The sequence below is a fragment of the Rhinopithecus roxellana genome, chromosome 10 (genome assembly GCF_007565055.1).
Source record: "Rhinopithecus roxellana isolate Shanxi Qingling chromosome 10, ASM756505v1, whole genome shotgun sequence".
Classification (NCBI taxonomy): domain Eukaryota; kingdom Metazoa; phylum Chordata; class Mammalia; order Primates; family Cercopithecidae; genus Rhinopithecus; species Rhinopithecus roxellana.
Genome location: NC_044558.1, coordinates 17,798,656 through 17,870,368, shown reverse-complemented (window position 1 = coordinate 17,870,368; position 71,713 = coordinate 17,798,656). Strand labels below are relative to the sequence as shown.

The window sequence follows — 71,713 nt, the reverse complement described above, 5'->3', positions numbered from 1 at the left end:
GACCAGGACCACATTAGGTAGCAGTGGAAGGAGAAAGACTGCTAAGCAGGGCTGAGGGGCTTCCATGGCTACCCTGTGTTGTTGTTAACAGAGGTGGCAGGATTGCTGATACAAATTTCACCCAGCTGTTTTAGCCTGGTCTTCCACACAGGACTGGTACTTATAACGACTTGAAGAAAATCCTCTCCTACTTTATGGGGCAGACTGTGGGGTGTGACTGGAGGAGCACTGGAACCTCACTCACCCAGAAATAGCTCCCCAACTAGCATGCCAATGCTGGAAATCCCCTTCAGATAGAGGCATTGGAAATCCAGATATGTTGGGAAGGAAGACCTAGTGAGAGAGTAGGGCTCAAGGGAATGGGGACATAAAACATCATTTTGATGCTCAGGAGGATCCCCAGGAAATTCTCAGTGCTTTGGGGACACCCTGCAAAGCCTGGAGAATGAGGAGCACATGGATCCATCACAGTGAGAGGCTGTCCAAAGGAGAAGGGGCATGCTAAAGTGGGAAAAAGCTCTGTAAATGTTTTCACATCCACCTATTCTACAGGAGAAATTTAGAATAGATGCAGGAGGAGTGCAGAGAATCTATGACGTTAGTTTGAAGAACTTGGGGTGCCAGACAGAAGCAGAATTAGGAGGTTTGCTGGGAGCCAGAGAGCCCCGCACCAAAATGTGGCTGCTAGGGTGTCATCTTGAACCCTTTTCTTCTCCACACATCCCTCCCCCCAGTTCATTCAAAGAGCACTTACTGAGTACCTATTCCTGTGCCCGGGGTACAGTGAACAAGAGATATGTCCCACAAAAAAAAAAAAAAAAAAAAAAAAAAGCCATATGTTCCACCCTGCCCTCACATTCTAGTGGAAGGTAGCCTTTAAAATTAACTCTGCCTAAGGAGGCAGATGAGGTTCAGAGAGGTTTTCCCAGATAAGGTGACTCTTGAGCTAAGTCCAGAGGGATAAGTAGGAGGTTGCCAGGTAAACAAGGTGGCAGAGGGCATTCTGGGTAAAGAAACAACAAGTGTGAAAGTATGGAAGTATTAAAACCTGGTGTGGTCCCCATGAGAAAGGCAAGACTACCTTCTCTCTAGAGTAGGAAATGCCATCCTCCTAATAAAATGTCACCCAGAACCTCCATGATTGGCTCTAGAAGGAGTCTTTCAGTGGGAAAAAGCAGCCATAATATTCCTGTTTACCCATAATAGTGACTCATCATGGGAGTCCATTAACAATCCACAGTATCATTTAGATCCGGCTGAAACTTTCAGACAAAACTATATGTTAGAGGCTAAGGGATCACAAAAGGGAAATCAATGTGGCATTTAATAATAATAAAAATAGCTAACGTTTGTTAAGCACTTCCTCTGAGCAAGGCATGATTCTAAATATACATGTATGTGTATATATACTCATTTAACCCTCATAATAACCATAAAGTAGGCATAGTGCTGTTATTGTTACTATGCCTGTTTTACAGATGAGGACCAGGAAGCCAGACTAGACAATTGGTCTTAGAAAGTGTAGTTCAGTTATCTTCTGCTGCTGAGGTCCTCTGGGAACCCATTCCTCCCTCCCAACTCTGGGCCTGCCTCCACAAGCCAAAGACTGTAACCTCAGCCACCTATAACTGCCCTCCAAAACACCAATACTCTGGGAGGGGCAGGGCAAGAGTGGGGTGCCCAGCTTTTCCTCTCACCATGTTAAAGAGGCAGTGGAAGGGAACGGCGGGGAGGGATTATGTATTCACTAGTGGAAGATCAAATATATGCCGAAGAAATGTCCCATTTTCCTCTTTATTATTCTTTTAATAAAAACGGCAACACAACAGTTCAAATAAAATATTAAATGCCAGCTGACACTTGGCCCCATGATGAGGGCGCGGAAAGAGCGGTGAGGACTGGGGTGACCTGGAGGGCCCATCCCTCATCCATAAGGGCTACTGCTACTTAGCGTCAGCTATTTATTATTGGGTGGGCCCTTCAGGTCCAGGGTTGCCAGGTAGGATTTTTCAAGAGAAGACAAAAATCCAGATTCTTATATAAAATCTGAGGATTTTAAAGTGTTAACAATGAATTAAAGTGCTTTGAAAACACTGTGTAGGCCAAACAAAACACCCTTGCTTCCTAGCTGGGCGGCCTTTGGGCAAGTAACTTAACCTCTTGAGCCTAGGTTTCCTAATATGTGAAATAAATATAATAGCAATGCCTACTTCAGGCTGGGCGCCATGGCTCATGCCTGTAATCCCAGCACTTTGGGAGGTCAAGGTGGGCGACTCACCTGAGGTCAGGAGTTCAAGACCAGCCTGGCCAACATGGTGAAACCCCATCTCTACTAAAAAATACAAAAATTAGCTGGGTGTGGTGGCGGGCACCTGTAATCTCAGCTACTCAGGAGGCTGAGGCAGGAGATTGCTGGAAAGAATCGCTTGAACCCGGGAAGCGAAGGTTGCAGCGAGCCAAGACTGTGCCATTGCACTCCAGCCTGGGCGACAGAGTAAGACTCTGTCAAAAAAAAAAAAAAAAAAGCAATGCCTACTTCAGAGACTAATTATGAGGATTAAATGAGGTACTATAACTGAAATGCCTGTCACATAGTAAGTGATTAATACATGATAGCTATTAGGATGATTATTATTCCTAAAAGTTTATCTCTTACCTGAAGAGCACCTCTTTCTAGTTGATTGACAGCGAAGTATGTATCCTTCATCTCTAGTTAGACCCCATGGCTTCCTTAATTAGGGCAATTTAGCTCCACCCTTGCAGGCAGAAAATATTAAAGATACACTTACACAGCAATTGGCAAGCATATGCATATGGGGAGAGAGATGCGTTTCTTTCTTTATACACCTTCCCACAGCAACCTCAGTGATGTCTAATTTATTAAGCCAGTCCACGGCATGGGGGAAGGACAGCAAAGGCCTGCAGAATGAAGGAAACTGAGGCATGGAAGCTAGGGCCATAGTTCACATCCACTCTACCTTCAGTTCCTATTGGGGAGGCCCAAGGTTTTTAAAGAAAACTCTTGGCTACTAAAGCCAATTCTCTTGTCTCCTATTTTTATATCTTCTTTTCAGGCAGTGGTGCTCACCCTTGCCTGCACCTTAGAATCACCTGGACAGCTTATAAAAAGTACTGACATAGGGGCCTGACCCTCAGAGGTTTTATGACTGCTTACACAATAGTAAGCAAAATTTATATGTGTGTGCGCATATGTACACTTTTCTGGGGACTCAGTTGGGGCCTCAAAGGGGCAGTGCAGAAGATGAATGACATAAGCATGTGGGGTGCCATGGGAATGAGCTGTGCTTCTAGGCAAGCTTGGACATCACACAGTAGCTATCCACACAAAAAAGCCTTCTCACCTCTCCAAGCCTCAGTTTCCTCACTCATTCCACAGGGATTAGGAGTCACTCCTGCCTCATATCCTCTGGTGATTTTGAGGATGTGGTGAACTTACTGCATCAAGTATAAAAAGTGCCTTCAAAAACCCAGCCCCCCTCTCCACAGGCAAGGGCACATTATTACAAGGTTAAGGAGGGTGTGGGTGGGGAGGCAAAAGAGGCAGCAGGGAACAGCACTACACATTGAGAAAAGGCCACGCACGTTAACAAAGCAGCTCACAAACGAGAGCAAATTAATACTGGGCCCAGCAAGAACAGAACATTCGCACCGCGGGGCAAAGCACCCATTGGAGCTGCTAGGCCTTGGCAGGGAGAAGGATGTGGAATAGCAGAGGGAGGAAAGAGAGGGGCCAAGTGAGGGGGGTTTTCAGTGCTAGGGAGGCTTGCTCCGGCTACGAGCAGAAAGGAAGAGGTTAGCTATGAAGGAGGGAAAAAGAATAGCAGGTGGGCCTGGGGGCCAGTCAGGAACACCTGACAGCCCTTGGATGAGGAAATCAGTGGTGGCGGGGGTAATAGCAAGAAGGAATATCCCTGCAACTTCAACATATTTGGCCTCATCCCCTGGCAACTGGATCCAGGACACAGGGCAGAGGGTCACCAGGGCAGCTGCACTAACTATGGAGCCAGTCCCCTCCCGATCCTCCACCCCTGCTGCCTTCTTTTCCTTCATTCTGTGAAACAACCAAGGTCCACCTGACTCAGAGGCAGGAAGTCAGGCACCAATTCAAAAAAACCCTTGGAAAAAAAAAAATGACAACAACAACTAAAAAATCCCCACCAAAAAAAGCAGCCCTTGACAAATCTTCATAGAGAAATGGCCTGGGAATGGAGAGGGACATTGAACTAGAATGGAATCCTGGACTAGGGTGATATTTCAAATCTTGTATTGCCTATATGGCAGGTGCACTGACAAAGCAGTGTTCTGGAAGGCCTCTATGGGGCCAGGCATTAACCCCTAAGTTGCTGGATCTGAAGCAGTGTTGTGGGGGAGTGCCAGGACAATTAGGGACACTCAGAGGGGTTTGAAGCAGCAGTTGTTTACCCATCACTAAGTAAGGAATGTAAGATTTGAACAAGTGGGATGGTGGTATAGGTGTTCATGGAGGAAATGTCAGCCCTCATCCTAGGGCAGATAGAACTAGTTCTGGAGGGGATGAGGGGGTTTCACAGGCACATAGCTACCACTGGAAGCCTGAGGGGTACAAGAAGGAGTGGAGACAATGAACAAATTCTCCCTTTGCTCTCATAGCAAAGGGTGGGTCAGACACTGGCTGCACTGTTGAATAGCAGCACCAAGCCCATGTCCATAGTGCCAGCCCTTCCTCTCTGTTTAACCCCAATGCATACACAGTGCCATGGCCAGAGTCCCGGAATCAGGGCCCACTCTTGGAGGAACGTCACTCTATTTCCATGCCAGACAGCTTAGAATCTGAGCTTATTAAAACAACAAAGAAGCCTGGAAATTAGCTAAGTCAGTGATCTCTTGATATATGGGGGAAACTGAGGCCTAGGAAGGGAAGGTGTGGGGTCATACCTCTAATTAGTGTAAGAGCTGGGATGAGCAGCAGGATGTCCCTGTTCCCAGCCTGGTGTATTTTCTATCGCCTTCTTTGCTATTATCTATCCCAAGTCTTCATTATATTTGAGGGAAAATACCAGAATATCCTCAGGGCCAGCCTTACACGTAGGTAAACATGATGTGATCAAATATGTCTCCTCAGTTGCCTGTCAATGTGCCTGAAATTTCACCATCAGTGATTTATTCATTTGGATCTTGAAGCTTTCTGGTCTTTCATGGGGGCACAGACCCCGTGACAACCACTGGGAGAAAGGCTTCACAAATTAGACACAGGTTGCACAGTTCGGGAGAGCAGTGGCAGCTGGTCCAGTGAAGAAGTTGCAAGCTGGGGTAGGCATGGGAACTCAGGGCAAGACTGAATCCAGGGTTCAGGCCACCTTGATGGGCAAGGAAGGAGTATTTGATAACGCCCACACCCAAAGCTTCCGTCAGACCTTAGCTTGAGCACTCAGAAAGCATTTCCCCAGGAGACTGCACGGTGATCTGGGAGGCCTGAATCACTGCTGTGTGGCCCATGCTGGCAAGAAGGGCGGGAGAGTAAAGGATAACATCAGCCTGTCTGGAGTGTCTGCGGTGGCACTTTATTAAGAGGAGCAGCCTGGGTGAGATGGATGTGACAAGGGGATCTATGAAGACATTGAAAGGAGCCTCAGCCACAAGAGGAATGGGCTCTGAGACTGCCAAGGGAGGCTGGGTGTGGAGTCTGTCTGTTCTGCACTTCCCCCAGGGACTTGCTGGCTGCAGGTGCCTTGGCTCAAGGCCGGGTGCTTTCTGTTGCTCCCTCTGACTTCCATTCTGGTTCTGCTCCAGAGCTGTGCAGTGCAACTCCAGGCTTGCCTGTGGTTCCCAGGTTCCTTTTCTGCTCTGCAGTCAGTTCTAGCGTTTTTATATCCAAGGGGCTTCAGGGTTACAAACTAGTGGGAAGGAGAGGGGAAGGGAGGAGGCTAGTGGATTTGTCTGGAAACTGGTTTTGTCTGGCAAGACCCTATATTTCCTTACAGTGTGCATTTACTTGTGGCAGGAGAGGGTAGAAAAGAGTGCTTCTGGAAATTTGGGAAATTGTCTTGAAGCTATGTTTACACAGCAAGCATAGTACTGTAATTTAGATTGTAGGTATACTTGGAGTGGCTTATAGGGGGTGAAAACAGCAAGCTAAAGACCGTCCCAAAGTCTCCACTAGTTCTGTTGTAGATCTCAGCTATCTGGGCTGAATACAGAACCCCCAGCTTCCAACAAAATAAAGCATCCACCCCCATGGCCAACCTCTGCTGTCTGCTATGAGCCCTGTGCTTTCTGAAATGGATGTCTTTGGAGGCCTCAAGTGGTTTCTACCAGACACCCGCAGTCCTTGAGTTGGGTGGGCTCGAGTGGGAAGAGGAGATTGCCATTGCCAATAATTAGAAAACCAGAGCCAAGACTGTCCTGCTGGTTCCATTCAAGTCCCCAAAACAATCTCCAAGGCTTAAGGCCAAGTCATCACTAACTTGTGTGTCATGGGCACTGCTGAGGGAGAATGGTATTTCACAGAGCAGAGACTCCCACCCAGGTGCAGGCAAAATGGAATTTAGTGCAATCAATTTGGGAGAGTCAGCCAGGATTTCTTTTAAGTTTTACTTTCCAGCAGCCCTCTCCCACCTTGGAGACAGACTAATCCCTGACATTTGTCTAGTGGCTTTATACTTTTCAAAGCTCCTTCACATCTATTATCTCCATCGAGCCACACAAATACTCCCATGAAGTAGAATAAGAAGGTGTTATTATCCCTGTTTGACCAACAAGAAAACTGAAGTCCCCAAAGGATACATGACTCATCCAGGGTCACACAGCTATGTAGTCAATGAACTAGTGATTCAAATGTGTTTCCTAACTTCCAGCCCTGTAATTTTTCCACCTCCATGCAGACTCCCCTTCACAGAACCACAGAGGTGCCCTGCTTCTAGCACAGTGCCTGGCACAAAGTAGATGCTAGTAAATATTTGCTAAATGACCAGGAGGCAGAGGTTGCAGTGAGCTGAGATCGTGCCACTACACTCTAGCCTGGACAATAGAGACAGACCTTGTCTCAAAATAAATAAATACATAAATAAATATTTGCTAAATGAATGACTGCATGGATAAGCTGGGGCAAAGCTGGAAGAAATACAAGTTCTAAAAGTGCTCTTTTTAAAATGATCAAACTAAGAAGGGACAGGAAATGTCATGTTATTTCATCATTTTGACCAGGAAGGAAGGCGTAAGATATCTTTCTCATTTCACAGATGCCATTGCCAAAGCATGAAGATTGGGGTAGCTCCCATAAGGAATCCATGGAGCTTAATGTCCCAATAAAGCTGCCTTCCACTCATCCTTTAAAGAGGAATGGGTGGTGTGGGTCCTTACTCCAGTAGCAGGAAGGAGTCAGAATCAGCCCCATGGGATGAAGATTTTCTCCACGTTGTCTCTACAAGCCCTGTCTCTCCCCATGTCCCCTAATAGTGGCTCCAGAAGTTCTGCCATGGAAGGGGTGTCTGAGAACACTGGTTGCCTGCTCCTTTAGGATTGCTGCACCGTCATCCCCTTGACACTTCTAGCATAACCCAGACCTCAAAGACTCAATGACTGTCTCCTGGAATGCCACCTGGACTGAGACTTCTTCCTTTACTTTTTTTCTGTCTCCCACAGCATCTGGCACATACTAGGTACATAATAAATGTGGGATGAATGAATTGTCTGAGGTAAAGAGGGATGGCCACTCCCTGGCTCTAGGCACTGCAGTCAGGATCCTGCCTGCTAGGGCCCAATCTCCACAGGCAAACTGACTTGGAGTTGCCGTTTGTTCCCAATCCTGTCGGAAAAAAAAATGGGGAAACTGGAGGTAGGCACACAGGTATTCAAATGCTGCTTTGCAATAGCACAAGGTAGCTTTTGAGGCAGGCAGCCCGGAATTTGAGATCCCTTGGGGTTTAAATCAGTCCCACCACATATTATTAGTGCTTGTACTGGGGGCTCTTTGCTTTGCTCCTCTGAGCCTCAATTTTATTTTCCGTACAATGGAGAGGATGCTGGAATGAGAAAATGGATGTAAAGCACAGTGCCTGGCACTTAGTAAGTAAGCAAGTGGCAGCTGGATTGTTTGCACATCTATGTCCTTCCCAGCTCCCCCGAGTGGGCTCGTCCCCAGTGGCGAGGGGAGGGGTCCTCCTGTGGGCGCCGACTGTCCCGGCGGTGGCCGGATTGCAGGTGGGTGAGAGGCAGCAGACACCGTGTTTATAGCTCTCTCGCTAGTCGCCACCTCAGCCACGGCTCTGGGGCTGAGCCAGTCGCCTCCTTCTTTAAGATTCTGGTCACAGCAGGGGCTGGGTTTCTAAGGCAAGCGTGATCTTTCTCTTCCTACATACGCCGCTGCCGCTACCTTCGGCGCTGGGCACAGCCAGGGGCAGCGCGAGAGGGAGGCGACGAGAGGGTTCCCGGGCAGGGCAGTAGCCCAGCCCCGGCCCGGAGGGGGGCCCGACAGTAAGTACTGCGCTCTGAGCAGCCGGGATGGGGGGCACCTGGCCATTGAGGCAGGGGTCTGTGAAGTTAGGGGGTCGGCAGTCGAGCGCTAGGTTCCTCACCGGCCCCTCAAAGTGACTTGAGGGCGGCGCTGGCATGGACCCCCCTCCACCTGATCTTGGGACTGAGTTGGCGCGTCGGGAACAGACATCCATCTCCGTCCCTCTACCTGAGATCCCAAGGATTCGTTTGGGTCGCCTGGCAGCCCGCGGGTCCCTTCGAGGCCATGAAAGAGGAAATTGGAAGGCAAGATATGCGGGGATGAGGTTTTGGACGCTGTTGGAAAAGTGGCGGCGCGAGCGGGAAGTTTTCAGCTGCGGGGCGCCGGGGGATGGGGGAGAGAAGGGGCGAGGGAAGCCAGAAGCTAGGAGGGAAACCACCCGAGTGGAGCGGGGGCGGGGGCAGCCCCTCTGAGTGCTCGGACCCCGCTCTCCCAGCCGGTATGCTTCGGAAGTGTCGGGGGCTTCTAGCTGCCTCTCCCACCCCTGCCCCTCAGCGCCTCTGCTTCCATGGGGCCGGAATACTCTGGCTACCCTGCTCTCCGGTGGGGCGGGTTGAAGCCTCAGCGTTCACGAAGCCCCGCAGGGTGGAGAAGCAGGACTACCCTTCGAGATGGTGCACCAATCATAGAAATGTTAGCAATCCGGAATATGCAGGAGCATACCTGTCACTTTCCTTTCTTAAGCTCTGTAAAACTCGGGGGAGAGGGGCCTGAGATCCTAAAGGTGAGTTTATCCTCAGTCCCTTCTCAGAGAACACCCAGATCTTCCTTCTGTTCCTCCCTCCCCAGTCACTCATTTACTTAGAGCACTGATGATCCTAGTAGCTACTATTATAACTATGTGCCTGACATTGTGCTAAGCTCTTTACCTAGTCTATGTAGAGTAAGAACAGTAGCTGGCGTTCACTCAGTGTTTTCTGTGTGCCAGGCACAGTTCTAAGTGTTTATTATGCATTGCCTTGTTTAATCTTCACAACATCCTTATGGGGTGGATACTATCCCCATTTTACGGATGAGGAAATTGAAGCACAGAGAGGTCCACAAGCCCAAGGTCCCACAGTCAGTGAGATGCAGACCTTGGATCTCAAAACAGTTTTACTTCAGCCCCCTCACTGTTAACTACTAGAAATATGATGAGAATTTGGCTTTGATGAAGTAGTAAAATCGAGTTTGATGTCCCTACAGCAAAGTGTATTTATTCCGTAGATCTGAAGTCATGGCCCAGGTGCAAAGAGTTTTGAATCAATTTTCAAATCACCCCCATTACGTCCTGTGGAGAAAGGCAAACCGAGTGCGCTGTAACAAGACAGCAGAATGTATTAGTAGGTGCCTAGTAATAATGATAAGAATAATTGCTAATAGCAGTTATTGATTGAGCACTTACTTTGCACCAGTACTTCATGTATATTTAATCTTCACATAGGTGCTTTGAAGTAGGCACCCCACGAACCCCATTTTGTAGATGAAGGAACTGAGGCTCAAGAGGTTAAGCAGTTTGGCACAGATTTGGGATTCCAGCCCAGATCACTAACTCCAAAGCTCAAGCTGGAGCTACCCTTTAGAAGATTTGTGCGTGAGACAGAGGTTTGTCTTCCCTACAGTCCCCTCCTCCCCCAAGCCAGTTGCCCAGAGCTCTACACTATGCTCTCCATTCCCCAGCCCCTTTTTGCACTAAGAAAGTGATTGTACAGGTTGGCAGAGAGAGGGCTTGCTAGAGAAGATGGAGTGTTCTGCATGGATTTGGGTTTTGTTATTGTACTAAGTGCCGTGCCTGTAACATCAATAAGTTGTTCTGTTTTATAAGTTTTATTAATTAGACAAGTGTCTGGCCTGCTGGCTTAGAGTTGTTAATACGATCTTATGGCTCTATCTGAGTACCTTTATTAGGAATTATTTTCAGAAAAGTTTTTAGAGTCTTACTTGCAATGCTGGGCAAAGCCATCTTCCTACCTCCTGAGGAGGGAGGGGAGACTTGTTTCTAGGATATGAGTAATAGTATTGCTGTGCTCATTGATATTTGCCCCCCTCACTCCAGCTTGGCCTCTGTGAGCTGAAACCTGAAACCTGAATGTGGCCAGGTCCCTTGCCGAGTTCCTGTGTCACACCTGGCCCTGCAGTTGGGCTATTTATAGCTCCTCACTGTTGGTCCTGGCCCATTCATAGAATTGGTTCTGCATAGACCCTCTTCAATGTGGGCATAATGGGGTATGTGAGCTTTATAACTTTGGTCTCTATTACTCTGGCTGGATCTCAGTGCATCTGCTGGTGGTCCACCCTTCCTGCCTTCTCTCATGAGAGGGGAACCTTCCATGTGTAGCTTTGGGGTGGTGCGTTAGACATGTGGCTGGCAAGTCCAGTGCTGGGCTGTGTCCCTGGTTGTCTCTGTGGCCTCTTCATTGTGAACTGTATCATTTCATAAGGTGACATGAAAGGAGTCAGTGGGTAGCATTAGTCCTCGAATTAAACATTCCCTTCAGTTTTGCCTGAATTTATTCTATGATTTCTTTTTATGATTGTAGTGACTTAAATACCTAGAGGTTTCCCTTGTTACTGAATCTTCTTAATTTTTCATTTGCTGTCAGGTTTGACATTCCTTTCCTGGAATGTCCTTCTCACCTTTGGTGACAGGAGGGACTGTTGGTCTTCCCTTGGGAGTCACAGCACAGTTGGGGCATACATAGTCTCTTCTGTGCTTACGTAGCATCCTCTGCTGCCCTCTGTGGTACCAGGTAACACATGGTTTTATATTAGTCTGTTTACATACCTGCCTCCACCTTAGACTGCAACCTCCCTAAGGGGACAGACTGGGCCTTATTTATCTCCATATCTCAGCACTATGCCAGGCACATAGTAGGTGCTCAATAAACTTTTATTACATATATGAATGAATGAATGCTGTCTAAACGCTGGTGGAGGAAGCCCTGATTCACAGTAAGGGACTCTGCTATTATTACCCTTGTAAGAAGGGAGACATCAGAGCAGAGCTTGCATTCTTCTGTAACAGAGAGCCCCAGCTCTGTGGATTTTAATTACTGAAAGAAAAAAACAAAAAAACAAAACAAAACAAAAAATTGTAATCCCCAAACCTGAATGCTTAGGGAATGGATTTTCTGGTTAATAGATTGTTTCTGAATGACTGAAGTTTGGGCCAAAAAAAAAAAAAAAATCATTTTTCCTTACTCTTTTTGATTCTTCCTAAAATGCCTGGGTCTGCTTTTCTACCTTAGTGAGTCAAGTCTAGGGTCCATCATCAAATCAGTGTTGGCAGATAGAGAGCTTGTGGTTCTCAGGATTCCCTAGGATTCTGTTTCCCCAAAGCCTGGTTGTATAGTAGGATGCAATCTTCTTCCCCACCCACTCCCTGCCTGTCCTTGATGCACCCAAAGATAAGCCCACAGGTGCTCTGAGGTTTGTAATTTCTCTGTCACTCACCTTCAGGAAACAGGGCTTTCCCGGCTACCAACATGGGGGAGGTACAGAGTGCTTTGGTGCTAACTCATGCCCTCTGTGCTAGTGGTTCAGTGCAGCATGTGCTCTTGCCCTTGGTTTTTATTCTTAGGTGGAGGGTTCACCAACTTCACTCCCCTTTTCTGACCGCTGTTTAAGAAAGACCTTATAATTCTTTTCTCCCTCTCAGCAGGAAGATGCAATTAAACAGAATAAAAGGTGTCTCATTGTCCTGAGGCTACTGTTGGCGTTTCTGGATGCCTCCAGACAAGGTGACATGAGTTTACCAGGCCTCTGTTCATGTATCTTCCTTTGATTACTGGCTTTTTGGCCTAACTTTTGCCCTGTCCCTGGACTGTGCTCCTGATTGGACAATTCAGAGATGGTGCACTGGAAGGAGTCAGGGGTTGCTCCCTCACAGGAAGTCAGCTTGGCAACTGCTGGGCATAAATCCTTGGCTTCAGATACAACCTGCATCATCTTGGGCAAGCGCAGGGAGCAGATAGACATCTAGGCAAAGCATTGAGATAGATGTGCCTTTCTCTGTCCAGCTCTGGCTAGACTGGCCTGCCCCTCTCTTCACTAGTTCCCCAAAGGGACATGGGAGTTGAGGGTGGAGGGTAGAACCTAGAGTCCCAACAGAGCAAGACATGAGAGAGGGAGTGAGAGAAAGGCCTACTCACTGTCTATGCTGGGTCAGCTATGCTTCTTGCTTCCCAACTAATCTTTCCCCAGCAACTCCCTCATCTACTCAGGCTATTGTGTTCATGCCTCGTGCCACATATGCCTGTTCCCTTCTGTCTCTGGGCCTGTTCTCAGTGCCCTCCCTCTCCAGTTGCTCAAATCTGGCCCTTCACATCATACCCAACTGCAGTCATCTTCTAGAAAGCTTCCCCCTACTGCTTCTGGAAATCAGCAGAGGGTGGGCAAGGGGGAAGTCAGTAACCTCCAAGCTCCCTGCCAACTCTGAGATTCTCCAGGAGTTTGATGAGCATCAGCGGTTGGGGGCATGAAAGGCTGGTGGCCCAGGCCATTGATGCCTAGCAGCCTCACAGGAAGGAAGAAGACAGCACAGCCAGCCAGTTGAGTAGGCCCACATTTGGATTCAGGAGGCTTTGCCCAGAGCTCTATGCAGCAGGCACCTGCCAAACAGCCCCCAGAGGGGTGCTATTTGAGCCCTGGGTCTTTGGCTGCTGGAGGCAGCTACTTGTTGGGAAGTTCCCAGAAGTTCCTGCCCACACCTGCTACCCCTGTCTACCCTCCAAGGTTTGTTTACAGTTCAGCCCTTGGCAGGCTGAAGTCTGAGATCTAAGAGAAGAGAGAGATCTGGGTGGCCGGGGACCCTCTTCTGGCTTAGCATTCTGTAGCCAGGGCTCTGCAGCCCAGCCTGGCCTCGGAGAGATGTGTTCACTGAGGGGAAGAATTCAGGCCTGCTGCTCTTTTCCCTGCCAACTCCACTTTTCCCATCATGACCATTCCCTCCCACCTTCTGGAATTCTCTCCACTTCATATATTCATATATATATATATTTTTGAATCTCCTCTTTGACACACACACACACACACACACACACTACAGCCTCTGGTGAGTGGGAAATTGGTTTAAGTCAGGAAGGTGTCCTGGGTCTCTTCCTCATGCCATTTCTGATTTGTCCCTTGCCTGCTGCATCCCCATCTGTGAGATGGGGAGGGTGCAGTTAGGCTCTCAGTATGGCAAAATACCAACCCCCTCCCCCATAGCTTCATCACCCAAGGTACTCTACCAGAAGACTGTCATTACCTTGTGACCCTTTAGCAGTGGTAGGAGCCCTGAGGGCAGAGCTGGTGGGGGGCAGCTCAAGAGCATTTTAAAAAGAGCAGGTGAGGAACTGGAGAGCACCTCCAAAAAGCCAAGACCACAAGAGGTGGCTGCACAGCTTCTGCAGTGCTTGCCTTCCCCAAGGCTGAACTTTCCTCTTCACCATCTGCAAGGCCCTCCTCTTGTCTCATTTCTCCTCTTTGTCTTGTTTTCATGACCTCTCTTTTCCTCTCCCCCCTTTGCTCTGCCTGGTCCCCTTTCCTGCTCAGCTGTCTTCCCCTCTTGACTGTGTCTTTTCCTTCATTCCTTATCGTTCGCCTTCTGGCTCAGTCAATCCCTATAGGTCTCTGCCTCTTTCAGAATTAGTTGGTGTGGTACATGGAGGGTGGGTGCCCAGAGCTCTTTGGTGTGACATGACAACTCCTTCAAGCTCTTATGAATGTTTCATTGCTCCAGTTCCCCCTCGCTGCCTCTGCCAGGTGAGTGGAGGCTAAAGCAGGATCTCCCCACTAATTCTGCCACAGCTCAGTGGCAGCAGCTTCAGACCTTGTGACACACAGTGCCATATGGCATCAGCCTCACATCTGGCACAGCCCTCACATCTGTCACTGGGCTGGCAGCCCCAGCAGGGAGAGTTTAGGAGCATGTCTGGACCTATTAGACAACATGTCTGAATCTATTGACTATAGCTCCTGGAGGGAGGAGGGGACGCGGAGGGGACAGCTGTATAGAGGGTCCTCTGCAGTTCCCTCTCTGAAGCATTATGGGGTTGGACTTTTGCAAGGTGACTCCAGTCTTCCAGGTATTTGTGAAAGGAAAGATGACCTTGGTCTCTCCCCCTGCTCCCTCCTGACCTGCTAGAATGGGTGATAGGTGTCTCCATTCCAGCCCACTGGGGAAAAGCAACTGTTTGGACAACCAGAAAATGAATCCAGATACCACCATGTTTTCCAGAAGATGCCTCTCCAAGCTCAGCTGAAGAGGAAGTTGCAGAGCCATGAAGACCTACAAGGGAAATAGAGAGGAAGCCCTAGGAAAGTAACCAAATCATCTCCCCAGAGACTCTCAGAGTGGGAAGGACTATTTAAAGTCACCCTGCCCATCCTCCTGCCTCTTGCCATTCTGAAAGGATAGTTGTCTACCCTTAAAAAGTTCCTTCTCTGAGAAGGAATAGCTGTTGGATTTCCTACTGTCACTCCCCTAAAAAGGCTGGAACCATGCCGTCTCCCATTCCTTCTTAGCTTGTAGCCCTCCCTGTACTCCTTCTTTGACTGCATTCTCTCTCTGACTTTGCCTTTGGACAGAGATGATGAGGGGTTTCTCCCATGGGCCAGACTTCCCATTCAGAAACCTGCCTTTCACAGGCTGAGACACAAGCAGTAAGTATTTGATAATCAATTGCATGGAATGGCCAGAGGATTCTAATCTGTATGCCTCAAATTCACTTCTATTCATGCATTGGTTGATTTAGAAAATACTAAGCACTTAATTGTGTGCCAGGTATCATATCAAGTGGAGGAGATACACTGTTGTACAAAAAAGACAGGGTTCCTACTCTTATGGGGTTTAAAGCCAAATAATCACATAAATGAAAATATAACTACAAATCGTGATGAGTCTCAAGAATGAAATGAACAGGTTGCAATAGTGGAGAAAAACCAAGGTAAAGTTTCCAGGGAAGGCCTCTGTGAGGAAGTGATACTTAAATGGAGACCTAAAGGATAAATTCAGCCATATGAAGAATGGGAAAAGAGGTTTCCAGGAAAAAGGAATACCAAGTGGGAATGCCTTAAGGTGGCAAAGACCTTAGTGTGTTGAGAAACTAAAAGGAGGCCAGGAGGGCAAGATTGTAGTAGGCAAGAGGAAGAGTAACATGGGGGTGTGGGGGAGTTGGCAGGTATGGCAGAAAGAGATCATGCAGGGCCTTGTGGGCCACACAAAAGGAGTTTGAATATTATTCGCTTGCAGTAGGAAATGTCTGAAAGGTTTTAAGCAGGGAAGTGACAGGATCTGATAGAGACTTTTTGCAATATCTGTAGAGGCTAGACTTGGAAGGGGGCAGCAGTGGATACAAGGAGACCAGTAAGGAGGCTGCTGCAGCAGCCCACAGGAGAGATGATGATGGTGGCTTGAACTGTGTGACAGCCATGGAGAGGGAAAGAGCTGGTCAGATCCTGGATGAGCTTTCTTTTTTTCTTTTCTTTTCTTTTCTTTTTTTTTTTTTTTTTTTTTTTTGGACAGGGTCTTGCTCTGTGACCCAGGCTGGAGTACAGTGGTGTGATCTCAGCTCACTGCAACCTCTGCCTCTGGAGTTCAAGCGATTCTCCTGCTTCAGCCTCCTGAGTAGCTGGGATTACAGGTGCGTGCCACCACGCCCAGCTAATTTTTGTATTTTTAGTAGAGACAGGGTTTCACCATGTTGGCCAGGCTGGTCTCGAACTTCTGACCTCAGGTGATCTGCCCTCCTCGGCCTCCCAAAGTGCTGGGATTACAGGTGTGAGCCACTGTGCCCGGTCTTGGATGGGTTGTTAAGTGACAGCCAACAATACTTATACAATACTGAGGGACTAAATGAGGAGGTAAGGGAAAGGGAGAGACAGGCCTCAAGAATGACTCTCAGGTTTCTGGCTTAAGTAATTGAAGAGATGATGGTGCCATATGCTGAGATGAGGAAGGCTGAGGGAAGCCTGGGCTTGAGAGGGAAAATAAATCAAGAGTTCAGTTTCGGACATGATAAGTTTGAGATTCCTGTGAGGCATAAAAGTAAACATGTCAGAGTACATGAGGTTTAGAACTCACAGAGGTGTGGTTAGAATGCAAATTTGGGAGTTGTCTGAATATAGATTGTATTTAAAACCAGGGGACCAGATGAGATCACCTTAGGAAAGAAAGTAGAGAGAGACTAGAAGTCCTGGAACTGAGTTCCAAGGAACCCCAATATCTAGTGATTAAGTAGGGGAGGAGAAGCCCACAAAGGAGACTACGGAAAAGTGGCCAGAGAGGTCAGAGGGCAGTTTGGAGGTAGTCCTAGAAGCCAAGAGAGGAGAATGTTTCAGCAAGGATGCAGTGGCTGCCTGTGTCTACACCTGTTGAGAAGTTGAGTAGGTGAGGATTGGAGGCCACTGAGGACCTTAACAAGAGCAACTCTGCAGAGTGATAGATGTGGAAGCCAGAGGATAGTGGACCAGGAAGTAAATAAGAGATGAAGAAGTGTTGTGTCCTTATGTAGAGGCCAGTAAAAAGAAAAAGAAGAAAAAAAAGAGATGAAGTGGAGACATAGTGTAGAAAACGTTTTTGAGGAATTTTGTTGCCAAGGGGACCAGGAAAATGGGGCAGACACTGCAAGAGAATTGTGGAGTAGAGGGAGGTGTATTTTGTTTGTTTTCTTAAGGATGGATTATTTCCATCAGCATGCTAGCATGATTCTGGAGCGGTGGAGAGATTGGTAATTTAGGGAAGAGAATGAATGCCAAAAGAGTAAAATCCTTGAGGAGATGAGAGGGGATGGTACCAGAACATAAGCAAGGAGATTTGCCATAATAGAAGAAAAGAAACATCCTCCATTTTAATAGGGAAAAATAAAACATGGGTACAGATGTAGACAAGGTAGTGTATAGATTTGGTGGTGGTAAGATGAAGGAGCTCTCATCTGATTTTTTTCATCTTCTGTTTTTTTCAGTAATCTATGGAATGAGGTCATCAGCTGAGATTTCTTGGGGAAAATGGGAAAGTGAGGAAGATGGAGGAGAGAGGGCGAGCAATGAAATAGTCATTTTAGAGACAGAAAAAGTGTTGACCACGGCTGGATGTGGTGGTTCACGCTTGTAATCCCAGTACTTTGGGAGGCCGAGGCAGGTGGATCACCTGAGGTCAGGAGTTTGAGAGCAGCCTGGCCAACATGACAAAACCCTGTCTCTACTAAAAAATACAAAAAATAGCCAGGTGTGATGGCAGGCACCTGTAATCCCAGCTACACAGGAGGCTGAGGCAGGAGAATTGCTTGAACCTGGGAGGCAGAGGTTGCAGTGAGCCGAAATGGTGCCATTGCACTCCAGCCTGGGCATCAATAGCAAAACTCCAGAAAAAAAAAAAAGAGAGAGAGAGAAGAAAGAAAGAAAAGAAAGAAAAGAAAGAGAAAAGAAAAGAAGGAAAGGAAGGGAGGGAGGGAGGAAAGGAGGGAGGGAGAAGATAAATGGCCAGACAGCATTGAGAGTGTATATCCATGGATTTTAAAGTGAAGTCCAGCTACCCAGTTGTGTGACTTTTCTCCAGCACCCTTCAGCTACTTGGATGCAGTCATGGAGAATTGAGTTCATCAAAGGATGAGGTATATAGCGGGGGAGAGGAAGTAAAGAAGTTGAAGGTGTTTGGAAGGGAATGATCATAATGATAGACCAGGAACTCTAAGCTGGACATGAAGAGAAGTGAAAATAAAAAGGAACTTGAAGGAGAGTAAGAACAGTAATAAGTAGGAGAAAGTGCTGGCAGATGGGCATCTCTGAAAAGGTGACATTTAAGCTGAGACCTAAAGGATGAAGAACCAGCTTTGTGAAAAACGAGGGAAGAGATTTCCAGGAAAAGGGAATATCAAGTGGGAAGTGAATAGGTGATCATGACGCGTTCAGATTCTTCCTGCAGTGGGAGCCCTTGTGGAGGTAAACTGGAAGGACGGATGGTGTTGTAGAGAGTGGGATATTGGGCATTGAGATTTGGGAGTAGTGCAATATCTGATAACACAAAGTCTAGGTAGGTGATGATGGAGTGAGTGAAGTGGAAGAAGCAATTGTTAGAGGTCTCCTCGTCACCGTGTGGATGTTGAATTCACCAACAATGATATCAAGAGTTGGAGTGGACATACCCATTAGGAAGGCTATTATAAAAACAAATAAAAAACACAGAAAATAATAAGTGTTGTAATGTTGGCCAAAATGTGGAGAAATTGGAACCTTTGTGTATTGCTGGTGGGAACATAAATGGTACAGCTGCTGTGGAAAACAGTATGATGATTCCTCAAAAAGTAAAACATAGAATTACCTTATGATTCAGCAGTTCCACTTCTGGGTATGTACTCAAAAGAATACAGGGGCTGCAGCAGATATTTGTACACCCATGTTCATAGCTACATTATTCACAACAACCAAAAGGTAGAAACAACCCAAATATGCATCAACAGGTTAATAAAATGTGATACATATATACAATGGACTATTAGTCTCAAAAGGAAGGAAATTCTGACACATGCAGCAATATGGATGAACCCTGAAGACATTATACTAAGCAAAATATGCTAGTCACAAAAGGACAGATATTGTATGATTCCTCTTATATGAGATCCCTACAGAAATCAAGTTCATAGAGACAGAAAGTAGAATTGTGGCTTCCATGGGTTGGGAAGGTAGGAGGAATGAGGGATTACTATTTAATGGGTACAGAGTTTCAGTTTGGGAAGATGAAAAAGTTGTGGAGATGGATGGTGGTGATGGTTGCATAATAATGTGAGTGTACTTAATGCTGTAAAACTGTACTTCTAAAAATGGTAAGGCTGGGCACGGTGGTTCACACCTGTAATCCCGACATTTTGGGAGGCTGAGGTGGGTGAATTGCTTGAGCCCAAGACTTCAAGACCAGCCTGGGCAATATGGCAAAACCTCATCTCTACAAAAAAACATAAAAAATAAGCCAGGCGCGGTAGCTCAAGCCTGTAATCCCAGTACTTTGGGAGGCCGAGGCAGGCGGACCACGAGGTCAGGAGATGGAGACCATCCTGGCTGAAACGGTGAAACGCCGTCTCTACTAAAAAATACAAAAAATTAGCCAGGCGTGGTGGCGGGGACCTGTAGTCCCAGCTACTCGGAAGGCTGAGGCAGGAGAATGGTGTGAACCCGGGAGGCAGAGCTTGCAGTGAGCAGAGATCACACCACTGCACTCCAGCCTGGGTGACAGACCGAGACTCCATCTCAAAAAATAATATATATATACATATATAAAATAGTCAGGCATGGTGTCACACACCTGTGGTCCCAGCTACTTGTGTGTCTGAGGTGGGATTGCTTGAGCCTGGGAGGTCAAGGCTGCAGTGAGCTATGATTCTGCCACTGCACTCCAGCCTGGGTGACAGAGTGAGACCCTGTCTCAGTCAATCAATCAATAATAAAAATGGTTAAAATGGTAACTTTTATGTTATGGATATTTTACCATGATTTCTTTTAAGGAGTGGAGGGGAAGATCACATGTGACTGGGAACTAAAGACCTCAGTGAATGTGGGACCGACTCAGGAAATCTGTAGATATCAATGAGGAGAAAGAGAGTGGTAGAGGTAGGCGGCAGGCAGGATCCTCAAAGGTGCAGGATATTTTGCAGAAAGAAGGAGGAGTAATGGCCTGGAGGCAGCATTGGCAACAAGGAGGACACCTATCTCACCTGCAGGTCCCGGAGGACTTGAATTTTGCAAGAGAAAAACAAAACAAAGCAAAACCTAAAACCCCAGTTTCCATTTGAGAGGGCTGGTGGGGAAGTGGTGCCCTCGAGGAATACACAGGTCTCAACTGGGAAAGAAGGTGAAGGACACTTTCAGAGAATAAACTGAGGCTATAGGAGAGTTTGTTGTTGACTGAGAGTTCCAGTGGACACACTGGAAGGATTTGAAAGGGAGGAGAAAAATGGGATAAGAGTGTAAACAGACTGCTATGGGGACGAGAGTCAGGGTTCTAAGGACCAGAGGCAAATAGACTTCTTTCTGGTGGTGACTGAAGTCAACAGAAAGGCGAGGCCTTGTTGGATGAGTCTCACATATGGGAGGGTGGGCTTAGAGGCATGTAAAAAGCCAGTTCTGGGGCTGGAGTCTCTGATAGGTGAGCTGCTGGGTAGGAGGACTTCAAGGGAGGCTGCTCTTACAGACAGCATTGAAGTGGCCCTCAATTTACTTAGAGAAGAGCAGTCTGCCGAATCCTCCTACCAAGCCTATCGTATTGCCTTCTAGAAAACTACTTTAGGCTGGGTGCGGTGGCTCATGCCTGAAATTTCAGCACTTTTAGAAGCTGAGGTGGGCGGATCACTTGAGCCCAGGAGTTCGAGACCAGCCTAACCAATAGGGCAAAACCCTGTCTCTACTAAAAATACAAAACAACAACAACAACAACAACAACAACAACAACAACAACAAATTAGCCAGGCATGGTGGCATGCACCTGTAGTCCCAGCTCCTGAGGAGGCTGAGGTGGGAGAATCATCTGAGCCCATGAACTGTGATGGCTCCACTGGGCAACAAGAGTGAGACACTGTCTCAAAAACAAAACAACAATAACAACAACAAAACCCCTACTTTATCCACAGGTTCTTGGCACAGATTGTGGAAGATAATTGCCCCTGGAGTTGGCAGACCTGGGTTCCCATTTTGGTGCCACACAATATATATAGTTGTATACCCTTCAGCAAATTACTTAATCTCTCTTCCAAAATCTCAGTTCCCTTATCTGTAAAATGGACATAATACCACCTAGCTCATGAGGTTATTGTGAAAATGGGGTGACATAATTTGTGGACAGCACCTGGAGCATAGTAAGTCCTCAATAAATGGCAGCTGATATTATTGTTTTCTGCACTGTCCCCTTTTTCAGCATTTTCCTCACCTTCCTCCCAGACGCCACTGTTCTCAGGCTTTCCTTTTGCTGACCAAACTCTTCAGTTGGACTTAAACAGTGCCCCCTCTTTCAGATCTTCTGTCTACTTTTCCTCAGTGCAACCGTATCTGTCTTATTTCATGTCAGTTTAGAGCCCTCCCTGTTCTCTCCTGGGATAAATCTGATTCAACCAGCAAGTTCTTTTTTTTGCATGAATTTATGTGTCCACAAAACATAACATTTATGTTTTAACCCAGGCCTTCAATGCCATAACCCAGTGGAATAAGAGCACCTCAGTTTTCCCACCTGACTGTAGCTCTTCCGTTGTCTACAAATAGCACTCTTTTCAGTCCTGGCTTTTCAAAGTGTGGTCTGTGGACCAGCAGCATGGGCACGACCCTGGAATTTGTTAGAGTCTCAGACCTTGCTCCAGACCTACTGCATCAGAATCATTTTAGCAATACTCCCAAGTGATTTGTATGTACTTTAAAGTTTGAGCAGCACTACTAGAATAAGGAGCAACTAGCCAAAATAACAAGCAAGGGCTCCTTTATAGGAAGAAAGGTTTGTGCCCAAGCTCCCTACAAAAGGGCACCCAGAGCAGCTACTTCACAGCTCTGGGGATGGGCTGCCATCTCTGCCACCAGGGAAATGTTGCATCTCATGGGGGCCCAGCTGCTAGCCTGCCATGCTGGATCTCTAGAGCTTCCAGTAGAGTCAGGCTTCTGTTACCGGAATCAGAGGGCTAATTGGCCCCACATGGTTCCAAATCCTGCCAGTCTTGAGGGGAGTGACAAGACTCCCCAAGGAGCCAACCAAATGTAAAGAAAAAGGAGCCAAAGGCAAAGAGGGCTGGAGAACTAAAAGTGGATGCCTGGAAATTTAGCTGTTACATTTCCATCTTCCTGCATGAAAGCACAACTCAGGAGAGCATCAGCTTAGAATCATTCCATATTATTCTCGGTTCATTTGTCCTTTAGCCACATCTGTCTAGCAACAGTTGTTAGCATGAGCTCGAGCTACCAGTCCCTCTTTGGACAGTGATGGAGGGATCAGTTTAGCCCATGGAGGAATCAGGGCATCCAGAGGGAGTCAGGTTGTCTGGTAGTTGGGTCAGGGAAAGAGCTGCCATGAGAATGAGGGGACAGAGTGTGTTGCGGGCCTATCTCTTAGAGGCAAGGAGTTGGGGGAAGGGCTTCGGCTGTGTGAAGTGGGTGAAGTTTATATTTGGCTCCCTTTCTCTGCTCCTCCAGCCACCCCGAATAATGCTACCAATAACATCGCCACCTCTACATTTGTGTGATATGCTTAACCTTCCTAAGTGCTTCTGTAGTCATGATCTCATTTCATTCTCCCAAAAACGCAGAGTGAACAGGCTCAGAAACAGGTTAATTATGATGTGGGCTGAGCATACAGGCTGGGCTAGGACGTAGAGTGCTGCTGACTGTAGGGTTGGGGCAGCTTGCAATGGAGACTCTGGATAGCTAGAGGGTCCAGGACCCTGAGTGGGAGGGAGCAGGAAGGGGGTGCTGCGATTGTGGGTCCTAGCATAAAGATGTGGCCCCAGCTGGGCCACCAATGTGCTTAGCCACTGTAGGTCTGTGCCTCTTCATCTCCTACCTAGAAGGCTGGGATGGAGGAGGAACAGTCACCTAGCCTGTCTGGCAGGACAGAGGAGATAATGGATGTGAAAGCATCTTTTCTCAAATTAAGTAATGAGGGTAAAAATGAAAAGAACTGCACGAATATAAAATGTTGTTATCATTAGGCAGAAGAGAAAGGCTAGGCCTTTACCCAGGTCGCTAAATAGAGAGGGCAAGCCTGGCACAAGGTGAGGGAATACCTTTGGGGACTTTGGTAAGAAGGGGAGAGAAGGAAGGCATTGCATACTTTGGGGCAAACAACAGAAGCAAATAGCAGGCCTCAGAAACAAACCTCGTGGGGTGGGGGGTGGGGGGTGATAAGCATTGGATGCTTCACAATTTTGTTCAGGGATGCCCTGTTTGAAGGGACCAGAAGCCAAACATCTTTCAAAGTCAAATTGCCTGTTTCCCCCAGGAGGATAGTCATGTGACCCATGGACAGCTAAGCTCCTGTCATCCATCACTGCTTGCCTTCAGTGTCACTCCCAAGTCTCCAGGCACTTAGCAAATTTCAGAGGGACTGAGCTGCAGACACTGAAAAAGGCAAACCCCAGGAGGGAAGGAACAATTTCCATTTGAATTGTAAAATGGCCTTCTGGTCTGTTAATGGTGGTGTTTCTCCCCTGTCTCAAGATACCTGGGAGTGGTGTGAGAAAAGGGCTGCTTGCAGAATTGAAGGCAGTTAAGGGTGGTTAGTTTGGCTCAGTTAGGGACAACCCAGGGATGAATGTGCTCCAGCCACACCTGGATACACGCCTGCGGCTATGAACCACATAACTGGGCCACCTGCAGGAAGATGGAATGCACCTATGCACACAGTTTGGTTCTTGCCTCTCTCCCCAACTCTGCCCTTTCTTGGCCAGCGAGTACAATCCCCACTTCCTCTATGGAGTCTTCTCCAGCTTCTCCACCCCCTCCTCTGAACACCCAAGTTGGGACTTAGTCATAGATCTCATCTACCAGTTTCAGTTAGCACTGTAATTCTCTTGTTCAGTATACACATTTGTCTTTTCTCCCGTAGCTAGACTGAAAGCTCTTTGAGGGCAGAGACCTGTCACTTCTCCTGTGTACCCCAGAGTGCTGGACTGTCTGATTAGGCACTCGATAAATACTTGTTGATTGATTAATATGTACCAAAAGAGTAAAGCAAAGCACTTGTGTCACAAAAGGCTGTTTGCTTATTGATTCCTCTGGCTCCAGGAGTGCCCATTTTCTTCAGAAGTGGTAGTACCTCAAGGTCCAATGGAAATTGAAGTGTCCTCTGCTTCAAAAAAGGAAAAAGGGGCAAAGGGGAGGCTGCAGTGGCAGGGATCAAGGGGGAGCACTGAGCATAGGACAGTATCCCAAGCACTTCCACAGCACACCTGTGTCTGTCTTCCTTGCTGGAGTTCCTGCTCCCCACGCCACAGTCTGCACAGCCTTCCCTGGCTGATGCCCATGTCGGAAATGAGCTGGTGCCATCCCAAGAAGTCCTTTTAGTGCCAACAAGTTCGGGTGGCAGGAAGCAAAGGGCTCATTTCCCAAATAGCCCTAGGGGTGAGGCAAGACGGCAGCTGCAGAAAGATGTTCTCTGGCTCCCTTCAAGGATGAGCTCCTGCCTGCCACCAGGAGCCAAAATGAAAGAGGCGCCAGCCTGTGGCCACCCTCAGAGGGTCCCTGTCCCATGAGGGTGCCTGTCCAGGACACTAATCAGCCACGTTCCAGCTTCGGAGTGACTTTCTATTGAAAAGTGACCATTTATCTTAGTGGTGTGAGAGGGAAGGAGCAAGTTTCTGAATTTGCCTTCCAGGGACTTGACCTCATCCTAGCATCCCCTTCCACCTCCCGAAGGGGTGACAGATAGACTCCAAGCCAGTGTGAGGTGTAGCCAGATACATCTCATATGATAGAGACAACTTCAGAGTTCTTTGCTAGACTATGCATTTCTCTTTTGCACAATTATTCTAAATCTTTTCTCCTTCCCCTATAAATAGTCCTAAAGCTTCTCTCTAATTACTGAAACTGTGTCCTGATAAATAACCTAAATGCTTCAAACCATTTGCTACTGATGAATTTGATATTCTTAGCTAATAAAGAATTGCATTTCTCTCGGCTGGGTGCGGTGGCTCACGCCTGTAATCCCAGCACTTTGGGAGACCGAGGCGGGTGAACCGCCTGAGGTCAGGAGTTTAAGACCAGCCTGGCCAACATGGTGAAACCATGTCACTACTAAAAGTACAAAAATTAGCTAGCCGTGGTGGCACACGCCTGTAATCCCAGCTACTCTCCTGGAGGCTGAGGCAGGAGAATCGCTTGAACCTGGGAGGTGGAGGTTGCAGTGAGCCGAGATCGTGCCACTGCACTCCAGCTGGGGCAACAGAGGGAGACTCCATCTCAAAAAAAAAAAAAAAAAAAAAAAAGAATTGCATTGCTCTCAGAGTGTCAAAACCTCCTACTTCTTTTACAAACCTATACTAGTTTCATTAATTAGCTACTGGCCCTCTGTATCTTGTTCCAAAGGGCTCTGCCTGGAACCGTAATTTTAGCGAATACACATACTGAGGCTAGAAAACTTAAACCCATCTATCTAGAAGGCCTAAAAGTCTGGGGCTGTAGTGGTGCCAGATGAGCGAGCCAAGGCGCTGGGTCACTTGGCCCTGGCCCTCTCTCCTCCATCTCCACCTGCCCTACCATTCTCCTTGACCATCCATTCCTCCTTTTACCTCCTTCCCTGGCCTTGGCACCAGTGTCATCACAGACTTCAGTGTCTCTACACCCTCACTCATCAGTGCTTTTCATTTGAATACTACACTCAGACCCCTTCTTGCCTGCAGTATGCCTCCCCTGGCCCTTGATGAAGAACATTTATGAAGCTCTTGTGGAATTCCTAAGCTTTAGTCACTTAAGTTGTGGGCATCGGGAGAACAATGTGTAATCTCTCCCCAGTGTTAGGACAGTGATTTCTCTTCTCCCAGCTCCTCTGGGCTTTCAGGCCTGCTGGCAGCCCCAGGATGCAGCTCCCCTCCTGGCCCACAGGAACTCTTTTCCAGAGTTCCTGTGGAACTGAAAGAAGTTGCATTATGGACAATTGTGGTCCCAGACATTAGCACATTTATTTATATATGCTACCTAAATCATTTATTTTTGTATACAACCTAAGATATATTCAAGTTTAAAATTGCATCAAGATGAGCCAGGCGTGGTGGCTCACGCCTGTAATCCCAGCACTTTGGGAGGCTGAGGTGAGAGGATCACTTGAGGCCAGGAGTTCGAGACCAACCTGGCCAACACGGCAAAACCCCACCTCTACTAAAAATACAAAAATTAGCCAGGCTTGGTGGCACATGCCTGTAGTCCCAGCTACTTGGGAGGCTGAGGCAGGAGAATCACTTGAACCCGGGAGGCAGAGGTTGTGGTGAGCCGAGATCGTGTCACTGCACTCCAACCTGAGTGACAGAGTGAGACTTTGTCTCAAAAAAAAAAAAAAAAAAAAAATTAAAAAAAATTTAAAAATTGCATCAGGGCTTCATGAAGATGCTCCATCTTCTGGAACAACTTTACGTTTCTTCTGCCACTTACTTGCCTGTCTTGTGGTCTCTTCCTGCAAGGTTTTGGTCTCCTTTAAGGAGTTAATAGCTAAGTCAGTGGAAGATGACGGTTAACTTCTGCAGAATATTTGCATTGGGTTCCTTCTGGAGTTCCAATATCTGAGAGGAAGGGTCTGACTCTAATTTCAGGCTCATGACATCAGTTTCTTCTATTGGCTCTAGCCCTGAAGACAGTAGCTTCTACTTTCTAGGTTTCTCTTTCTCCAATCTGAAATATGAGGCAGTCATCATCTCTGTTGGCTCCAGAGCATGTAGGAAGCTAAGCTGTAAACTCCTGGGTGCCAGGGCCAGAACCCTAACCAGCCTCTCTCCCTGCTGGTTCTGAGGCTTAGTTCCCTGTGCATCTTGTTTTGCTCCCATCTTCCCTTTTCCCCAGTCATGTGATGCAGGAAGAGAGCGCAAATGATATGGAATGTGAGCAGCTGCCAGCAGAGATACTGCGACAAGTGACCGTTCATCGAGACCCTATATATGGCTTTGGCTTCGTGGCTGGCAGTGAGAGGCCTGTGGTGGTTCGATCTGTGAGGCCAGGTAGGTGTCCCTCAGAGTATCCCCCTAGCCCTGACTCCTGTCTCCCAACACCCACATGTCTTCCCGAAAAGCAGAGCTTCCAAGCATTCTGACTGTGTTGCTGAAGAATTCATGAAGAATGGTTGAAGACTTGCCAACCAATAACTGTGTGAGGGAGCTGGCCTTTTAAGACTGATAGACACAATCATTGAGGTTGTTTGGGGCCCTAGAAAAAGGCTGCAGTTGATTGTTTAACAGCATCTGGGTCTTAATAAAGATTCCCTTTGCATAGAACATTCATAAAAGAGCCATAATGTCTTGCAAAAAAAGATGTGCCTATTCTATTTAATTCAACAAGTATTTATAGATTGCCTACTCTAAGCCCAGCAATGTTGTAGGGAAGTACAAGACACAGTTCCTGTTTTCAAGAACCTAACCATCAGGTTGTGGAGACATGTACATACTCATGAAATAGGTCAGCCATTGAAGACCAGAATGAAGATATAGACCACAGGTGGGATAGGAGAGGAGAGGATAATGAAATCTCTGAATGCTTGAGTGGCAGTAACAAACATCTACCATTGATTAAGCATCTACTGTGTGCTTTACATCATCTTGTTTAATTCTCACAGCCACCCCTGCAAGGTAAATAAGTAATGTCATTCCCATTTTGCAAACGAGGAAACTGAGGCATAATGAAAGAGAAATGACTTGTCCAGTGTCACTCAGCTGTAAAGCAGCAGAGCTAGGGTTTGCACCTGGGCCTGTTTGATGCCATGCAGGGGAAGTAGGTCCTGAAAGGGGCCATGTGGGATGGAACAAGCAAAGCCCCACCTAAGCTATGAAGCCCTGCTATCATGAATGAAATGGGAAAAGACTGAAGTACTGTTTTGTTTTGAATGTGCTAGGCATTGACAAAAAAGACAGACAGAATGGAGCTTTATTCCTGACTTGCTGGGCCTGAGGCTTTAGATGTTTACAACAGTTTCTCGCTCAGTCAAGAGGAGCAGCCAGAATACAAACTGGTCTTGCAGAAATTTGATGAATTTTGCAATCCTCCAAGGAAAAGAAAAAGATTTTTGTAAGCTCTCTCTTCAACTAGAGGGCACAGAGTGGGGAAAACACACACACACACACACACGCAACAACAATTTAGTACAGGAGTCCGTGGCTGACCTAAGGCTCTGGAGTCAGTCATGCAGTTTGGCAAAAAGGTTTTGAATCTCTGATCAGAAATCAAATTTATCCTGGGAAAGAGGGACCAGCTAACACTCAGTAATAGACCACCAGGAGCCCCTACTTTAACTTCAAATGACACAGAATTTGCACAGCTGAAGGAAGCCCCCAGGCCTAGAGGGGTTCAGCTGCCAAAGGTATAACAATGAAGAAGGAGTTGGAGGGGTGAAGAGAAGAAAAGCCCCAGGCACGAACCACAAAAAGCCATGGGGCTGGCATGCATAGCCCTATAAAAGCCCCATAAAAGACTGATCTGTAGTGCTGCTTCTGGTCCAGGTGGCTCCTGAACGCACAGGACTTGTTTGGTTCTTTATTTGAGGCCATAATAAAGACAAAAAAAAGTATTCTACAGAAGAGCAATTATGGTTGATCAAGCCAACAAACCATTTGTGAAAGCAGTAGCAGACTGATGTTACCAGTGCCATCAAAGGGCCAAGGCCCGTAAAGGAGGTTGAGTTCCTTGAGGACCTATTCTCTTAGATGGAAGAAAGGGAGGGGAGGGAAAGGAAGAAGAAGATAGATAGAGTGGCCTCCACCTAAGAGACTGGCATTTTTGGCAGAAGTAGATAGAAGGAATGAAATGAGTTAAAGGAATTGTCCCTTGGATGGTATAATAACTACCATTTATCCAATTCTTAGCAACATCAATCAGCTGTTTTAAGTGCTGTGTATTTATCATCTCATTCATCCTCCCAACATTTCTGTGATGCATATGCACTGTTATTTTCCCATTTTATAGATGAAGTAAGAGAGTCTCAGAGAGATTAAATGTCTTGCCCAAGGTCACACAACCAGTGAACTGCAGATTCGGAATTAGAGTCCAGGTCTGTCTGGCTGTAAAGAGTGTTCTCTTCACCACCACACTCTGCTCCTGAAGCCAGTGCACTGTCAGGAGACTTGGCTTAGTGTGTTTAGGGCAATTGCTGCTCAAGCAATGAATCCTGCTGCCTGTGCTGGCGCAGCCATCCTCAGCACATAGGCTCTACACTCCAGAGCCATTGAGCTGTGCTCAAGTGATGTATTTGTTGTGTATGTTCATGTTTTTGGAATTTGGGCAGCCCCCTTCTTTGGAGAGAGAGGAAGAAGTTGGGATCTGGCCCTTCAAGGTGGACTCAAACAAGAGTCAAGGCTGGTTTGATAGTGGGTCAAGTCACTGAACATTTCTTTCAAATTTGAGTCAGGCTGGATCTGACTTCTCATTCTCCCCAAGTCTCTGAGAAGCTTTTCTCCAAGAAGATCTTTGCTAAACATCAGAGGCAGCATAGCCTTGTGGTACCCGTCTACCCTCACCCTTTGCTGCAACCAAGAAGGTACAGCCCTCAGATAGGTCTGCTTTCTTAACCTTGCAGTGGAAATGGGAAGGAGAGCCAGGCACAGTAGCTCACGTCTGTAATCCCAGCCCTTTCGGAGGCTGAGGTAGGTGCATCGCCTTAGGTCAGGAGTTCAAGACCACTCTGGGCAACATGGAGATATTCCATCTCTACTAAAAATACAAACATTAGCTGGGTGTGGTGGAGTGTACCTGTCATCCCAGCTACTCAGGAGGCTGAGGTGGGAGAATCTGTTGAACTTGGGAGGTGCAGGTTGCAGTGAGCCGAGATCATGCCACTACACTCCAGCCTGGGCAACAGAGTAAGACTCCACCTCAAAAAAATAAAAATAAAATAAAAAATAAAGAAAGAAAAGAAATGGGAGGGAGAGGAAACAAATATCCAACTGTACAAGGGTATGTACTTTGTTCCCCTCATTTATTGGACAGTGGCATTTCTCAGTGTTGAAAAAAAAATAACCCTTTAGGTTTTTTTCCTCTGTCTTCAGACAAGTGAATGCTTAAGTCCTTACAGACCAGTAAGTATGAATAATATTCAAGTAAGAAGATCCTTCCTCCTCCTGTCACCTGACCACCTCCAGTAGTCTGGAAGTCATTCCTTGTACCTAAGCAAGTCCCGCCTATGAAATGGAAGTCTGTGTTCCTCGTTAAGAAGTAAGCCAGTAAAATGTTTATTGACCTCATCTGAGTCTGGGACCTTTTGCTGCCAAACCATGCCCAGCTAAAGTGTTTTCATCCCACTTGTCTTTCCGGGGCTCCAAAAAGCCCACCTGGTTCTAGAGCACCTCCCTTGCCTTAAAAAGCAGACTCAGCATTCTGTGTTTGGAACACACCCTCTCACTAGCTCTGGAGGACTTTGGAATGTTTGTTCCTGAAGTCCAGAGCATGTCTTTCTTGGCATGGAACTAAAGGAGGCCGACTCCATTCTCTGTCTTCATTCCTCTGCCCTCTATCTGCTTATAGGCAGCAGCAGCAGCAGCAACAGTAGCAGAGAGCTCGAATAGCAACCCCTACACCACCACAGCTCAGCCTGCACCATCTCCAGGCCTCAGCATCCGCTTCAGCTCCTACAGGCACAGAGGACTTGCCCAGACCTGGACTTTACCAGCAGTAACCCTAAGCCTTCACATCTCTCTCCTCTCCTTTGCAGGAGGCCCCTCTGAGAACAAGCTCCTGGCTGGTGACCAGATTGTGGCTATTAATGAGGAAGACGTGAGTGAAGCCCCGAGGGAGAGGCTCATAGAACTTATCAGGTAACAGGGGCGTCTTGGCAGGAGCTGATCAGTATCCCCACCCCTGACTCACCGGTGACATGGGGCTACCACTATCCCCCCTCGCTCTGAGAGCAGAATCCTTCCAGGCAGAGAAGCCCTATACAGGGCTCCTGGCTAACCCAGAACTTCAGGGGCCGGCTATTCAGGGTCAGCAGGAGCCTTCATACACACTGGCTTAGCATCTCCAATGATGTGAACAGATGCAAAGAACTCCTTGCTGGAGTCTCACCCCTACCTCCCTCCACCCGATGAATCTCTTCACCCCAGCCCCTTTTTTTTGTCCAGTGGGACATACCAAGTGACAGATGAGAATCAAGCCATTAAAAGAACATCCTAGATACGCACAGTGCAAGCAAGACATTGACCAACTCCCCCACTGCAGAAAAAAAATCAGAATCCGTGGCCAGTGGGTTGAGGAAGAGAACCTCCCAATGTGGATACTGTCCATAGTGTTTGTGGCCCCTAAATGCCCTCCCCAGATGGAAGCTGATGACAAAAGGAACGTTGTGGGATCACCACTGTTTATAAATGGAGAGTAATCACATTGTCTTTACCTATCCCTTACCCCTACACACATTACACACACACACACACACACACACACACACCATACACACTCTCCTACCCCACATCCACACCACATGCACACACCCTGGCATACATTTGTTAAAAAGGAATTAGAGAATAAGAGGTAAAGGCTCCAAATTGCGTGGACTAACCTCAGTTTGGGGGAGCTTGGCTATCTCACTCCAAATGGAACCATGTACATGCTCGCTCTTTCTCTCTCTCTCCTTTTCTCTCTCCCTCTCTCTTTCTCTCTCTCTCTCTCCTCCTCTCTCTCTCCCCCTTGCATAGTCTGACTTCATTTCTGCCTCCACCTCCTTCAACTCCTCCTGGTTCAGAGTGTTTTCATCCCACTCATCTTTCCAGGCTCCCAAAAGCCCACCTGGTCCCAGAGCTCTTCCCTTGCCTTCAAAGGCAGACATAGCAATCTGTGTATGGAACAGCACCCTCTAACTAGCTCTGAAGGGCTTTGGAATGTTCCCTCCTGAAGTCCAGAGCACTTCTTGGCTTCCTTGGCATGCTCCCTCCAGCTCAATACCATGAAATGTGTCTGATCCCTAATGACCTTTTATTTGACTCTTCTCCAAGTTCAGTTGTATATTGCATTTCCCCACCCTCCACTCTCCACCCTCTGCTACCACACCAATATGAGGTGAGTTCTTTCTATCCTATTAGGGCATGTTGGGTTTTTTTCAGCCTGGTCCCTCAGAAGTCACTGCTTTGCTTTCAGTAGATATCTTTGCACTCCAAAACAAGTTAGGCTGATTTCGTGAGGGGTTCCAGAGCTCTTTCAGCGTTAAAGCAGAGCACACTCTTGATAACCTTGGGAGCCAGTGGGTTATTCATTCATTCAATCAATCAACCAACCAGTATTTATTATTGTCCTTGATGCACCAGGCACTGTTCCACACACTGAAGATACAGCAATGAATAAGACAGACAAAGATCCCTGGCTCACTGGAGTTTACATTTTACTGAAAGGAGACACATCATAAGCAGAAAAGATTATAAGTAGTTCTACAACATATTAGAAGCTGATAAACGTTATTAAGAATAGAAAGTAGATCTAGGTAAAGAGGATCAGGAGTGCTGGGCACAGGGGTGCAAAATGTAACTAAACAGTAGGGCCTATGTTGACCTCATTGAGAAGGTGACATTTGAAGAAAGACTTGAGGGAGGAGAAGGTGTTGAAGAGAAAACAGCCAGTGCAGAGGCCCTAAGGCCAAGAGTGTGTTTGGCACGATTGTGGAACAGGGGAGAAGCCAGTAGGACTGGAGTTGGTAAGGAAAGAGGAGAGTTGTAGAAAATAAGTCCAGATAATGGAGAACCTTTGAAGCCACCATAGGGACTGTGGCTTTGTTCTAAATGAAATGGGGAGACATGGCAAGGGGCTGGAGGAGACGAGTCACATAATCCAACTTATGTTATGCCCCTCCCCTGTTCAAGACAAAGTATTTTCTTTAGTATTTTTCCTGGAAAACAACTCTTTACTTCTGGGAACTTCCCAAACCCTGGGGCTGGTTAATCCCTGTAGTTTGCCTCACCAAATGTGGGAGATGTTCAGAGTTCTAGAGCTGCGGGCCTTGGCATTTCTCAAATATCCAGAGTCAAGGGCAGCTTGACTCTACTTCTTAAATGACTTTGTTCACATAAACATTTGAAAAGGGCCAACAAGGAGAGGGGAAGCTCCTTCAAGGCAAACTATTTCCATTTCTTTTAGTTCTTTTAAAAGATTATGTATTCCTGGGAGAGAATTTTCATACCTCACAGCCTGTTTGATCATTGGCATAATTCTTGCCAGAAGAGTTTCATATTCTTCATTCTTTTGAATATTTGCTATCTGGAGAGTTTTGGTTTCCATCTGTTGCTCCCTGGCTCTCTTTTTTGGTCCCTCAATTAAAACAAATCTGCTGAGTATGAGTCATGGTGACCAAATGACCTCCTTTGGGTTTTTCCTTTGAATGTCTCCTCTCACTTAAATACCAAATTACCAATAATCATTGTACATAGTTCCCAGGACTCTCTGACTTTGAATTCCGTAATGCAGGCTTTCAGTTTTCCTTAAGAATTTTCTAGTCTACACATAAAATTGCTACTAAGGTTTGGAGATTTCTACAGAGAGTGTGTGAGAAGGAATATGAAAAGAAGACCTAAAAAATGACAACCCCAGAGGTAATGGTTATACCATCTTCGGATGCCTGTGTGAATTAATATGGATGGTTTGTGTCGGCCTCCACAAATGACTGGAGGTGAAGTGTCCATGCAGACACTCAGATTGCCCTCTATCCTAATCCATATACCTGAATGCAGCCAGGGGAAAATTCTGGTGTTGCTTCTTGTACTAGATGAATACCTAGTACATGATACACTACTCTCCTGTTCCCTCTTTTCTCTGTAGGAGCGCTGAGGAATTCATCGTTCTTACAGTTCTGCACACTCATCAGGTGAGTGAGCCTCTTTGCCATCTGCCCTTCCTCCTGACTGAGAAGAGATGACATTTCCATATTGGAAAGCAACAGTGATGGGGTTGGGGGTTCAGAGACTACAACCAACATATGAGGCAAGGATTTAGGAGTGAACTTAAAGAATACCTTCTGAACAGCATGTCTCTGCTCATGTCCAAAGCTGAGGATTTTGAAGGGCTGTGCTGTGCTGTGCTGTGTTCTGTCCTGTGCCTTCTGCTTTACCCACTTAAGCTGCCCACTGCCTCAATTCCGAATACAGTTTCGACTTCTTTTTGGCTGTACTCCATTAAAATGTATCTGTCCAATGTGAACTCTCATAAAGTCCTGGATGATGATAGGTGCCAATCTTATTCATATAAGTTACCTACAATGTATGAGACACAGCACCATATGTGATATAATTTAATATAAAGTTGCTGGGGAGTACACTTAGACAAACAGATTCATCTTTGTCCTGGTACAATCACTTAACTGGCTTTGTGACCTTGGATGAGTCAGTTCCCCATTCTGGACCTGTTTCATCATCTGTACATTGAGAGATTTAAAGTAGAACAGTGTTGCCTAAACATACCTGATCATAATAGTTGCCAGGACTACTTATTAAAAGTAAAAATTTCTAGTCCCCTCTCCTCAAGAGTTGGATTTAGAAAGTTCAGTGTCCATTATTGGTTATATCCTTATAGCATTCTTAGCTTAAATGCACAAACCCAGGTACACAACTTCCATGTGCAAAATTCAGAGCCCTCACTCTACCTCCAGCCCACCTGTCCCCTTATTCATGTCCCCAACAGTCCTCTGCACCCCAGCGTGGATGCCGTACCCTCAATGTATAGCCACAGGAGAGGTCACATCTGTTGGGTGTGGGGGACGTGAAATTAGGGAAGGCTTCAAGGAGGAGGCTGCACCTGAGCTGGACCTTGAGAGATGGGGCGAGATTTTCCATAGAGAGATGACACAGCGAGGGATGGAACACAGGTGCACAGCATGGGCTCACCAGGCAAGAGCAGGATTGAAATCAATCTTGGTTCAAACTAACTGCCTCTCCCCATGGCCCCCAGCTCCCAGACCTCTTCTGCATCAGTGTGAACTTCACTAACACACTCATACATTCACACACATATACACACTGACAGATACACACAATACACTCACACATTCATTCACAACCTCATACATAATGACTCACATGTATCCTCACACGTACACTCACACACATATACTCACCCGCTCATACCCATACATATACATACACACACTACTCACATATACACACACTCATGTGCTCTCTCACATATGTACACACAATGCTCCCAGGCAGATAAGCCTTTCTCAGTTCCAGTTCTCTTGTCTCTGAGCAGGCAAGCCCCATCACTCCATTGTTGTTACCAATAGTCCCCTCCCCACCACTTTGCTGCACGTGTGCAGTTGCCTCTTGGGCAGTAGGCAGTCAGTCCCAACCTCCCAATCTCCTGTCTTGAAAATGACCACCAGTTCTCCCACTAAAACGTGCTTGATGTGTGGTTAGAATTTACTACTCTGATCAGAGACCCAGTGTGGGTTTACTTTGTTAGTCAGGTCTTCTCAAATTTCACCTTCTTGCAGAAGCCTTCCCTGAGTATCCTTTCTAAAATAGCATCTACCTGTCACTATCTTCTGATACTGCTTACTTTTTCTTCAGAGCTGAAATATTATATTTTTAAACTTTTCTTTTGAAATAATTATAGATCACAAGAAGTTGCAATGATAGTAGAGGTATACCATATACCTGTTACCCTGTTTTACCCTGTTTCTCCCAGTGGTTATATCTTATATAACTATGTGCATTAGGCTGGGTGCAGCAGTTCACACCTGTAATCCCAGCACTTTGGGAGGCCGAGGCAGGTTGATCACTTGAGGCCAGGAGTTCGAGACCAGCCTGGCCAACATGGTGAAATCCCATCCCTACACAAAACACAAAAAAAATAGCCTGGCATGGTGGAGCGCACCTGTAGTCTCAGCTACTCAGTAGGCTAAGGCATGAGAATTGTTTGAACCCGGGAGGCAGAGGTTGCAGTGAGCTGAGATTGCACCATTGCACTCCAGCCTGGGTGACAGAGCGAGACTCCATCTTAAAAAAAAAAAAAAAAAAAAAAAACTATGTGCAATAGCAAAACCAGGAAATCAACAATGATACAACATATGTATATGGTTCAATATGAATTTATCACATGTGGGTTTATGTATCCACCAACACAGTCAAGATACCCCATTTACCATAATATTGTTATTATATGTTGCATGCCTGTGACAAAGTATCTTATGTACCCTAGAAATATATATACCTACTATGTACTCACAAAAATTTAAAACTTAAAAAAGTCACTGGACAAGTCTGTCACCAAAAGGATTCCTCATGTTGTCCTTTTATAACCACACTCACTTCACCCCCTACACCCAATCCCTGTCAACGACTTTACATTTCCCTAATTTTATCATTTCAAAAATATTATATAAATGGAAGCAAAGCATTGTGGCTCCTGTCTGGAATTCCAGCTACTTAGGAGGCTGAGGTGGGAGGATCACTTGAACTAAGGAATTTGAGATCAGCCTGAACAACATAGAATGAGACCTTATCTCTAAAAATTTTCTTTTTAATTTAGCCAGATGTGGTAGTGCACACCTGTAGTCCCAGCTACTTGAGAGACTGAGGCAGGAGGATTGCTTGAGCCCAGGTATTGGAGACTGCTTTGAGCTATGATAGCACCAGTGTACTCCAGCCTGGGCAATAGAGCGAGACCGCTTCTCTAAAAAACAAATAAAAATAATATACAAATATAATTATATAATATGTAACCTTTGGGGATTGGTTTTCTTCACTTAGCAAAATGTCCTCGAGATTCATCCAACTTGTTGCATGTATCAATATTTTGTTCCGTTTTATTGCTGAGTAGTACCCCCACGGTATTCCATGGTGTGGATGTACCAGTTTGTTTAATCATGTACCCATTGAAGGGTATCTGGGTTGTTTCCAGCTTGGGGCTACTACAAATAAAGCTGTTATAATATTTATGTACAGGATTTTTATGGGCATAAGTTTTCATTTCTGTGAGATAAATGCCCAAGAGTATGATTGCTGGGTCAAATAGTAAGTGTATATATAGCCTATTAAAAAACTGCCAGACTGTTTTTCAAAGTGGCTGTGCCATTTTACATTCCCATGAGATATTATATTTACATGTTTATCATCTCTGTCCCTCATTAGAATGTCAGCTCCATGAGGGTAGAGGCTGTATCCCCAGCACCTGGCACAGAGTAGGTGCTAATAAATATTGGTTGAAGGAATGAAGGAAACCCAGTTTCCAACCATCAAAGCAACCTAAACAAAACTCAAGTGTCCAAACTTAGCTGCAGAATAAAGGGCATAACACTCACCCCAATCTCTTATCTCAACTTTCCCATCCCAGTGCCTCCAACATTTTCTTACCCCCTGTTCTGCTCACTCTGCAGGTCCCAACCCATGGCCCCTTTGCTGAGGCCAGGCTGATTTCCTTCTCCTTCTTAGGTACATTTCCTTCTTAGGTCTTACTGCCCTGTGGACTTTTGTCCTTGTACTATTCCACATTTCTTCTAATACGTGTCTGTTTCTTTTAAGACCTTGTTCGATACTCGTGTTCTCCAAACAGCTTTGCCTGACTAACCTCAATGAGCATTTCCCTAATCTGTTCATTCACTCATCAAGCATTTATTAAACACCTACTATTCTGGACATTCTTCTAGGCTGGAAATATAGCAGTGCACAAGACAAACATGGTCCCTGCCCTCATAGAGCTTACATCCTAGTTGTCAGCCTTGTGCTCTCTAAACCCTGGGAGCATAGAAGTGGATGAGTACACACACACAGGGCTAATTGTCAAAACATTTAATGACCTGTACAGTAGAAGTCAATCCAGTCAAAATATGAGCCAGTAATAGCACTGGAGCAGAGTCTTGAAGTCCTCTTAATTGTGCCAGATGTTAACCCTGTAGTTGATCTACATTTGTAAGGAGGTCCAGGGGGAGAGGTCAGGTGGCATCCAGGAAGCTTAGGGCAGTGCCTACTTACCAATCAGTGTGAAAGAATCCCTCCATATTTTACAACTGGTATGGCCATCCCAGTGCATCCCAATTGAATGTCAGGCTTACATACATGTACAGTCGATCCTCATTATTTGCAGATTCCCTATTTGCCAACTTGCCTACTCCCAAAAATTTACTTATAACCCCCAAAATCAATACTCATGGCACTTTCCTGGTCATTTGCAGACATGTGCAGAGTGTGAAAATTTTGATTTACCCAATGCACACGTTCCCAGACGAGGTCTGACAAGGTGATGCTCTGCCTTCTTGTGTCAGTTCTCATACAGAGGTAATCAGAGGATGGAGACGATAGGGGGCAGTGCAGTGTAGTGCAAGAAACAAACTGCAGTTCTGGGGCCAGTTGGACAGCGTTTGAGTCTTGACTCTGGCACCTGTGAGTGGAGTGGCCTCAGGCAAGTCACTTAACACTTTTGAGCTTCATTTTCTCTTTGTAAAATAAAGAACATAGAAGCTACTAGGATGAGTTGTTTTTAAAATTTAACACCATAATTTATGTGAAATATTGGAGCAGGAGTTCAGTATTCACTAATTCAGTGTTCATAGAAATGTTATAGAACGTAACTACCTTAACAAGTCTCCACTGACAGATATTCTCTCTTTAGCTATACTGAAAGCTTCTTGAAGACTCCCAATATGTGTTTAATGTTATACCCCCTACATCACAGAAAATAATACTGTGTTCACAGCAGGCACTTGGCATCTCATGGGTGCGAGGAGACTGCTACCTATTACAGAACTCTTGTCATGTTAAAGTTTGATTACCACTACTTCCAGAAGACAACCTCCTAATAGGTCCAGGATGTGGCCTAGGAATCTATATTTGTTTTTTTTTTTTTTTAAAAAAGACACTGGACCAGACAATCTGCAAGTCTCTTTCTATTAATAGCTCCTACATTCTGTGGCGGATAATGGCCTAATACCTACTCCTACATACTGTGGCTGGTATTTTTTTTTTTTTATAGAGTCTCACTCTGTCACCCAGCCTGGAGTGCAGTGGTGTCATCTCAGCTCACTGCAACCTCTACCTCCTGGGTTCAAGTGATTCTCCTGCCTCAGCCACTAGAGTAGCTGGAATTACAGGTATGTGCCACTACACTGGCTAATTTTTGCATTTTTAGTAGAGACAATATTTCGCTATGTTAGCCAGGCTGGTCTCGAACTCCTGACCTCAAGTAATCCGCCTGCCTTGGCCTCCCATAGTACTGGGATTACAGGTGTGAGCCACCACACCTGGCCTGGTAATGGTTCTTGACCCTGTTTATCCATTAGAACCATCTGAGAAGCTCTGAAAACTATTAATACTCAGTTCTGATTCATTCGAGCAGCAGAGACAGAAAAAAAAAGGAAACATAAAAATATTGGTACTTGGGCTCTTGCCCTGACTCATTGAATTAGAAGCTCTGGAGATGAGACCCTGGTATTGGTCTTTTGAAAAGGCTCACCAAATGATTCTGATATGGAGTCTCTCTCAGATGACATTTTCCTTGTAAGAGTGACTCATAGCATGGCAGACAACTGGGGAGAGGGGTCACAGGAGTTCTTTCCCAGGTCCCCTCAAACCATACTGCATAGATAGCCACTTAATAAGCTTCTGTGTATTTAAGGGTGTTCCTTAATCTTTGAATTACCAACTAGTCCTCATGACTGACTGGATATTTATTAATCTTGAAACCCTTAGACCTTGGCACACAGTAGGTAATCAGTAAATATTTTTAAACAGATGAAGTACTGGATTATGACCAAGAATTACCCTGATAAAGCAAGCACAGACAATCTGTTTCAAATGAAACCCTAGTTTTCTGGTTCTGAAAACAGCCTGTACTTAAAGAACTGGAATCCCCTCTGCTTGGAGCCACCTGCCTAGAAAAAGAAAGCTAAAATAATGGGAACCACCTCAGAGAAACTGGTTTTCTACAGAGCTTCCTGACATATAGTGTTTGTCCGATGGTAGATACTCCAATCATATATGCTGAATTAATGAACTAATTCATTATTAATTTTAGCAATCATCTAATATATTTTATGCCATGTCTACTATGTGCTTGGTGCTAGGGGGAGACATATTAACATAAAATGGCATCTCTGCTTATACAGCCTGGTTGGGGATATGAGTGATGGCAGTGTGGATTAACAGGAGTACTACAGGAAATCCAAGAAGGCGAATTGAGGAGTTGGGGAAGGATTCAGGATAAAGGTAGAGTTTGAACTAAACTGTAAAGTGATGGCATTTAGCTGCTCAAAAGGACACTGTAGACCCTGAAGGATGGGGACAGGGAGGAAACAGCGTGAGGTGGGTCCAGGAGTGATAGCAAGCCCAGTGTGTGCAGGGAGCTGTGGGTAGAACCACCAAGTGCAGCAAAAGGTGATCTTGGAGAGGTGGTTAAAGAGTCAGGTGTAGTTTATGGCGGGCTTTGGAAGTCAGGCAGAGGATATGTTCATGTCCAGGCAGTCTTGAGTGTGGGAAGGAAGGCCCCCTGGTTCCCTTAGTAGTGATCTGGTGAAACCAGGATGGCCCTCCATTGTCCTAGGCTCCCACAGTGGTTGCTATAGTAATTGATTATAAGTAGGCTCAGGTGTCAAAGGCAGTGAGCCAGAAGGGCCAAAGCGAGGCCCTATCTTGCTCTAAAATATTTGGCCCTATACCTGACTTTGGTCAAGATCTAAGTGATCACAACCCTGACATCTGTACTAATACAGACACCAAATTTTAAAAATTGCCAAAAAATAACCAGCTGCTGAATTCTGCACTGAGGGAAAGGCAGACTCTCTTCTATTCCTTATTCCACCAAGCTGCTGGCTTCACAGTTGCTTCAAGGGGCTTGCAGTGGCCCCAGAGGTACTTAGCAATTCTAGTCCCATGTTTCAGGCCAAAATTCATTTTAGCCAGAAAGGGTGCCTGTTGCAAAATGAGATTTCCAGCTGCTTGGAGAAAAACATAGGGTCAGTGAAGAGCTCAAACGTTCCAGCTTTAAGGTGCTCAATTAATGTATGCTTAATGGATTGGGATATCTTCAACAATGTTGATTTCTGGGCCCCACTCTTCCAGAGATTCTAACTTCTAAAATCTGGTATGAGCCTAGGCATCTGTACTTTAACAAGCACTCCTCAGTGATTCTTATCATCAGGCAAGTTTTAAAAACAGCTGGTTAGTGCATGGTTATGAATTAGTGCAGAAGTTGGCAAACTGTTTCTCTGAAGGGCCATATAATTAGTATTTTAGGCTTTGCAAGCCATATGTGGTAGCACGAAAGCAGTCACAGGCAATACATAAATGAAGATCACGGCTGTGTTCCAGTAAAGCTTTATTCATAAAAACAGGTGGTGAGCAAGATTTGGCCTATGTAGGCCTGTAATTTGCTGGCCCCTGAAGTGTATTATGCCTTCCTGCTACCGCATTCACATTTTGACCAGGGCCTTTCCAATTCTCAATATTGTAATATAAAGGAGTGCCCCTAATATTACAAACTTCAAGCCCCACAGCTGAGCTTTGAAGATGCTTTGGGACAGGGAGGCCTCTGAGAGGCCCCTCATATCACACTGCAAAACAGGCCTCACCTGTGTCTGAGCATAAGGCTAGATGTGACTCCATGACATCTAGCAGAGACCAGCTGGCAATGAATGAGTCACCAGCATCAAGGCTGAAGACTGAGAATAGGATGGAATCTTAGAGACCAACAGGACAAGGGTCAATGAGGAATGAAGTATAAACAAGCTGAAAATAACTCTGAAACAGACACCTGGAAATGATTATAATCCCTGAAAATATTGGCAATGTCATTTCCTCCTTTGTGATTTGTGCCTATAATTAACTGAATCTTTGGTTTTCAGTGGTACAAACAGAAACTCACTAGGACAGGATCTAGTCTTGCATCTTTGGCAGGGATGGCAAGGATGCCATCCTTTTCACTGTGGTGAAAACATAAAAGGATACCAGTTGGGGTTCTTCATTTGTTTGAGTCCATTACATAATACCAAGGTAGAACCAGAACCAGTGGATGAAAGATCAGGAAAGGACTCCCAGTTTTAGCCTGCTATGGGGGAATAATCACTAAGCAAAGGTTCAGGAAACCTGGGTTCTGGTTTCAGCTCTGCTACTCAATTATTCAATACTTTGGGTAAAGTATATCCGCTTCCCAGGCCTCCATTTCACATGTGAAAATGAAGGTTGAGCTGCATGGCCCATTCAGGTCTCTAGAGATGCCTCGTTCTACACACTGCGCCATGCAGGCGTCTGAGGGCAGATGATGGCAGAGAAGAGAGGTGACTGTCAGGTAGAAAGATTCCACTTGCCTCATGTTTGTGGCACCTTGGTGGAACTTTGGATGACTGTGGAGATGGAATCAAACACAGCTGCCTGAGCATAGCTACAGATCTTTCTATCTATCTTGCCCCTTTCTCTTGCTTCTGCCTCAGCCTGTAGTCCCTGCTCAGGATTGGAGCACCAGGCTGTGCAACACACAGAGGCATTTATCAACTCCATGTATAATCAATACTATAATCACTTTTTGCAACGATCTCCAGCTCTGGATTTCATTGTGCTATATTGTCTGCTGCCAACAAATTGCCCCTTTGGCTCAGGATGAGAAGTCTAAGGTTCCTTTAGCTCAATGGTTCTTAATCTTGGCTGCATTTGGAAATTATCAGAAGCTTGAAAAAAATACTGATGCTCAGACCTCACCCCCAGGAGTTCTGATGTAACTGGTCTGTGGTGGGCCCTGGGCTTCAGGATTTTTAAAAGCTCCTCCCAGCATTTCTACTATGCAGCCAGGACTGACACTCACTGCCTGAGTTCTTTCTGGACTCAGGTGAAACAAGTGGTTTTTTGCAGTCTCCCCTCTATGGGAATGAGATTGCTGGCTCTGACAGAGAACACAGCTGGGACCAGGGCCCAAGACACAATGAGGACGTTTGTTTCTGATGTGTATCTTAGGGCCCTGCCCTCCTGTGGCTGATCTAGTAAATGAATCTCAACTGCAGTGTAAATGGTAGATAATAGCTTAATGTATTCCCAGCTGGCAGGGACCTTCAGGGCCTTAACACAAAGAAATTCCTGATTGTAAGACTCGGGCTCCATGGCAAGGCCCATAGGGGTGGTGGTTTGAAGTAGCCCCAAACCTGATTCACTCCCTAGTCCTGTTCATCTCAGTAAATGGCAAGTCCATTCTTTCAGTTGAAGTCTCTCTTTTCCTCACTCTCATATCCAGTCAGTCAACATAGCATCCTAACTCAGTATTCAAAATATATCCAGAATTCGCTCACTTTTCGACTCCATCATCACCATCCTAGCCCAAGCCTCCATCATGTTTTAACCATATTATTGCAGTTACAAATACTATACTTACCCCCAACTGGTCTCCATGCTCTTGCCATTGTCCTCCTACACTCTGTTTTCCACACAGCAACCAGAAGCTTCCTTTTAAAATGCACATCAGACTCTGTTCAATCAAATCCCTCTAGTGGAGTGAAATCCAAAGTTCTCACTGTGGTTTATAAGGTCCTCCATGACCCAGCCCCCAGCTGCCTCTCTGAGCATCTCCCGCCTTGCTCCTGCTCCATCACGCCACTCCAGCCACCTTGGCCTTCCTTGCTGTTCTTCATACACCTCAATTCACCTCAGGGCCTTTACTGTAGTTTCTGCCCAGAAGCCTTTCTCCAGATAGCCTGGTGGCTCTCTCTCCCTCTCTTCCTTAAGTTTCTGCTTAATGTCTCATCCTTAGGTCTTCCCTGACCATCCTGTCTAAAATAACCTCCCACAGTGGCCGGGCGCCGTGGCTCATACCTGTGTCCCAGCATTTTGGGAGGCCGAAGTGGGTGGATCACTTGAAGTCAGGAGTTCAAGACCAGCCTGGCCAACATGGTGAAACCCCATCTTTACCAAAAATACAAAAATTAGCTGGGCATGGTGATGCCTGCCTGTAATCCCAGCTACTCGGGAGGCTGAGGCAGGGGAATCACTTGAACCGGGGAGGCGGAGGTTGCAGTGAGCCGAGATCACACCACTGCACTCTAGCCTGGGCGACAGAGCAAGACTCCATCTCAGAAAAAAAAAAAAAATTAAAAATATAACCCGCACAATTCTACTTGTGGATATATATCCAAGGGAATTGAAATTAGTATGCCGAAGAGCCATTGGCATTCCCATGTTCATGGCAGCACTATTCACCATAGCCAAGATATGGAAACAACCTAAGTGTCCACCATCAGCAGATGAATGGATGAAGAAAATGTGGTATAAATACACAATGGAATACTATTCAGCCTTTAAGAAGAAGTAAATCCTGTCATTTGCTACAACATGGATGAACTTGGAGGACATTATCCCAAGTGAAATAATAATAATTATTATTATAAGCCAGACACAGAAAGACAAACACTGCATGATCTCACTTATATGCAGAATCTAAAAATGTCAAAATCGTAGAAGTGAAGCATAGAATGGTGATTACTAGAGGCTAAGGTTGGGAGGAAATGGGGAGATGCTGTTCAAAGGATACAAAGGCTCACTTAGACAGGAGGAATAAGTTTTTGAGATCTATTGCACAGCATGGTGACTATAGTTAATAATAATGTATTATGTATTTCAAAATTGCTAATATAATACCCTCACTACTCCCACTCTAACTCACTCATTCTCTTGCGTAGTCCTTTACCCTGCCTTATTTTTCCTCATAGTCCTTCTCTGCTACCTAAAAGATATTTATCGTCTGTCTATCCCTGCTGGAATGGACACTCCATGAGGCCAGGGAGTTTTGTCTGCCTTACCCACTGCTCCATCCCTCACCACCTAGAACAGTGTGTGGCATGTAGTAGGCCCTTGCTAAATTTGTCAAATGATTGAATAAATGCCCCCCACCCCCACCAAAGACAATGAGGATGCCCCTCAGCACGACTCCTGTATTCCTGATTGCTGGGCCATACAGAGCTCAAGCAGGGAGCTAGAATCCAAGGGGCACCCAGGAAAGGCTTAGTTTCCAGTGTTTGCTAATCATGCTTCCGCTAAAATTGTGAGAGAGTTTTCAAGAACTAAAAGCCGGTCAGGCATGGTGGCCTGTAAGCTCAGCACTTTGGGAGGCTGAGGCAGGTGGATCACCTAAGGTCAGAAGTTCAAGACCAGCCTGGCCAACATGGTGAGACCCCATCTCTACTAAAAATACAAAATTAGCTGGATGTGGTGGCACATGCCTGTAATCCCAGCTGCTCAGGAGGCAAGGCTGGAGAATCACTTGAACCCAGGAAGTGGAGGTTGCAGTGAGCTGAGATTGCACCATTGCACTCCAGCCTGGGTGACAAGAGTGAAACTCTGTCTAAAAAAAAAATAAAAAATAAATAAAAAAACAAGCCTGGCTGATTTTGGGGGCATTTCTTACAGAATTGGATAAACAAAGTGGTGCAGAGCCCAAAACTAGAAAGCCAGGAGACTTGGGTTAAATCTCTCACATCTCTATTCCCCAATAGTGTAGTAACTGTGGAAAAATCCTTTTGGAGTGCTAGGTCTCCTTTCTCCCACATCTAAAATAGTATTTATTATGCAACTCCTTCCTAGGGGCAGGGCATGTCTGTGAGATGAATAAGATCATTTCTGTAAATTCTATGGGATGCTTATATTCAAATGTAATAATAATAAAAAGACATCTTTTAGGTCTATCTCACATTAAGAAAACCAAATATATAAAATCTCAATGTATGATATTACTAAAGAACTTTTGCAAACTCATCTAGGCCTAGAATATTAATAGTGGGGTTCAATCTACCCAAATTCAATTCATGCCCAGCTGTTTCAGAACACACCAATTATATAGGGAAGCATTTAGCACATTGTCTTGCACCTAGTAGGGAATCAATATTTATTTATTGACTCCTTGATCAGTAATGCAAAGTGTACCTGTACTGGGACATCTTGACTCTCACGTGACAAAGGTTAGGCTTTCCCTAGACATGGAGAACTCACCATCTCTCTGTTCTTTTTCCAGTCCCCCAAATCTGCTTTCATCAGTGCTGCGAAGAAGGCCAAGCTGAGGTCCAATCCTGTGAAGGTTCGATTTTCTGAGCAGGTGGCAGTTGGAGAAACAGATGCAGTAAGTATAGCTTTGGCTCCATCTCCTCAGCCCCTGGCCATAATCTGCCTGGCTGTCAAGCTCTCGCTCTGGGGTACTTATAGTGGACAGATTTCCCAGTGGATTAGAGTGGGAGCGTCCAGGTGCTGGAGGGGGGAAAGTAGTAAGTTAAGAGGGATATGTGACATCCAGAGAGGCCCCAGGTATTGTGGGAAGAAGGAATATATATATTGATTCACTCAAGATCCTTCTGATGCTTAGAGAAATTGCCATCCCTAACACAGTAGCTTACACTCAGAGCAAGTGCTCCATAAACATCTTTTGCTACTTGATAGAAACAGGAAGGAAGTAATGGCTTCCTGAAGACCCAGGGAATGAGTGGCTGGTGAAATTGAGCTCTCTTCACATTTAAGTGATCTTGCAACTCCACATCTTGACTGGAAAAGGCCATGCAGTGATGAGTGAAGTTACCTAAGGGAAATGATACAGACTCTCATTAAGTCACCAAGTTTTTATTAGGCACCTGCTATGTTCTAATAGCAGAGGGGAGGCAATCTAATAACCAGAGGGGAGGCAAAATAAATACCTGTTCCCTGCTACCAGATACCTCTCAGCAATGTTGAGGGGGACAAGTGGTTCAGATTAAGACAATGCAAAATCTGCTACTGGGTGGTATTGTTTCAAAGGACAGGTAATATTTGACAGCCCATGCCATGCAGCTGCCAATTTGGGGAGTCTTGGCCAGCCACAGTGTTTCTCATTGCTTTGGGAGGTTTACATGCAATGAACTGTCAGCTCCAGATGTGCAAATGAGAAGAGGCAGGTGAAGAGCAGAAAAGAAGTGTGTTAAGCAGTCATGCATTCTGGCCGAGTCCCTCAGGAATCTGCAGAAGTTAGTAATATCCCAGTGGGGACGGACGGGATAGCTAGAGCTAACAGGCACTTGTGTGCTTTTGATAGCTGTGATGGGCAGATCTATCTGGAGGCCCTTGGCATTTATGTGCTGAGGCACAGCCACAGTTGTCGGGAGAAGATAGCAGGCCCAGACAGAGCAGGAAATCAGCAGGGTGCCAGGCACTTCTATATTATTTGAGGTAGAGTTAATGAGAAGAAGAGATGGAGGACACAGGTGTCTTCCATCTCCATTTCCCTGACTCTCATTCCCAAACTCAGCCTATGCCCTCCTCCATCTCTGCATGAGGAAAGCTGGCAAACCCAGGGGACTACAGGACCCCACTGGGCAAGCTGTCTGAATAATTGATGGTTGGGATCTGTGTCAATCCTAGAAGAAAAGGTTTAAGAGAAGTGATCATTGGTGAGCAGAGGGGAAAAGGAGTAATATTTCACCTGCAAATCAGGGTGAAATAGACCCCAAGGTCCAAGTCACCAGGAGGATGTTTGTGTCCTGAGTACTTGAAAACTCAGAGGACGTATGACTTGGATTTGGGAAGTATGAACAGGCGCATCCTATCCCATCTCAACATTGCAGAGTAATCTGTCAAGGGCAGGCCACCCAGTGAAGAACTCCTTCCCTTCCTCCCCACTCCCCTCCCCTCTCTTCTCTTCCTCTCCCTTCTACTTCCCCTTCTCCACTTTCTCCTTTCTCCACCATGATTCCCCTCTCCATACGTCACAGCTAGGCTACAGGCACAGCTAGGTTAAAAGCATAACAATGCCCCCACTCCAGTCTAATCTGAATGCAAATGCCACAGAGTAGCTAGGACCTACCTAGAGTTACTTCTTTCTCAGACAGGCCACCAGGCATAGTGTGAGGCTCTTGTCTGGGTGAGAGACAGACATCAATCTTCCAACTCTTGCTGCACTCGTGAAATTACCTGATGTTACAACAGCACCCTCCTCCATGCTGCCACCAGTATGGACCATAGCAGCCTCATCACAGGTCGGGACCTGGGGGAGTCCAGGCCCAGGTGACTCCAGGCTCTCCTATCAACCCTTTCCTTTCGTGTTCCAAGGCTTTATTAAGCAGCCAGAGCAAAAATAAATCCTGTGGGCATTCCTTGCCAACTCTATTTTTAAGCAAATTCAATTAAGTAATTATCTGAGTCCGACCCAGTGTGCTAAATAAAACCTGCCACCGCTGGGATCTGGGGCCTCTGGGCCTGGCAGGAGCAAGGCATCTCAAGATCAGGGAGGGAAGCAGGGAGTCACACTCCTCCAATTTTATATCCCATCATTTCCCACCTTGGCTTGACCACAACCAAGCTTGTCTCTTGGCTCCTCACCACCATCAACCATACCCCAACCCAGGAGGATTTGCTTGTTCCTCTTTCCATGCTTTGTCCATGATCCATGACAGTCTCTAGGTCTGGACTGTTCTCATCTGGCTTCTCAAATCATCCACACCCACTGTCTCCTTCAAAATCAAAATCCAATTTGCTTTAAGTAGGAAACTTTAGCCATCTTATACCTGTTGGTTTGATAATGTGTATGTGTGCCAAGTCACTACAACAAGAATTTAAGACTGGACTGAAATCTCCTGTAGCTCTCATAGAGACTTAGCATAGTGCTGGGCATACAGTAGAGGTTCAGTGAATGCCCAGTGAATTAAGGAATCTGGTTATCTCTGCAGCTTTTCCATTCCTATAGAACTAATGATGATGTTGGCCCAGGGAAATGGTTGGGATGAGAGTGATCATTCAATAAGTGCACATCAAGCACCTACTGCCCATTCATTGAGCAGCCATTTATTGTGCACCAAATATGTGCCAGGAACTTTGTTTAGTGTTGGGACTACAAAGATAAATAGGATGTGGTCTTTGTGCTCTCATTTCACCATTTGATTGTGAAAGACAAATATCCTTCAAAAATATGATAAAGGTGAGTTTCGGCAACATAGCAAGACCCTGTCTCTACAAAAAGTAAAAAAATTAGCTAGGTGTAGTGGCACATGCCTGTAGTCCTAGCTATTTGGGAGGCTGAGGTAGGAGGATCACTTGAGCCCAGGGTTTTGAGGCTGCAGTGAGCTGTGGTTGCACCACTGCACTCCAACCTAGGATCCATGTCCATGTCATGGATCATGGACAAAGCATAGAGCGAGACCCTGTCTCAACAAAACAAAACAAAATACAGTAAGAGCATTGTAAGAAGTGTGCATAAATTGCTATAGGAATGCATGGAAGGACCAGGTTCAAGTATTTGATGATATTAGACCAAGGCTTTACAGAATACATATTTGAGCTGGGTTTTGAAGGATAAATAGGAGTTTGCCAAAGAGGAAAAGAGAAAGGCAGGGGGAACAGCTTTTCTTTCTTTCTTTCTTTTAGAGTCCTCAGAGAAAGAGAACAGCCTTTATTTAGTGAATTTTTATTAAGAATGTCTCAATCGGAGTCAGTACCGCCCACTCCTAGAGAGCTTTTGAAAATGTCTGAGGGCCAGGCATGGTGACTGTCACCTGTAATCCCAGTTGCTACTGGAGAGGCTGAGGCAGGAGGATCGCTTGAACTCAGGAGGCAGATGTTGCAGTGAGCCGAGATCACACCACTGCACTCCAGCCTGGGCGACAGAGTGAGACTCCGTCTCAAAAAAAGAAAAAGGAAAGTAAAAAAAAAAAGAAAGAAAGAAAATGTCTGAGGGTGTTTCAGGTCATCCCAGTGCTTTGGTGTGCTACTGGCACTTCATGTCTCAGGGTGGGAGATGCTAAGTGTTGTGCAGGGAGTGGGACAGTCCCTGAATAATGAAGAATCATCCGAGGTATGGAGGTGTGAAAGAGGCGTGGGTACTAGGAATAGGCAGGGGTCAGGTCAGAAAAGGCCTAGGGCAGGGAAAAGGCAGATCAAAGGCCTTGACAGGACATGATCTTGGCTTGTGAAGAGCCTCAGGGAAAGGGAGGTATCAGGAGATAAGATCAGTCTAGAAGCTTTGTAGCAGGTGTTTAAAAAATGTTAGAGATAAGATCAGGTGGGTGAGATAGACTCCAAAGGAGGCCGCTCATCAGCCCTTCAGGGGGTGTGTAGTGATCCCTATGCTCTGATCTGTGGAGGTTTGAACTACAGTAGAATGTGGGTGCTCCATGTCAAATGGAGGCGAGCTTTTGATATGCCTCAGTGTCTTGTTGGGGAATTTGGTTCTGGTCCCCATGTATTATCGATCTGCTCTTTTCGTCTCTGTCCTCCTACACCTTTGGCTCTCTGTCTCCGTCACCTTTTCTCCTTTTTCACACCCTTCCTCTGGCTTCCTACCTCCTTTTAAATGAGCCCCTCTCCTTGTCCTTTCCCTGCTTGTTCACAGAAAATGATGAAGAAAGAAGCTCTCCTCCTCATCCCCAACGTCCTGAAGGTTTTCTTAGAAAATGGGCAGATCAAGTCATTCACATTTGACGGTCGGACCACTGTTAAGGTACATACAGTCTCCTCCCCCTGGCCAGCATTGCCCTCTCCAGAGTACACGCGGTTGCGTGTCCTGTGTTCCTCTGAGTCTGCACATAGCTGCTTGCCACTGGAGTAAGGTGGCCTTTAAGTTCTGGATGCTTGTTAGCACAAGGCTGCAAAAATGCAGATGAGAGTGATGGTAGAAGTTTGCATGCCCAACTGTGTGCTGGTAGTTGTTAAACCGTGTGTGTGCACTTATACTTGTGAACTGCTTTGTGTTTGTGTTACATGGGGTCCTTCAGGACTCTTAAGAACTAAGGAATATGAAGATCATTAAGCCATTTATAAAGCAAAAGTGATTTATATTGATACAATAACACCTACACAAGTTTATGCATAGAAATCAACACAGTCTCTTGGGAGATTAGCTTAGCTATGCCTTGCCTTTTAAATAACAACCTGATCTCAAGCACTGAACCAAGATTTGAAATGTCCAGCCACAGCCCCTTTGGCTCTTCTTTTCACAGGAAGAGCAATTACTGAACTGTGATTTTTTTTTTTTTTTTTTTTTGAGACGGAGTCTTGCTCTGCCGCCCAGGCTGGAGTGCAGTGGCCGGCTCTCAGCTCACTGCAAGCTCCACCTCCCGGGTTGATGCCATTCTCCTGTCTCAGCCTCCCGAGTAGCTGGGACTACAGGCGCCCGCCTCGTCGCCCGGCTGGTTTTTTGTATTTTTTAGTAGAGACGGGGTTTCACCGTATTAGCCAGGATGGTCTCGATCTCCTGACCTTGTGATCCGCCCGTCTCGGCCTCCCAAAGTGCTGGGATTATAGGCTTGAGCCACCGCGCCCGGCCTGAACTGTGATTCTTAATAGCTCAGCCAGGTGTCAGAAAGTCCTAGTGACTTTTCTCTAATCCTTAGGAATAGAAGTGATGATATGATTCACCCCCAGATTCAACTCTGCTCTGGGACAGAAATATCCATTCCTGCATCTTCTGGACTCTCTCCAGAAAGAGAATGCCATCCCCAGAATGAGTATTTTAATGCAACTAATGCCGCCCCAACTGCTGGGCAGCTACTGCGCCTGCCCAGAAAACCTAACTTGGTCCACAGGTACCCTGAGGTTCCCATACTGGGACCAAGTCAATCCCATAAGTAAAGAAATTCTTGGGCCAGCAAACGTTTGCTAAGAGGAGTTATCAGGTACTCAGAATGGGTCTTGCCAGTGATTTTCAACCAGGATTGGTGCTTCCCACTCTTAGAGAGCTTTTGGAAATGTCTAAGGGTGTTTTAGGTCATCCCAATGATTTGGTGTGCTACTGGCATTTTGTGTTTTAGGGTCGGAGACGCTAAGTGTTCTGCAGGGAGGGGGACAGTCCTTGAATGGAGAATTTTTTTGAAAGGTTTAGGCCTAGGTGGGTCCACCAGGGGACCTAGGACCAAAACATACTACTTAGGGTGCCATAGAATGTTCTTTTGTCTATTGAAAGGGGCATGGGAGGGGGCATTGAAACAGAACTAGACCACCCAGAAGGTGCCCAAATGTGCCTTCTCCAGATGTGAATATCGCTTTGTGTCAGAATTCTCCTTGGTGGTTTATTCGTGGCTTGGTATGTCCATTGTGGACTCTGTCTCCATACTGGAGGGTTTAGTGCCCTCTCTTTCCCCTTGGAGGCTTCTCTGAAGTTCTCCCACCTCACATCATCAGTGCCAATGTGGCTTCCAGGTAGCCCTAGCCTTCCAAGACAGCAGTGTTCCCCTCGCTTGTGATCTCAATCTGACTCCAGGAAGGGTGTGCTGGCGACTTATTGGAGCTTTGACAGGCTGCCAAGCCACTTGTCCCAGAGAGGTACCTGGGTGAATTGACAGCCTGGCACAGGGGCTGTTACACTTGTAACACCAGTTGGCAGTCGCCGGATTGGCTGTCCGCAATCCCAGTGCAGCCAAACTGCAAAGAAAACCTCATCTGTCCCTGACAGAGCTCCAGCAACACTGGCGCCTCTGTGACTACTTGGACAACACAAAGAGATGCTCTGAAGTACCCACCAATTTCCAGCCTAACATTTGAATAACTGAACGTCTTTCAGTGTTCATTAAGGAGCTTGTTTGGCAACTGCGGTTGTAAGGATGTTTCATATTCCCAAGCTTGATTCTTTCCAGCCTTTGGGGGCTGAGAGATGTTGACTCCATGAACACACACATTGGAGCCCAGTGTATAAGCCAAAGTCATAGCAAATCAGTGGCAGAAGTCTCAAAACTGATATTTGTGCAGCCCCTACTGATATGTTTCCAGACACCCTAATATTAAAAGTAGGGCAGCAGAGCAGACGGAACCCAGAAGTAGTCAGATTTATGACTGTACACAAAACACATGACATAGTTCCTCTGCGTGGATACATTTTTCAAGTTGCTAAATTGATCATCTATAAAATCCAGTTATGGTCAAAAATGAACATTTTGCCAGTAACTCAAGTCACTTGATTTAGATTATGAATCCAGAAATAGTATACTTTTTAATCATATAAAAGTCACTTTTGCTTTTATTCATTCCTTAGAGTTGACAGACAATCCCAAGTGGATATTCTGACTTATAAGAGAAGGTGAAGGGAGAACCAACACAGTGCCCGGCACTTAGTAAGCATTTAAAAGATAATGTGTTGAGTGGAAGGAAAGAGGTAGGGAGGGAGAGACATGACCTTCTTTTGCCATATGCCTGGCCAGGTGAAATTCAGAAACATCTACCTCTAACCCCCTGCACCTCTTCCCAGGCCCCAGGCCTCTGAGCAGCACTCATGGATCACTTTACTCATTGCGGATCACAGACCCTGGGCTACCATAAAGGCCAGTGTTGCAGCCTTCTCCCCAGGACTATATTTCTTTTCTTGGTGTTTAATCCCCCCTCCCATGTTTGGTGCTTAGAATAGCTTAGGGCCAGAACCAATCTCCCTCTCAAGGCTCTTTTCTGTCCCACAGGATGTGATGGTAACATTACAGGACCGCCTTTCCCTGAGGTACATTGAGCACTTTGCTCTTGTCCTTGAGTATGCCGGGCCAGAACAAAATCACAAGTTTCTGCTTCTTCAGGACAAGCAACCCCTGGCTTATGTAAGTAACTCTTTTTTCCAGATAGCTTTGCATGTGGCCTCTAGTAGAAAAGACCCAAGGCACTCACTGTCTGGAAAATTTATGATGATATGCTCAGCCGGTTCCCAGAAGTCACAGTTCTCACCCAAAGCTGATATTATCCACCTCCAGAGGGCTTTTGGCAGTGGCCTTTGTGAGCTGAGAAGAGCATGAAGATCATTAGTCTTGGTCTCTAGGGGGAAGAGTATGGGGTGATTCACCGCATGGCACCCAGAATGCTGAGATAAGGAGCAGTTGCAAGTCTCCTGTCTCCTGGAAACCCCACATGATAGATTTTTCTGCTTCCTGGGAGAAAACTTAGCCTTTTGCATGAAGGCTGTTATGGAAGGGTCAGGGAGTGGGCCCTACTCAGCCAATTCCCAACTCCCACTTGTCCTAGGATAAGTGGGAGTTGGGAATTGGCTGAGTAGGGCCAAAAATAGGCAGCATGTCACCCACATCAATTTACAAGGTAGAGTAGGAAAAAGTATCCGGTCTTTCTAGCCCTCACCATATGGAAAAGGGCTGGGGAAATCCAGGATTGCTGGATAGCATTTCATCAACAGTGAAGCACCAAGAAGTGTCAGAGACACAATCAAAGCCAATCAGTACTATCAAGTAGGGTGGGACAGAGTTGGAGAGGAACAGTGGAAGAAATACCTTTTCAGAGCCTGCATGAAAGCCAAACAAAACCCCAAATCAGACACAAAAAGATGAAAGGATTTTTGGAAAGAGAGATTCAAGTTTAGCTCTCAGCCAAATGCAATACAGAGACTCACTGGTGGGAAGGAAAGGTTGTGGGCGTCCTGCCTGGAGGGAGGCCTAAGCACCTCCCTTAACCCCAAGCAACCCTTTGAATTCAGTTGGTCTGTTGTTCCAAATGGGATTTTAAACTTTTTTATTATGAAAACTTTCAAACATACACACAAGTGGGAAGAATATAGTATCATTAACCCTATTACCCATTCCCAGGTTCAACAATTATCAATATAGTGCCAAGATGTTTCATCTGTACCTTGAAATAATATTTTAAACCTTTGATTTACTCTAATCAGCAATTTATTCTGCTTGAGGCTGAGCCCCTCTGCAAGGTAAAGGCATGAATCCCACAGCAAGAAAAGAGCCTGAGCCATTGCCAGTAGCCCTCCCTTCCTGTCTAGTGTCTTGGGCTTTAGATCCAATTGTTGATAAAGGTCATGTCCTAGATAAGTGATTTGAAAATTCCTGTTATTTTGGGTCAGAAGTGTGGAAAAGACCTGACTCCTCACTACTTTCCTCTAAGGGTAGTTGGAATCAGCCAGGTGGGAGACAGAGTAGGAAACAACCGCTTAGCTCCGCCCCAAGCCCCACCTTAAGGAGCCACTGAGCTGCCTGCCCAACACCCCAGCCATTGATTCCAGATCTCTTTTCTTCTCGCCTTTCATCCCTGGAATTCAGGTGGTACAGCGGACACACTATCACGGAATGAAATGCCTCTTCCGAATAAGTTTCTTTCCCAAAGACCCTGTGGAGCTGCTGCGTCGGGATCCTGCTGCTTTTGAGTACCTATACATCCAGGTAGAGTCTGGCTTGGGGATACACAGACAGACCAGTGGACAAAGAAGCAGGCAGGCTGTTCTGCCATCACAATGAAGTAGCTGTATAAGTTTTTCCAACCTCCAGGTAGCCCTGAAGGCCCTTTCCTTCCTTTTCTGCTACCATTGTAGGCCATGGCCAAGTTGACTGGCCTGGTTACCTGAGCTGGCTGTGGCTCAAAGTCCTGTCTATTTGTCCACTCAGATCTCATCAGTTTTCAGAAACAAGCAACCCCAGTAACTCTGGCATCCTCACAGGATCCAGTTTAACAAACCCATTTGGATTTCAACGGGTCCCAACCCCCAATACCTAACTCCAGTATGAGATGATTCCCAATTCAGTTTATCCAGAAACATTTACTAGACACTTACTCTGGGTTAAGCCCTATGCTAGGTACTAGCAATCAAAAGTGAATGAAGAACTGTCCTGGCTCACTAGAGCTTATATGTGCGTGAATAAATATGACAGCAGTAGGGTGCAATGAAGATGAGGACACTCAGGAAGCATTTTTCCAACTCTACAGAAGAGAGATGGTGCAGGCTTCATGGAGGAAGTGATATATGCATGCTCTTAGCCTTGAAGAATGAGTGAGAGTTTGCTGTGTAGAGAGATGGAATGGAGGGGGGATACTCTAAGCAAAGGGCCTTGCATTTACAAAGCCATGGTGGCATGAAACAGCGTGGGATCATGAGAGAACCATGAGTGATTTTTTATGGCTAGAGTACAGGATGTGAGGTAAGGGGGAGTAGGGAATAAAATTGGAGAGACAGCAAGCAGTGGTCAAAGGCTTTTGGTAGGCCAAGGCAAGTATAGACTTTATGATTGAGGCTGGGCAGCGGTTCTTAAAGTGTGGCTATTATAGGTTCTTTGCAATTTCATGCTTCCTGGAGTGGTAGCATCAGCATCAACTGGGAACTTGTTAGAAATGCAAATTCTTAGGCCCCAGCCCAGTCCTGCTGAGTCAGAAACTCTGGAGGCAGAATTCAGTACTCTGTGTTTTGACAAGTCTTCCAGGGGATTCTGATGCCCAGAAGACTTTGAGAACCTCTGATTTATGATAGTGGTTTTAACCTTAGATGCACATTAAAATTATCTGGGAGGCTTTGGGAAAATGCTGTGCCCCATCCAAGAATAGTTGAATCAAAATCTATGGGAGTGGGGTCCAAACACTGGTGTTTTTTTTAATTCCTCAAGTGATCCTAATGTGCAGCCAAAGTAAAGAAATTCTGCAGGAGAGTAGGAGAGCAGAAATGATTAAAAGAGAAGAATAGCCTGGTCAGATGAGCAATTTCAAAAGACCACACAGTGCTAAGGAAGTACACCAGCTAGGGAGCAGTGGCAGTTATCCAGAAGAAATGACAAGGGCTAGAACCAGGGCCATGATGAAGGAGGTGGGATGGGTTTCAAGAGAGATTTAAAGGGTAGAATGGATAGGCTTTAACTTAACGAGTGTCTTGTAGAGGTGGTATCATTCCCCAAGTTAGAGAATACAGGCACTGGAATGGGTTTAGGGAAAACATGAGTTCATTTTGGGAAATGTTGAGTTTTAGGTGCCCATAGGACATACAACAGCACTTACTGAGAGAAAAAAAAACTCAAAACTTCATCTGTTTCTGATGGTGATACCCAAGGAGGTGCTATGAGACATTGTCGTTGTCCTTTTTGACTGTTCTGACAACCTAAAATGTTAGGAACATTTCCCAAACAGCCTCAGGTTCATTTACCAACCTTCCAGGAGGCAATGAGTTGTGGTTGCTCTGTGAATTTTATAAGTTTAGTTCTCTTTTTTTTTTTTTTTTTTTTTTTTTTTTGCCCTGAATTTCTTAATTCAAGCTTCCATGGATTACTTTGGTTTCAATATTTTAGAATTTAGTGACAAGATCATGTCCATCCTATCCTTCTGTTTCATGATGATACGGATTTCAGTTGTATTCTTTCTTGTTTACATGTAACAGCTTTATTGAGGTCTAATTGACAAATGATAAACCGTACATGTTTAAAGTACACAATACCATATGTTTTGACCTATGTTTATACCCATGAAACCATTACCACAATCAAAATATTGAACATATCCAACACCCCCAAAAGTTTATTCAAGCCACTTTGTAATTCACCCCTCCCAGTTCTAGGCTACCACTGACCTGCTTTCTGTCACTATAGATTAGTTTGCAGTTTTTAGAGTTATATAGAAATGAGATCATATGGTATGTACACTTATTTTGATCTGACTTATTTGGCTCAGCATACTGATTTTGAGATCCATCTATGTTGTTGCATGTATCAATATTTCATTCATTTTTATTGTCAAGTAGTATTTCATAGTATGGATGTTCCAGAATGTGTTTATTGATTCACCTATTGATGAACATTTGGGTTGTTTCCAGGTTTTAGTTATTACAACAAAGCTTCTATGAACATTCATGTGCCAGTCTTTGTATGGACATATGCCTTCTTTTCTTTGGGGTAAACACTTAGGAGTAGAATGGTCTGAGCATATGGTAGATCTATCTTTCTTTAATTTTGTAAGGAAACTGCAATACTGTTTTCAAATGTAGTTGTACCATCTTTCATTCCCACCAGCCATGTATGAGAGTTTCAGTTTCTTACATCCTTATCAGCACTTGGTATTTTCAGTATTCTTTTTTTACTTTAGTCATTGCAGTAGTGCGTAGTGGCATCTCATTGTGATTTTCATTTGCATTTTCCTAACGACTAATGATGTTGAGCATCTTTTCATGTGTTTATTTGATGTCATGCATCTTCTTGGGTGAAGTGTCTGTTTAGATCCTTGCCAGCTTTTTTATTGGGTTGTTTGTTTTCTTATTGAGTTTTGAGAGTTCTTTATATATTCTGGATACAAGCTGTTTGTTAGATACATTATTTGCAATTATTTTCTTCCAGTGTGTAGCTTGCCTTTTCAGTCTCTAAACAATGTCTTTCACAGAGCAAATGTGTGAATTTTGATGAAGTCCAATTTGCTAATTTGTTCTTTTATGGACAGTGCTTTTGGTGTCATATCTAAAAAATCTTTGTCTAACCCAAGGTTACAAGAATTTTCCCCTATTTTTTTCTAGATGTTTTATCATTTACAGTTTTATATTTAGGCCTGTGATCCATTTGAATTAACTTTTGTATGTGGTGCAAGGTATCCATCAAAGTTTCGTGGTTTTTTTTAAATTTTTTTTATTTTTTGCATATGGATATCCAATTGTTCTAGCACCTTTTGTTGAAAAGGCTATCCTTCCTCCACTGAATTGCCTTTGTACTTTTGTCAAAAATCTGTTGTCTATATATATAGATCTATTCCTGTACTCTCTATTCTGATCTGTTGATCTACTTGTCTGTCCTTATGTCAACATCATACTCTTGATTACTGGAGCTTTATAATAATTCTTGAAATCAGGAAGTATTTGTTCTCCAACTTTGTTCTTTTTCAAAGTCGGTTTGGCTATTATAGGTCCTTTGCATTTTCATGTGAATTTTAGAATCACCTTGATAATTTCTACCAAAACCTGCTGTGATTTGAATTGGGATTGTGTTGAAACTATAGATCAATTTGGGGATAATTGACATCCTAACAATATTGAGCCTTCCAATCCCTGAACACAGTATTTCTACATTTAATTATATCTTCTATAATTTTTCTCAGCAGTATTTTCTAGTTTTCAGTATATAGGTCTTTCACATATTTTGTTAGATTTGTTCGTAATTATTTCGGGTTTTTTTGATGCTATTGTAAATGATTTTGATTTTAATTCCAATTTTCAATTATTTCTTGCTAGCATACACAAATACAATTGGGGTTTGGCATGTTGGCTCACGCCTGTAATTGGGAGGCTGAAACAGGAAGATCGCTTGAGATCAGGAATTCAAGACCAGTCTGGGCAACATAGTGAGATCCCATCTCTACACAAAAGGATTTATTTTTAAGAGAATAGAAATACAATTGATTTTTGTGTATTGATCTTATATCCTGAAACCTTGGTAAACTCACTACATTTGGCCCTTCATATCTATAGGTTCCATATTTGTGGATTTTGAAAATATTCAAAAAACAATAAAAATAATGGTACAGTAATAAAAAATACAAAATGTAAGAATACAACATAATAACTATTTACATAGCATTTTTGTTTTAGTTTAGTTTATTTTGAGACAGAGTCTCGCTCTGTCACCCAGGCTGGAGTGCAGTACCATGATCTCGGCTCACTGCAACCTCCACCTCCCAGGTTCAAACAATTCTCCTGCCTCAGCTTCCCAAGTAGCTGGGACTATAGACATGCACCCCATGCCCAGCTAACTTTTGTATTTTTAAATAGAGACAGGGTTTCACCATGTTGGCCAGGCTGGTCTCAAACTCCTGACCTCAAATGATTCTCCTGCCTCAGCCTCCCAAAGTGCTGAGATTTCAGGCATGAGCCACAGCATCTGGCCTACATAGCACTATAGCACTTTTTTTTTTTTTTTTTTTTTTTTTTTTTTTTTTTTTTTGAGATGGAGTTTCATTCTCGGCTCAGTGGAACCTCCACCTCCTGAGTTCAAGTGATTCTCCTGCCTCAGCCTCTCAAGTAGCTGGGATTACAGGTGCCCACCTCCATGCCCAGCTAATTTTTGTATTTTTAGTAGAGATGGGGTTTCACCATGTTGTCCAGGCTGGTCTTGAACTCCTGATCTCAGGTGATCCACCAGTCTCTGCCTCCCAAAGTGCTATGATTACAGGCATGAGCCATCGCACCTGGCCTTATATAACATTTTAATTGTATTAGGCATTATAAGTAATCTAGAGGTGATAGAGGTATACAGGAGGATTTGCATAGGATGCATGCAAATACTACAGCATTTTATATAAAGGACTTGAGCATCCACAAATTTCAGTATCCATGGGGGTCCTGGAAGAAATCCTCCATGGATACCAAGGGAAAACTGTAGTTGTAGTAGTTTTTTGTAATAGATTCCACTGAATTTTCTACATAGATGATCATTGATGATGTATTCCTTTTCCACTCTCTCCTATATTATAGTGATATCACTGTGGCTCCCTAGTCCCTTAGTTCATACTGGCTCCACTTTAACAAAATGGGCGACTGGTCTAACCAAGGCTGACTCATTGATAGCTGGGGCTGTGACCCTCAGGGTTTGGGGGTTGTCATACCCTTGGCCAGTAGTTCCTGGAGACCTCCTCTAGGATAGCATAGGGAAGATTGACTCATCAACATGTTTGTCCTTCAGACACCAAGAAGCAGAATGCCTCCCCCATCCCTGCAATTCAGCTCTCACCAGGGGTTTCTGGGCCAGGGCCCTGTGGAGAGTCCCTCCCAATATCTTTCTCCCCTTGTTTCCATCCGAGCTAGTAAAGGAGCCTTGTATGGCTTGGGGGTGAGTATAACCCCCAGGAAAAAAAAGTGGGAAAGTCTCTTATAAAAGGAGGAAAGAAAGGGAGTGGTGCCATGTCTTACTTCTGCAGTGAACTGGACTGTCTGCTTGTACCTTGCCATTATGTGCCCCTGTCACTGAGAAGAAGGCTATCTAGTATCTGCTGAATGAAGTGAACAGTGTCTCAGACCTGAGGCTCCTCTGTTGTCTCTTCTCCAAGGGGAGCTCCTTCCTCTGTCCCTTGATCTAGCATGCCTTACTGATACTATGAGTATTGTCTGGGCTGTAAGGGAGTAGATCGGGGGTGGGGAAGGAATGTCTCCTTCAACCGATAGATTTGGAGTGCCCTCTCTCACAGAGTCGGAATGATGTTATTCGAGAACGCTTTGGAATGGATCCCAAGCCAGAGATGCTTTTGGGCCTTGCTGCGCTCCACATCTATATCACTGTCTCGGCCACTCGACCTAGTCAGAAGATCTCGCTGAAGAATGTGGAGTGAGTTGTGCTGGGGCCCTTTGGAATGAGGGGTGAATAGTTGCATGGGGAAAAGGTACACTGGTTGAGCTATGCTATGCTTTTCAGAAATGTAGGGCATGGGATGCGAGTGAGAATTGGAGTCCCTCATATCTAGATATGAAGCCCTAGAGCTACAGCTTCTACTAGGGATCTATGGCTAATGTTATTTTCCCATCCCTGTCCCTTTTTCTTTCTCCTAGTCTCTATTCCTCCATCTCTACCTCTCAGATTCAGTCAATTTCTGTCTTACCATCTTCTCTCTGTCCCACTTTGCCTCTCTCACTAATCTCTTACTTTTCTTCTGCTTTTAGGAAGGAGTGGGGCCTGGAACCCTTTCTTCCCCCCTCCCTCCTGCAGGGCATCAAAGAGAAGAACCTCCGGAAATCTCTCTCTCAGCAACTGAAGGCTCACCAAACACATCCTTCTTGCGGCACCAAGGTATCCAGAGTAGGCCACTGGGCATGGTGCTCCAGACACTACTGGCCACAGGGAGATCCTGGGTGGTTCCCCAGCAGAGTCTGGTCCTCTAGGGATCCTCTAGACCACTGCTTTTGACTCAGGTGCACATACGGCTTGGCCAGGTGTGGGGGCAGTTGTGGAGAGGAATCTTCCCCAAGCCTGAGCATCCCAAAGAGACAACTGAGTGACACATCACTGAGAGAGCTCAGGGTCCTCAAAGCAAAGGGGCCAAGATGCAGGAGCTAATTCTCAGGCCCTTTCACCAATTAGTCAGTGCCGATTGAGCATGTATCGTGTGGAAAGCATTGGACCCTAGGGAGGCACATGTTTTCCATGGAAATGACTAGGCTGGTGTGGTGGCTCATGCCTGTAATCCCAGGGCTTTGGGAGGCCAAAACAGGAGGATCGCTTGAGCCTAGGAGTTTGAGACCAGTCTGGGCAACATAGTGAGACAGCATCTTTACTTTAAAAATAATAATAATAAGTCTGGGTGCGGTGGCTCAAGCCTGTAATCCCAGCACTTTGGGAGTCCGAGACGGGTGGATCACGAGGTCAGGAGATCGAGACCATCCTGGCTAACACAGTGAAACCCCGTCTCTACTAAAAAATACAAAAAACTAGCCGGGCGAGGTGGCGGGCGCCTGTAGTCCCAGCTACTCGGGAGGCTGAGCCAGGAGAATGGCGTGAACCTGGGAGGCGGAGCTTGCAGTGAGCTGAGATCCGGCCACTGCACTCCAGCCTGGGTGACAGAGCGAGACTGTCTCAAAAAATAATAATAATAATAATAATAATGATAATAATAATAATAAAAGTAAAAAAAAGAAATGTACCTCTGTACCTCTAATTCATCAGTCTTAGGATGTGGAATTCTGGGAGACAAAACCCCAGCCCAAGGGGAAGGGGGAAAGTAGGGGGCACAAGACCTGACCTGGAGAATGGGTCACTGGGTAGAATGGCGAGGGATCAGGTTACTGCCTTCACTTTCTAGTGCTCTGAGGGACTCCCATTGTCTACTTTCCCAAGCCCTGCAGCAGCTTCTCAGCTTTGTAAGATTCAATCTGCCTGTGCTTCCTGCCCAAGAAGCAGGAGAGTGGTGAGACGCACTAGAATCAGCATGCAGATGTACACACGGGACGCAATCGCCCCCATACATTCCTCCCATTCCAGATTTCTTGCATTACCAACTAGCTTCTCTTTTAAGATGCAAATTTCCCCAGAGAGTTAAGCCATTCCCACCTTGCTGTGAATATTTAATCAGATTGTTTTCTTCTCAACTGAGAGTATCAGTGCTCACCACCATTTCCTCAGGTAACATTTTTTTCCGAGGAGCCCCAGTGCTTGGGTTGGAAATATGAAGATGAAGAGGGCCTGGTCTTGGCCCCTGAGTCAGGCACAGTCTAATGGGAAAACACATTAGTCAGTCCCAACACAGTGCATTAGGCACAGGTGCCCTAGAAGCACAGAGGAAGAATACTAAGCCTAGCCTGAGGGAGGTGGAAAAGGCCAGAGCTGGGTCTTGAAAGACAGATAAGTTTGTCTAGATGAATCCGTGGGCATGGGTCATGGGAGGAAGTGTTTCCCAGGCAGGGAGATCCATCTGTACAAAGGCCCAGAGATATGAGAAACCATGGTGCAAGGACAGAAATGCAAATCATTCAGCCTAAGCAAGTACAGAGAATGCAAGCTGTGTGCAAGGGGTGAAGGTAGGGGCAAGAGAAGAGGCCAGAGAGGTTGGCAGGAGCCAGTTCATGGAGGGCCTTGTGTGCCAAGGAAAGAGGTTGTACTTCGTTCTCAAGGCAGCTGGGAGCCTTTGAAGGGTTTAAAGCAGGAAGCTGATGTGATTAAACTTAAGTTTTAGGATGCTCCCTCTAACAGTGTGTGGAGGCACTTGAGGGAAAGAGGGAAACGAGTGTTAGTCCTGAAGGTAACCTGGCTGTCACCCTGACACAGGTGGGAATGTCAAGGCAATGACTGGCTAGAGAAGAGGGATGGATAGATTGGAAAAGGAGCTAGGGGGTAGGTATCCAGATGATCTGGTAACTGGTGGCCCTCACATGAGACAATTAAGGAGTCCAGTGTGACTCACAAGTTTCTGGCTCGATTGCCCAGGGGATGCTGATAGAGACCAGGAATGCCTGAAGTGCAGGCTTGGGACTTAGGAGTGCTTAGTATGAAAGGTATTGAGTGGGACCCCCAGCTGGGGAATGACCAGCATCTACTTGACTCTAGGGGTCTGAAAGATCTCAGGAGAGAGGTATGGATTAGGTGGGGCATCAGTTAGTTGGAATTAAACCAAAAACAAAATGAGTAAGCTGGATACTTTAGGAATGAAGATCAGGAGGTAGGACAAGATTTTAGAAAGGGAGATGAGATACTAGAGGGAAGAGCTGTCCAAACTAGAACCTTGCTGCTGTTTTATGAAGGGTGTCTTCACATCTCCACAGTGTCACTTGCTGACTGGTGCCTGTCCTAGGATGTTGAGACTCCTCATTGAGAATATGAGTTTGCTTTTCCTGTGCTCCTCAGGCTTCTCATATTTCTGGATGGGTTTTTCCACAGGGCTCTGCAATTCAGGCAAAGCTCCAGTATCTACGAATTCTGAATGAACTTCCTACCTTCACGGGCGTTTTGTTCAACACTGTGGGCCTGGTCAGTGGGGCAGCATGGGGGGATGTGGGGAGGGAGCCCTTTGCTGGCTCTTGTCCTTGGGTGTGGGGGCAAGAGGGGCAAATATTTCTAAAGGCCTTCCTTCCTCTTCCTCCTCCTTCTGCCTCTCCCCTCCCTGGCCCTGCCTCTGCTAAAATGATAGAGTGGGAGGAGATATTTGTTTTGAGTATCCCTCCATGACCTTTTTTTGTTCCTCTTCCTTGATTTGGGGGCTCAGCATACTTTTTCCATAAAGGGCCAGATAGTAAATATTTTAGGCTTTGCAGGCGGGCCACACTGGCAACTGTGGCAACTACTCAGCCCTGCTGTCAGATTATGAAAGCAGCCACAGACAATGCATAAACAAATGGGTGTGGCTATGTGCCAATAACTATTTATGGACACGAAAATTTGAATTTCATGTACTTTTCACATGTCACAAAACATGCCTCTTCTGCTATTTTTCCCAACCATTAAAAAATCTAAAAACCATTGTTAGCTCCTGGGCCATAAAAAATAGGTGGTGGGTGGGATTTGGCCCATGGGCCATGGTTAGGCAACCCCTGTTCTATTTCATTTTTGTTCCATATACTCCCGCAGTCCCCTATCCTAGGTTTCCTGAGTCCTTCTACTTCTCCCCCTGCTTGCTCAGCACCTTTGCTGCAGGAACAAGGCTCTGGGGCAGGGCACAGCTAGTCCCACCCTAAGACTGTGCCCCAGGCTAGTTTACCCTGGTGAAAGGAAATTCAAATCACCTTGCTGATTGGATCCAAGTGCTTGTCTTGCTCCCAGGAGCACACTGTCAGCTAGTGTGGCACATCGGTGGAAAGTCACTTATCAAAGTGCCTATAGACAGACACAAGAGGTTCCTCAGGGTGATGCCAATACCAGGGAATGGGCCACCAGAGTACCCAGGCTTGATTGCTCCAAGGAGTCTGTCAAGACCTCTTATTAAGGGAATCCAGTCCTTCAGGCCGAGAGGTAGCCATTTACATACTGGGATTTGAAGAACACTGAAAGCCCACTGTCCCCTCCCACCTCCTTCATACACTGTCAAATCTTTCTTCCACCCACCTACCACTGCTAAAATTTCTATTGGCCATATCTGCTGGAGTGCCCATTAAAAGGTCAATCTCTGCTTAAGGAGGGAGGCTGCCATGAAGTACCCAATCAACCCTGAACACCTTAGGCAGAGTTACTGTGCCAGTTTAGTTTTTGGCCTGGGTGAGAAGTGCAAGTCTGAGTGGCTGTTGGTGGGGGAGGGTGAAGACCAGACACAGGATGCCGCCTTCTCAGGCAGAGCACTGAGTGCGGGCCTCAAATGGCCTGCAGCAACAAATGGAAAGTCCCTGGGGCTTGGTAGGGGATGGTGCTCCAAAGGCCCCCCAAACAAACCTCACCTACTTCACAATTTTGCTAGAGCCAGCCCTTCTGCCTGTGCACTTTACTCAACCTGCTGCTGAGGCTAAGGTGTTCATTTGGACCCATAATCTGGGGCTCTATCCCAGGAACCATTTTCTGTCCCAGACCATTTTCCCCTCCAGGTTGTCCTACTGTGGCACTAAGCCCCAGATATTTTCAGATCCTACCAGCAGCGTCCAATGCATGTTTTCTATTTCCTCCTTCTGCCTCCTCTCCCCACCTCCTCTACCCTTCTTTCTGTGAACGTTGCCTGCCATTCTTGGGCACCAGGATGAGAAGCAGTCGGCCACCACTCTCCTGGTGGGACCCCGTCATGGCATCAGCCATGTTATTGACCTCAAAACCAACCTCACCACTGTGCTGTCCGAGTTCAGCAAGATCAGCAAGATCCAGCTGTTCCGGGAGAACCAGGGTGTGGCCCGGGTGGAGACCAGCATCATGGATGCCAAGGTAAGCCCTGCTTTGAGGGTCTCCTTCTGTTCAGGAACAGGCCTTGGGAGCAGAGGAAGAAATAAACTTGAGAAAGAGAATTTGAGTCTGTTAGGTGAGGTTTAGTAATTCTGAAGTGGTTCAACCCTGGGACTCTTTGGGCTAATCTTTCTGTCTCTTCTCAGCCCTCAGGGACATGCCATTTTGACCAAATAATAAGGTCAGCCAGCACTGAGGAATGCTAGGGAGAGTCAGATCAGCCTGAGACAGTTTTTCAGCACAAGGCAGGGAAACTGGAGAACTCAGAGCTACCCCCAGGCCACTGCTTCCCATTTTTCTCATATCATAGCACACATAGGAAATTATATTCACAGGCCGGCATGGTGGCTCATGCCTATAATCCCAAGCTTTGGGAGGCCAAGGTGGGCAGATAACTTGAGTCCAAGGAGTTTGAGACCAGCCTGGGCAACATAGTGAAACTCTGTCTCTACAAAAAAATGCAAAACTTAGCTGGGCATGGTAGCACACACCTGTGGTCCCAGCTACTCAGAGGACTGAGGTGGGAGGATTGCCTGGGCCAGAGAGGTCAAGGCTGCAGTGAGCCGTGATTGCACCACTGCACACTCCAGCCTGGGCAACAGAGTGAGATCCTGTCTCAAAAAAAAAAAAAAAAAAAAAGAAAAGAAAAGAAAAGAAAAGAAAAAAGAAAAGAAAAGAAAATTATATTCATGTGGAACATTGTGGTAAATGGAGCAGCCCCGGAGACTCTGTCCACCCCAGGTTCTGCCTGGCTGCCTCAGAAACTATAAGAATGAATATCTTGGCCCATCTTTACCCATTCCATGTGCACACCAGTTGGGGGGCCCTGCCGTAGGCACATGCACCTTGAGTCATTGAAGAGTGGTTGTCTAAGCACGTGAACAGAACAGAGGGGGCCTGGGAAGAAGGGGAACATGCAGAGTCTTGTCCTTATTTCACCCCCAGAGTCCAGCCCTTCCAGAACCTTAGATTTATTCCCATAGATCAGCTCCTTCGGACTGGCAAGCAGCTGTCGCCTGTGCAAAGTCTGGCAGTCTTGGTCAGCCACCCCCTCCACAGCTCTCCTGTTTGAATACCAGTGACCACTGTGGGTGGGGGGCAGGCCTGCCTGCCAGCTGGCGGAAGCTCTTAGAGGAGTTGCAACTTTCCTTTCTTAAATGATTTCCCGGGGGAGATATTGGTAGCAGATTAAGAGGTGGAGTGTTTGCTGTTTCTAAAACAGAACATTATTTGCTTCATTTTTGTCTTTGTGAAACCCAGAAAGCTTTAATATGTTAATTTTTCCACCTGTGATTCACAGGATTCCCATTGGTTTAGGAACTGGCTTGGAGCCGATGTTTAATTGGCTTGTGGCTACATCCTCAACCAATGGTTGCTGCCCTCCTCAGATGTTGTTGGGTAAAAAGCTAAATGGACTGGCAGAGAAGGGGGCAGGGAAGACAAGGCATGCAGGGGAGATGTGGCTTCCTGAGAAATAAAAGGGGTTTAAAATAGAGACACAGCTTTCCAACTGAGTCTTCTACGTTTTGAGTGATTCTCAACATTGACTACACAATAGAATTTCCTTAAGTGCTTTAAGAAAAAAACAGATGCCTGGGTCCTACTCTCAGAGATTATGATTTCATTGGTCATGGATGAAGCCCAGGCATCAGGATTTACTTATTTTTTTCAGTTTCCTAGGTGATTGTGTAATGCAACCACTTTGAGAATGCACAGGCTTGAGACCTATATTACCAGAGCTCTGGGAGGAAACAGGCTGAACAGGGGATCAGTGGGTGTTGCCTGAGTGAGGAGCACTATGCTTATTTCTAGGAGTGATCCAGCCACAGTTGTGGGAATGAATGCTGCCCTAGAGAGGCTACATTGTCATGGAGAGAGACTAGATTCACAAAGACACACGACCTGCCTTAAAAGCACAACATCAGAACATGTATAGAGCTCTGGAATCAGACAAGGCTCAAATCCCAGCTCTACTACTTCCTAGCTGTGTGACCTTCAGAAAGTGTCTTAACCTCTCTGAATCCTGATTCCCTCAACTACAAAATGGAATGCCTATCTCAAAATGTTTTTATCAGGATTATTATTGTTATTTTTAATTTTAGACATGGGGGTCTTGCTATGTTGCCCAGGCTGGTCTTGAACCCCTGGACTCCAGCATTCCTCCCAAGTTGGCCTCCCAAAGTGCTGGGATTACAGGCATGAGCCACTGCACCTGGCCCGTTGTATTAAATGAAAAAAATGTACATAAAATGTCTTAGTACACTGCCTGGCACACAGCAGGTACTCAATGAATGAGACCTGTTATTTTTTCAAAAGCAAAACATCAGTAAAGAAAAAGTAATAGGAAGTAAATGTTACAGACAAGTGTGATCTAGAATATGGAACAAAAGAACAGGAAGGAGTTAACCAGATCTGACTTCCCACAAGAGGGTGTTTTAAGCTGGATCTTGAAGTGATAGGCATGAATTAGCAGAGAGAAGTGGGATGTGTTCAAAGGCAAGGAGCAAGCACAGAAATAAGCAAGCCATATGTGCAGGTCGATAAGCATAGTTGCTTGGCTGGAGAGCAGAATAACGAGAAAAGAGATTGCAGAGATTGGGGGTGGGCAGAACAAGTTGGTTAAAAGCCTCAAAGGCCAGTCTGTGGAATTTAGATTCAATGTGGTAGAACAGTGAGAATCCACAGTAGGTCTTTGAGCAGAGGGGTGATTAAATAAAAGTTGACTTGGACCAGGGTGTAAGACGGATGAGAGCAAAGCTAATGTGGAGCTAGGGCAGTGAGGAGGGGATCATGGCACTAGTCCAGGAGTGAAGGAACAAGGGCCTGTGCTGGAGGGACAGCAGTGGTAATGAGATAAAAAAGAGGAGATGTGAAACATGTGAAATCAGTAAGATGTGGATGCATATTCTCCCCTGCATACCACTCTTGCACAGACAATGCACATGTCTTATTATACCTAGCCCTTCTGCCTACTTCATAGGTCCCAAATATTCTGAAGAATGGTACTATGTGCCCAGCAGAAGCAAAATGGATGATATTGTGGTGAAAGGAGAAAGGGAAGATTGAGGGAGAAAGGAAGATCAAGGTTTAGATTTGACTGTCATTTAGTATGAACTTGCTGTTGTTGGGAAGCATGCTAAACACAGAAATTTTTTTCTTTTTCTTTTTTAATAAAGAGTCTGGGCACGGTCTCTTATGCCTGTAATCGCAGCACTTTAGGAGGCCAAGGGAGGCAGATTACTTGAGGTCAGGAGTTCGAAACCAGCCTTGCCAACATAGTGAAACCCTGTCTCCACTAAATCTCCACTAAAAATGAAAAAAAAAAAAAATCAGCTGGGCTTGGTGGCACACACCTGTAATCCCAGCTACTTGGGAGGCTGAGGCAAGAGAATTGCTTGAACCTGGGAGGCAGAGATTGCAGTGAGCCAAGATCATGCCACTGCATCCCAGCCTCGGGGACAGAGTGAGACTCCGTCTCAAAAAAATTAAAAAAATAAATAAATAAAAGAGAACAAAGCATGGCTTGCTGGGTGCAGTGGCTCATGCCTGTAGTCCCAGAACTTAGGAAGGCAGAAGTGGGAGAATAACTTGAGCCCAGGAGTTCAAGACCTGCCTGGGCAATATAGCGAGATCCCGTTCTCCACAAAAATGAAAAAGAGAGAAAGAGAGAAAACCATGGCTGCTTGCCTTCAAGAAGCTTACCCAGCTTGTAGGATAGACATGCACAAATATGGCCAGGCACGGTGGCTAATGCCTGTAATCCCAGCACTTTGGGAGGCTGAGGTGGGTGGATCACCTAAGGTCAGGAGTTCGAGACCAGCCTGGCCAACATGGCAAAACTCTGTCTCTACTAAAAATACAAAAATTAGCCACGTGTCATGGCACACACCTGTAATCCCAGCTACTCTGGAGGCTGAGGCAGGAGAATCACTTGAACCCAGGAGGTGGAGGTTGGAGTGAGCTGAGATTGTGCCACTGCACTACAGCCTGGGCGACAGAGTGTGACTCCATCTCAAAAAAAAAAAAGTTGCACAAATACATGACACACAGACGGAAGTGCCATAGGAGAGCTACCAAGAGCATGCTAGGGGAGTACAGGAAAGGACAAATTCTGGCTGGGGGTATTAAGGAAAGCTTCTTAGAGGTGCTTTATATCAGCAATATTTGTGTTTAGTGAGAGGTGGCTCTGGGAAGGAATTGGGAGAGCAGGGTTGGGAAGCTTCTTACTAGAGAATGGCTTCCCTGGGCTCAGTAAGAATCTACCCACCGAGCCAGTGGTGTGCTGGAGCTGGCCCACACAGTGCATCAGAGCCAGCTGGGCACATCTCTCCCCATCTCTTTGTTCAGTGCCATCATGTTGATAGTTTGAAAGCAGCCATGGTGGGTGTGTGTACATCAAACTCGTAATGGATTTTTTGCTGTGCCAGGGGCCCTTTGGACCCTGGAGACATGGAGGGAAGAGCTTCTCTGCCTTAGTGCTCACCCCATACCAGCAGTGCCTGATTTGCCAGGAGCCAAAACTGTAGCACTGTATCCTAGCTGGCACAGCCCAGTGGGAAAGACAGCTGACCTTCACATGTACCTATTCCACAAAGGATACCTGTGACAACATTGTGATTGAGTCAACCAATGAATGTATTATTAAAATACCAAACATGTTAAATAGAGCCAATTAAATGGTTGCATTGGATCTAAGGCAAAGCTTTAGCAGTGTGGAGATCTAGAGGAAATTTACAGGTGTTCTGGCTCAGTTGAAGTGGAGGTGAAAATGAATATAAAGGTCTGATGAAAAGGAGGTGGCTCAAAGAACAGATACTTCACATAGTAGACCTAAGGCTCATGTAGATGCAGTAAGTGCTCCTCCACCCCAGCACCCGGAAGTGAGTGAAGCTGAGACTTTGCCCTCCTCACATGCTGAATACTCTCAACCCACTTGCCCTTGCTGCTTGACTATTTCTTTCTTCAAGACTGTGGTTTTCTGAGTAGTCAGATCACACTTTGGGAAGCTGAGGCAGGCAGATCACTTGAGGTCAGGAGTTTGAGACCAGGTTGGCTAACAAAGTGAAACTCTGTCTCTACTTAAAAAAAAAAAAAAAAAAAAGGCGAGGCATGGTGGCTCACACCAGTAATCCCAGCACTTTGGGAGGCTGAGGTGGGCGGATCACCTGAGGTCAGGAGTTTGAGACCAATCTGGCCAACATGGTGAAACCCCGTCTCTACTAAAAATACAAAAATTAGCTGGGCATGGTGGTGTGGACCTTTAGTCCCAGCTGTTTGGGAGGCTGAGGCAGGAGAATCGTTTGAATCCAGGAGGCAGAGGTTGTAGTGAGCCGAGATCATGCCACTGCACTCCAGCCTGGGTGACAGAGTGAGACTGTCTCAAAAAAAAAAAAAAAAAAAAAAAAAAAAAAAAAAAAAGCCAGGTGTGGTGGTGGGTCCCTGTAATCCCAGCTACTCGGGAGGCTGAGACAGGAGAATCGCTTGAACCCAGGAGGCAGATGTTGCAGTGAGCCGAGATCCCGCCATTGTACTTTGCACAGCCTCAGCGACCGAGCAAAACTCCCCCTCAAAAACAAACAATCAAACAAGCAGTAGTCAGATCAGATCTCCATCGAGGTGTTTGAGAGCAGAAACACACTCCTGAT

General features: G+C 45.8%; 1 protein-coding gene across 1 annotated transcript; it reads right to left on the bottom strand.

Moving 5' to 3' along the window:
* Positions 1 to 14,413: 14,413 nt before the first annotated feature.
* LOC115900090 lies at positions 14,414 to 48,082 on the bottom strand. The gene is made up of 3 exons (XM_030939959.1): positions 47,992 to 48,082; positions 46,051 to 46,302; positions 14,414 to 14,762 (listed from the first exon to the last, which is right to left on the bottom strand). The coding sequence occupies exons 1-3, from the start codon at positions 48,038 to 48,040 to the stop codon at positions 14,434 to 14,436; spliced, it is 630 nt and encodes a 209-aa protein (XP_030795819.1). The 5' UTR covers positions 48,041 to 48,082; the 3' UTR covers positions 14,414 to 14,433.
* Positions 48,083 to 71,713: the final 23,631 nt, after the last annotated feature.

Excerpts from the sequence above, each read along its gene's own strand:
- LOC115900090 (XM_030939959.1), bottom strand. The coding sequence starts at position 48,040 with ATGGTCCATACTGGTGGCAGCATGGAGGAGGGTGCTGTTGTAACATCA. Across the intron at positions 46,303-47,991 it reads GGGTGCTGTTGTAACATCAG|CACCTGGACGCTCCCACTCT; the intron begins GTAATTTCACGA and ends TCCCCCCTCCAG. Across the intron at positions 14,763-46,050 it reads GGAAAAAGAACAGAGAGATG|GTCTTCATGGCTCTGCAACT; the intron begins GTGAGTTCTCCA and ends TTTCCCTTGTAG.